Source organism: Triticum urartu, chromosome 2 (genome assembly GCF_003073215.2).
Source record: "Triticum urartu cultivar G1812 chromosome 2, Tu2.1, whole genome shotgun sequence".
NCBI lineage: Eukaryota > Viridiplantae > Streptophyta > Magnoliopsida > Poales > Poaceae > Triticum > Triticum urartu.
Genome location: NC_053023.1, coordinates 734067798 through 734137806, shown reverse-complemented (window position 1 = coordinate 734137806; position 70009 = coordinate 734067798). Strand labels below are relative to the sequence as shown.

At 47.2% G+C, this 70009-nt stretch overlaps 5 protein-coding genes and 1 pseudogene across 7 annotated transcripts; 5 read left to right on the top strand and 1 right to left on the bottom strand.

Moving 5' to 3' along the window:
* Positions 1-3734: 3734 nt before the first annotated feature.
* Positions 3735-5868, top strand: LOC125534498. 2 transcript variants are annotated; one of them, XM_048697711.1, is made up of 4 exons: positions 3735-4151; positions 4503-4723; positions 4951-5028; positions 5095-5868. In XM_048697711.1, the coding sequence occupies exons 1-4, from the start codon at positions 3851-3853 to the stop codon at positions 5560-5562; spliced, it is 1068 nt and encodes a 355-aa protein (XP_048553668.1). In that variant the 5' UTR covers positions 3735-3850; the 3' UTR covers positions 5563-5868. The 2 variants fall into 2 exon arrangements, with proteins under 2 accessions (XP_048553668.1, XP_048553667.1); XM_048697710.1 differs by having other exon boundaries at positions 4951-5868.
* Positions 5869-9975: 4107 nt separating this feature from the next.
* On the top strand, positions 9976-16467 carry LOC125540294 (dolichyl-diphosphooligosaccharide--protein glycosyltransferase subunit STT3B). Its single transcript, XM_048703898.1, has 6 exons — positions 9976-11006; positions 11839-12369; positions 13946-14400; positions 14515-14637; positions 15050-15109; positions 15415-16467. Exons 1-6 carry the CDS (start codon positions 10134-10136, stop codon positions 15542-15544), a joined length of 2172 nt encoding a protein of 723 aa, XP_048559855.1. The 5' UTR covers positions 9976-10133; the 3' UTR covers positions 15545-16467.
* Positions 16468-17169: 702 nt separating this feature from the next.
* Positions 17170-23734, top strand: LOC125540292 (inversin-like). Of its 2 annotated transcripts, XM_048703896.1 has the most exons (12): positions 17170-17317; positions 17424-17477; positions 19167-19331; positions 19438-19578; positions 19860-19999; positions 20163-20249; positions 20370-20501; positions 21643-21795; positions 22499-22595; positions 22843-23000; positions 23092-23154; positions 23362-23734. In XM_048703896.1, exons 1-10 carry the CDS (start codon positions 17272-17274, stop codon positions 22908-22910), a joined length of 1083 nt encoding a protein of 360 aa, XP_048559853.1. In that variant the 5' UTR covers positions 17170-17271; the 3' UTR covers positions 22911-23000; positions 23092-23154; positions 23362-23734. The 2 variants fall into 2 exon arrangements, with proteins under 2 accessions (XP_048559853.1, XP_048559852.1); XM_048703895.1 differs by having other exon boundaries at positions 20163-20501; positions 22499-22600.
* A 7333-nt stretch (positions 23735-31067) lies between these two features.
* LOC125540293 lies at positions 31068-36190 on the bottom strand. Its single transcript, XM_048703897.1, has 5 exons — positions 35755-36190; positions 35579-35678; positions 34950-35151; positions 31625-31696; positions 31068-31506 (listed from the first exon to the last, which is right to left on the bottom strand). Exons 1-5 carry the CDS (start codon positions 36096-36098, stop codon positions 31340-31342), a joined length of 885 nt encoding a protein of 294 aa, XP_048559854.1. The 5' UTR covers positions 36099-36190; the 3' UTR covers positions 31068-31339.
* Positions 36191-42081: 5891 nt separating this feature from the next.
* LOC125540290 lies at positions 42082-49411 on the top strand (annotated as a pseudogene).
* Positions 49412-49821: 410 nt separating this feature from the next.
* LOC125534497 (FBD-associated F-box protein At4g10400-like) lies at positions 49822-51853 on the top strand. Its single transcript, XM_048697708.1, has 3 exons — positions 49822-50903; positions 51029-51130; positions 51231-51853. Exons 1-3 carry the CDS (start codon positions 49872-49874, stop codon positions 51624-51626), a joined length of 1530 nt encoding a protein of 509 aa, XP_048553665.1. The 5' UTR covers positions 49822-49871; the 3' UTR covers positions 51627-51853.
* The last annotated feature ends 18156 nt before the right edge of the window (positions 51854-70009 follow it).

Sequence of the window (70009 nt, the reverse complement as noted above, 5' to 3'; positions counted from 1 at the left end):
AAATGGTGGGAACAGTCATCTTCATCTTAGGCAGGGCCTTTGGCGGTTTTGACGGCGTCGCTCGTGGATGCTTGGGAGCTTTTTCTGCCGGTGCTGGGGAAGAAGTCCGAGGGCGCTTTGACGACTGCCCAACAAGCATAGTCACCTTGCCACGTTCGCGCGAAGGATCGTGTGTGAGCTTGGATCGCCTCTCCGAGCGGGGAGGTTCAACCTCTTCCTCCTCCTCGTCACTGGAGTCGTCGTCATCATCCCCCTCCCCTTCACCGTCAGATTGCCACTCTTCTCCACTTTCGCCGCCGCTCGCCTCCCCCTCCTCGGCCTGCTCCTGTGCTCCGTTGGGCATTGAGTACATCTCAGTAATGACCTGGAAGACAGCAAACAAGACAAGAGTAAATCGACTGAATCAAAGAGAACAAAATGAAGAAAGCAAGGCTACAGTCAGAGATGCAAGATCAGACCTTGTCTACTTCGTATGATTGGTCGAGTGGAAGAATCCTCCTGGCTCCTCGGGGGTTGTCCTTGTTCCCTGTGATACTCGACAGCCACCCTTCCAGCATCTCGTCAGTGACCTCCTCCGGGTGAATCCGAGTGGTGTCTTCGAGACCCGAATACATCCACATCGGGTGGTCACGAGCTTGGAGTGGTTGGATGCGCCTCCGGAGGAAGACTTCTAACAAGTCCATGCCGGTCACCCCATCGCGGACAAGCTGAACCACTCGATCGACCAGCACTTTGACTTGCACCCTTTCTTCTGGCGTCACTTTCAGAGAGGAAGGTTTTTCTGCTCGGTTCAGGGAGAAAGGGGGAAGCCCGGTCGACTGTCCTAGGGTCACCTGGTCTTTACAGTAAAACCAGGTCGACTGCCACCCGCGGACCGACTCGGGAAAAGTGATGGACGAAAAAGAGCTTTTACCCCTCATTTGGATTGCCAGGCCCCCGCACAACTGGATCACTTGCGTCCTTTCATCACTCGACTTGGCTTTCTTAACCGACTGGGAACGACAAGTGAAAATGTGCTTGAAGAGCCCCCAATGGGGGCGACAACCCAAGAAATTCTCGCACAAGGAAACAAAGGTAGCAAGGTACACAATAGAATTTGGAGTAAAGTGATGGAGCTGCGCTCCGAAGAAGTTCAAGAAACTCTGGAAGAAGGGATGAGGAGGCAGAGGAAATCCGCGATCAATGTGGGTAATGAGGAGGATGCACTCACCCTCACGAGGCTGGGTTCGATCTCGCTCCCCGGGAGATGCGCAGATTCATGGACAATGAATCCCCCCTCAACCAGATCATCAAGGTCATCTTGCCGAATCGCCGAAGGCATCCAATCGCCCTGGATCCAGTCCTTGGGCAGAGCGGACCTCGAAGAAGATCCGCCCCGACCGGACTTCTTCGCTTTCCCCTGCGCCGTCGCATTCTTCGCGCGCTCCAGAGCCGCCATCTTCTCCTTCACCATCGTCGCGGGTGAAGCTCGAACGGGCCGGCAGCACCGAGGCGAGAGAGGAGGTGGCGGAAGATTTTGCGAAGGAAGGGAAAAGTGAAGGCGCACTGTTCAAAAGCCCTGGGCCGGTAGCTTATATGGGGTCGCTTCCGAGTGACTGACCAGTGGGCCCAGGCAATCCTGCCAAATCCCGCAATAGTCGCACGCGCGATACGTGGCGAAAAAGGTGGCGCGGAGATCGAGGAGGCTCCGTTCTATCCCATCCAATTACTGCGGCCGCCTCCGTCCCGCGCGCTTCCCGAAATTCGAATCCCGCGAAATCCGCGGGCAGCAGAACAACTCGTCAGATGGAGGATCCCTCCCACGCAACCACTCGGGAGTCTTCAAGTAAAAGGATTCACTCGACTAAAGAAAACTAAGAATGGATCAAGGCGACTGAAAGAAGTTGATGACATCATCCATGACAATTGATCCAAAACAAGACGTTCGCATAGCACGAAGAATGGATCGGAAGGATTCCCAACTCCTTCCCCACTCAAACCTCGATCCATTCGGGGCCTAATGATGAAGCCATGTACCTAGGGTAGGGTCATGGACCTGTCCTAACTGCCCTACCCAAGGACATTCCTAGAAGAAATCACCTTTCAATCGACTTGGAGGTGTTCCACTCGACAGATTCAAAGACACTCGACCACGAAGCTATCACCCGACCACGAAGCCAACCACTCGACTGCCAGGAGATCTAAAGTCACTCCACACGCAAACGGTCGGTCATTAAGTAGATTTTATGGTCATCATAGCACTTTATTAGAGGCGTTACCAGTAACGCCCAGCCTTAATGTACTTTAAACCCTGCATAACTGAGGGCCAGAGGGGTCTGGCGAACTCTATATAAGCCACCCCCCTCCTCAGTGTAAAGGGTTCGCACCCCTGTAACTCATACACACATAATCCAGTCGACCGCCTCCGGGCTCCGAGACGTAGGGTTGTTACTTCCTCTGAGAAGGGCCTGAACTCGTAAACCTCGTGTGCTTACAACTGCTCCATAGCTAAGATCTAGCCTATCCATACATACCCCCCTACATTACTGTCAGAGTTAGAACCACGACACCGGCCTCATCCACTTCTCCCATCTACATCTGGTCACCCTCACTCACTTGCCGGCAACAGAAAAACCTAGCTACTCGTGCGTCCGCCATGGGTTTCTTCAACAACAAAGGCAACAGTAAGGGCAAGCTCGACGTCGGCGCTAGCTCATCCCATGCACCGCCGCCTTCGCGATGGTGCCGTCTGTGGGGAGGGTTCGCCGGCGACAGAAAACCCTAGCTACCTGCGCATCTGCCATGGGTTTCTTCAACAACAAAGGCAAGGGCAAGGGGCAAGCTCGACATCGGCACCGGCTCATCCCGCGCGCCACCACCTTCGCAATGTTGCCGTCTGCGGGGAGGGTTTGCCGACCATTGGACCGGCTCTACATCCCGGTGCACCGCACACCATACCACTGGTATTACCGTGTGCCGCTGTCACGACCCACTGGTATTTCCAACACTCTTTTTTTTACGTACAACTTTTATTCCTTGGTAGGAAGCGACAATGTTTGAAATCTCATCCGACCGTCTTTTTATCATTGGTTGGAAGATTGGATTGGATTCTAAGGAGAACTAATTGGATGTCATAGAACGAATGGGGCACTACGTTGGATACCCACTGCTAGCCTAGCGAAGATTTGTCTGTTTGTTGAAAGTGGAAAGGAGTCATATTTGAATCAGAAAGTTGGCAACCATTATATACATATTTTTTTAAAAATCTCACGAACATATTATTGGAATGTGTGAAATTTTTCACAAACATTTGTTTGAATTGTACAAAACACTTGTCTAAACTATGAAAACATTTTGTTACATTGTATAAACTTTTTTCTAAAATGTGATGAAGATATTTTTGAAACATGAGAACACTGTTTTTTGAATGGCATGAAACATTTTTTTAAAATTTCACAAAAACTTTTCGAAAATGTCATGAATATTTTTTTTCCGAACGCGTCAGCATTTTTTAAATGTCACAATTTTTTTCCTTTGAACGCTATCATTTTTTTCCAAAACATTGTATGAATAAAATTTTACACTGCATGTTTTAAAGAAAACTATGTAATGTAATGAAGGAAATATATATATTTAAAATACATAGAAATAAAAATAGAAAAAGAAACAAACTGACGAACCGACAAATGAAGGAGCGCATTACTGAGCCGACCCAGTAACTCCTTCACCTATCGCCCACGGCCCACCGGCCCCGTCAAAAAAAAGAGAGAAAGAAAGATTCGGAAAGAGAAGCTACAGCGAAGGGAAAGCCGCACCGAGGAAACCCTAGCCACCATCGACTGATTGAGCGGCGGCGCGGCGAGCGGCGGAGATGGAGTTCGAGACGATGAGCGGTGCATTCGCGGGGCTCAAGACCTACACCAGCGACGACGACGGCGGAGCAAGACCGGCCGGCGGAACTGGCGGGGCCGCCGCGACCGGGAAGGAGGCCATCGGCAGCAAGGTCGGGGCAGACGCACGGCGGCGGGAGCGCCAGCTTCTTTGCGATTCGATCAAGGCAGGGCGCGCTCCCCCACGTCGAGACGGCGAGGAAGAGGAAGGCGCGATCCCCGTCTACCGCCGTGCCTGGGAGACCTCCTTCGGCGGCGTCTTCGGCTCCTTCGACGACGAGAGTAAGAACAAAACTGTGCCTACTCATCTCAACTTTCCATCAAAATAGTCAGTGTCAAGTCAAGTTTCAGCACAATCCGATATGCGATTTCCGGTTAATTTCAGTGTAACAATAGTTAATTGCAAGATGAACAAACAAACCATCTTCCTGATATTGATTATAAGATGAACTATAGTTAATTCAGTGTAACAATAATTAATTCAGTGTAACTATAGACTATAAGATCAACCGCAAAAAAAACACTATAGATTATAAGATGAACACACAAACCATCTTCCTGATAGAAGCTGCCATTGCTATCCAAAGTACTGTATCTTTGATCCATCTAATCACTTAATCTGGCTTCTTGCAGCTGCCCTTGGCCCCATGCGCTACACATCTGGACCTATCCCGGAAAATGCTGTGCCAGCTAGCACCTTGCAGATCTTCTCCGTCAGAGTTACTGACCTGAAACATGGTCTCTGGTGGCCACTTCATGTCTATGGCTCGGTTGCCACCAGAGACGGGGCAGATCATAATCGCAACTTTCTCTTCAGGCGCACCAGGGATAACTGCCAAATTCTTACCAAAGAGGTGCTTGCTTGTTTACCTTTTTTCGTCATCTATCCTTTTGCCGCTAGTACTATTCAGCATCATAATTTACTGAAATCGTGTTGCCCCTCCCAGTGCACTTGTGTATGTATCTCCATGTCCATGGCGTAGTGGGCAATGCCATTTTCTATGCTTTGTTATTTGGAAGGAACAAAGGTATCTCGAACAGTCTGTCAGATAACTAATTAGTGGTTATGCTTACATTGCAGGATCCAGTTTTGCTGTTAACAGGCCCGTCTCGCGCAGTCCTGTTGGCTGGCCTGGTCACCTTCGAAGTACAGCTGATGGTAAAGAGCAAAATTGAACTGCTTGCAGATGAAGTGCTGGCTTCCAAAGTCTTCTTTTTCCACCAGGGATCTCGTCGAGAAGACAGTATCTGTACACGCATCCCCTACAAGCATTGTGCGCTCGAGTTTGCGCTCGCGCCTCTGCGGCATTCGGTCGAGGCCACCGTCACCGTCCAGCTCGTCGACGGGTCGTGGCCGGACGGTCACCAGGGACTGGTCTTCTCCTGCACCGACAGCATAAAAGATACCAAGATGTTGCTGCTTGACTGTCGAGATGGAAGGATGCCCATCGGTCCGGACGGCATGTTTGAGCTCTCCAGGCGCGTTGTTTGCGCAGAGCTGGGCGGGACGGATAAGCTCATGGTGTCCGTGCAGGCGCGCCGCGTCGGTTTCCTTACGAGAAGTCAGGCCGTCTTCAAGCCCAAGATGTCCGGGACGAGCGTTGGCATGTGTGATCTTCGTTTCTGCAAGATGCAGGTCACCGTTGCTTGGTCCCTGCTCTCCACCTCTGCCACACATTCAGGTGGTAAGTAGCAGGGGCTGTCTGGGTAATGTGTGCTAAGCCATGGATGGGAGAGAGGTGCTCTCTGTTTAGCGCAAAGATGTCTAAAATGGTGTTTTCCCAGCTCCGTTGTAAGCTTGTGATGGGCCTTTGTTGTGAGACGTTAGTTGTAAATATAATGGTGTCAAGGTTTTGGGCATGACAAATCTTGCACATTGTACCTTGGGGTTTGGATTTGGGCATTGTAGCATTGCACTTTGTACGATCTTGCACATTTAGTCTGACCTGAAAGTGTTGTGAGACATTGTCTTGCACTTTGTCTCATTTACAAAGTTTCACTTATGACAATTTGAAAGGAAGGGAGCAAAGCCCATTGCTTGTTGATTCTAAATGAAAAGGTGCACACTGCGCACAATCAAAGCCTTAGAGCATTTCTAGCCGATCCCCTATATCTCCTTATAGTGGAGTAAATTTGGCATTGAACTCCACTAAGTTTGACCTACCATATCCCCTGTACGGCTTATAGTGGAGTAAAAATCTGAGTATATTTACTCCATCACTACGCGGCCGAGTAAAATCGATGCCTCTTCTTCCCCCAACCGCACCGCTGCCGGTGCGACCCCCCCCCCCCCCCCGCCCCTGGTGGCCGCTGATCCGCAGCGCGCATCCGCGCCGCTACGCGCGTCGGTCGTCCTTCGTGGGCTCTTCATCGAGCCACCGTCGCCGGTCGCCCGATCAGCCCGCCACCGCGCCCCTATGCCGGTTCGAGGACTTCCATGTCCTCCTTCCACCCTGACCGCCGACGAGGACCTACCTCGGGGTCCGACAGCGGCACCGGGGGACGTGAGTGGCCGAAATCACGGATCGGGAGACCCACACCAAACGGTGGCTCGAGATCTTCCACGCGGCCTATTCATGGCCATGGAGTATGACCACTGACAGGTCCGCTTCCACGGCGCGGCGGCTCGGCTCAATTTCTCCCCGGGCACACGTCCGGTCTGTTGGGGATCGTAGCAGAAATTTAAAATTTTCTACGCATCACCAAGATCAATCTATTGAGTAATCTAGCAACGAGGGAAAGGGGAGTGCATCTACATACCCTTGTAGATCGCTAAGCGGAAGCGTTGCAAGAACGCGGATGAAGGAGTCGTACTCGTAGCGATTCAGATCGCGTTTGAATCCGATCTAAGCGCCGAACCACGGCGCCTCCGCGTTCAACACACGTGCAGCCCGGTGACGTCTCCTACGCCTTGATCCAGTAAGGGGAGAAGGAGAGGTTGGGGAAGGCTCCGTCCAGCAGCAGCACGACGGCGTGGTGGTGGTGGAGGAGCACGGAACTCCAGCAGGGCTTCGCCAAGCACTACGAGAGACGAGGAGGGAGAGAGGTAGGGCTGCGCCAACAGAGAGATGATCTCGTGTGTGTTGCAGCCCCCAATACCTCAAGTATATATAGGGGAAGGGGAGGGGCTGCGCCCCCATCTAGGGTTCCCTCCCTAGGGGTGGCGGCAGCCCCAAAACCCATCTAGGGTTGCGGCCAAGGGGGAGAGAGAGGAGGCGCACCTAGGGTGGGCCTTAAGGCCCATCTGCCCTAGGGTTTGCCCCCTCCCCTCTAGGAGGCGCCTTGGGCCTTGGTGGGAGGCGCCCCAGCCCACCTAAGGGCTGGTCCCTTCCCACTATTGGCCCATGTAGGCCTCCGGGGCTGGTGGCCCCTCCCGGTGGACCCCCGGACCCCTCCGATGGTCCCGGTACACTACCGGTGATGTCCGGAACACTTCCGATGGCCAAAACCACACTTCCTATATATTAATCTTTACCTCCGAACCATTCCAGAACTCCTTGTGACGTCCGGGATCTCATCCGGGACTCCGAACAACATTCGGTTATCGCGTACATACTTTCCCTATAACCCTAGCGTCATCGAACCTTAAGTGTGTAGACCCTACGGGCTCGGGAGTCATGCAGACATGGCCGAGACAACTCTCCGGTCAATAACCAACAGCGGGATCTGGATACCCATGTTGGCTCCCACATGCTCCACGATGATCTCATCGGATGAACCACGATGTCAAGGATTCAATCAATCTCGTATACAATTCCCTTTGTCTATCGGTACGATACTTGCCCGAGATTCGATCGTCGGTATCCCGATACCTTATTCAATCTCGTTACCGGCAAGTCTCTTTACTCGTTCCGTAACACATCATCCCGTGATCAACTTCTTGGTCACATTATGCACATTATGATGATGTCCTACCGAGTGGGCTCAGAGATACCTCTCCGTTTACACGGAGTGACAAATCCCAGTCTCGATTCGTGCCAGCCCAACAGACACTTTCGAAGATACCTGTAGTGTACCTTTATAGCCACCCAGTTACGTTGTGACGTTTGGCACACCCAAAGCACTCCTACGGTATCCGGGAGTTGCACAATCTCATGGTCTAAGGAAATGATACTTGACATTAGAAAAGCTTTAGCATACGAACTACACGATCTTTGTGCTAGGCTTAGGATTGGGTCTTGTCCATCACATCATTCTCCTAATGATGTGATCCCGTTATCAACGACATCCAATGTCCATGGTCAGGAAACCGTAACCATCTATTGATCAACGAGCTAGTCAACTAGAGGCTTACTAGGGACATGGTGTTGTCTATGTATCCACACATGTATCTGAGTTTCCTATCAATACAATTCTAGCATGGATAATAAACGATTATCATGAACAATGAAATATAATAATAATAACAACTAATTTATTATTGCCTCTAGGGCATATTTCCAACACGGTCCACCTCGTCCCGCCGGAGCCGGGGGTGGTGAGCTCGACTATGGCATGGGAGGACCGCGAGGTGAGGGAGCGCACTGAGGCCGAGGTCGTCGACGAGGCCTACATGGAAGAGCTCCGCCGGGAGCACCCCGGAGCTCGTGGAGGCGGAGTGGATGATCTTTGCCGACGCTGGCGGTGAGGTTATCGTTATCTCTTCCTCCACGACGAGGACGGTGATGAGGACGGTGGCGAGGTGGGCGACGACGGCGAGGAGATCGATGTCGACGAGTGGGGGAGTGTCTTCCTCGACGACAGCGCCGACGACACTGACCCGGACCCGGCTCGCGGCACACCGTACCTGACGAGGAAGGATTGACTCGACCTCCACTTCACCCGAAAGTAGTTTAGGTGCTTTAGTTTAGTTTAAATTTATGGTTTTATGTTCGGTTGTGCAAAACTATCTATGTTTATGTGTTGAATGCATGATACTTTCGGTTCAAATTGCTTTGAATTTGATCAAATTGAATTTTACTCCGTTAAGTTTAGGGCATCGGCTAGAGACGGCCAAAAAATAGTGGAGTACATATACTCCACTAAGGGTTTTACTCTGTTAACTTTTAGGGGACCGGCTAGAGATGGCCTTACGGTCTTGGCATGACTACCTGAACAGCAGCCCCCCACCAACACTATGCCGAAATAGGCCTCTACTGACGGGCGATGAACCCCCTTGACTGACGGGTTTATCGCCAGACACAAATGCATAGTCATTGGCGATAAAAACAACATTCACACATGCTTAGTAAGTGAGCATAAAAAATAGCGTTGTCTTGTACGAACCCCACCAGCGGAGATGAGATTCGTGAGCCGCCACCAATGTTAGTGCTTTAGATCTATGCAAGGGCTCAATGCCTCGACCGCAGCTCGCAGCTCCAGGGGGTTGGTCCTCAGGGGCATGTGCATGAGTACTTCCCCGCTGTCATCAACAAGGTCAAGTTTGCTCCCCGGCGATAACGGAGCGTCGGCGGCAGTAGTGGCCATTCGATGGTTTTGAAATTTTGATATAACTTTTATTATGTTTGAGATGCTTTGTACTTCAAATGAACTTTTATGATAGATCTGATCTTCTCCATGTAAAAAAAGTGTAAATATATCGTATACACTACTTTCCTTTTGTACCCCCTCCGGTCCTTTTTAGTTCACATATAAGATTTGACTGAAGTCAAGTCTCATAAAGTTTGACCAACTTTATAGAAAAAAGTACCAACATTCACAATCTGAAATCAATATCAGTAGATGTGTCATGACTTAAAGTTTCATATTGTATAACTTTAGCATGACAGATGTTGATATTTTTTCATATAAATATGGTCAAACTTTGTGAAGTTTGACTTTAAAATTTTTTAATATGCAGAGTAAAAATGACCGAAGGGAGTACTCCCGTATGTGCTGAACCCAAGACCACGTTTTTTTTAGAACCCAAGACCACGTGTCTTCTACCTTCTCCAGCCAATCACCTGCTCCGATCCAAGCCGAGCCCACCACTCAGCCTCACGTAAACACCCAACACGACCATCCACGTCAGTCAACTGCCCGGCCGGCCTTCGATGCCCCACCAGTCAGCAGCACACCCGCCCCTCCCAAACAGATATCCATTCAGATCCCCGGCCCGGCCCGGCCCAGACCCACTCCGCCCGCCACCATCGTCTTCCCCGATCTCCCAGATCCACCATCACCAACCCCGCACCACACGAGCTCCGCCACTCCCCCCAAACTAAACCCCCGTCCCGCCCCGCGCGCGGATGAAACCCTAGCCCAGATCCCCCCACCCCGCCGCCCATGGCCGCCGCCGCGTCGACGATGCTGGACTCCCTCCCGGCACCGCTGCTGCGGGCGCTGCGGCTCAAGACGAAGCAGCAGGAGCTGCTCCTCCGCGTGTCCGCGCTGGCGCTCATCTACGTGCTCGCCTTCGCCGTGCGCCTCTTCTCCGTGCTCCGCTACGAGTCCATGATCCACGAGTTCGACCCCTACTTCAACTACCGCACCACGCTCTACCTCACGGAGCACGGCTACTCCGAGTTCTGGAACTGGTTCGACCACGAGAGCTGGTACCCGCTGGGACGCGTCGTCGGGGGCACGCTCTTCCCCGGGCTGATGGTCACCGCCGCCCTGCTCCACCGCCTCCTCCGCGCGCTCTCCCTCGCCGTCCACATCCGGGAGGTCTGCGTCCTCACCGCCCCCTTCTTCGCCGCCAACACCACGCTCGTCGCATACGCCTTCGGCCGCGAGATCTGGGACTCCGGGGCCGGCCTCGTCGCCGCCGCGCTCATCGCCGTCTGCCCCGGATACATCTCCCGCTCCGTCGCCGGGTCCTACGACAACGAGGGCGTCGCCATCTTCGCGCTGCTGCTCACCTTCTACCTCTTCGTCCGCGCCGTCAACACCGGGTCCCTCGCGTGGTCGCTCGCCGCCGCGTTCGGCTACTTCTACATGGTCTCCGCCTGGGGAGGCTACGTCTTCATCATCAACCTCCTCCCGCTCTACGTCCTCGTACTGCTCGTCACCGGGAGGTACTCGCAGAGGCTCTATGTCGCCTACAACTGCACCTATGTGCTGGGAATGCTGCTTGGGATGCAGATCCGCTTCGTTGGCTTCCAGCATGTTCAGTCTGGGGAACACATGGCCGCCATGGGAGTCTTCTTCCTGTTGCAGGTAGTTTCGCAAACATTACTCAGAAATGCAATGGAAATATTTGTTGTGAATAGAGATGAGAAACATTGGAATAGTTAAATGGCCAAGCTGCTGAAATGTTAACACTTCACTTAATATAAGAGTTGTTCAGTTGATATGGCCCTGTTAATGAATTGTGGCTTCATTGATTTGGAAAATGCATTCACATCATTTCTGAATTCAGAACTGAGAACAGAAAAACTAAATTAGTAGAACAGCAAAGTTTGTCTAGAATAAAGTTAAATGGCATGCTACATGATCAGGTTGTTTATACCATTTGACTATGTCCATTAGGCTCCAGTTGACTGAAAACTGCTTTCAGATTAATGCAGTATCGGCATTATGAGATACGACCTGCCGATTTATTCATCTTTAGCCTTTAGGCAGATTGTGTTTTTGGTTATATCCACTTTTCTTTTCCAAAGTATAACATACCATCTTATTTACCACACTTAACTTCTATTTCATATACGGTTATTTGAATCAACAAGTAATACTCGTGATTCTCAATTATGAGTGTCAACAGTCAACTAACTTAATATCATCGGTATTATGATGTTTACTGCCTATTTTTCAATGAAATGCATAGAGGCTTACACTCCTGTCTGCCTCAAGAAAAAATGTCCACTTCTGTTTGCGGACAAAAGCAGGAGTTTAGAACTGTAGATCTATTGCTGTACTGTTGATAATTTGATTTCTGCCTGGATTGTTATCTATTGTAGTCAAGATCCCCTGTACTTTCTCTAGAGTCTAGATGTATCATGGTAGCAGGGAAAAAGAAGAGCTGACATAAACCCCTTCCTTGCTTTTGCAGGTTTTCTTCTTCCTGGATTGGGTGAAATACATGCTGAATGATGTTAAACTATTCAAGTCATTCTTGAGAATTACCCTGACCTGTGTGATAAGTGTCGGCACCCTGGCTCTTGGGATTGGTACTGCGTCAGGTTACATCTCCCCTTGGACAGGGCGGTTTTATTCCCTGCTTGATCCGACCTATGCGAAAGACCATATACCAATCATCGCATCTGTTTCTGAGCATCAGCCAACAGCCTGGTCTTCTTTTATGTTTGATTTCCACATCCTTCTTTTCCTATTCCCAGCGGGCCTCTATTTCTGCTTCAAGCGCCTGTCAGATGCCACAATATTTATAGTTATGTATGGCCTCACAAGTATGTACTTTGCTGGTGTGATGGTGAGGTTGATTCTTGTTGCAGCACCTGCTGTTTGCCTTATTAGTGCCATTGCTGTATCTGCTACAATAAAGAATCTGACAACATTGATCCGGTCAAAAAGCAAAAGTCCACAGACTACAGGAAAAACAACAGGCTCGAAGGCAGCTGCAAAGGTATTTATATCTTCTATTTTCACTTACACTTGCTTGTACAATTTACTTCTGTAATATAGTGGACCCTTAAACCAGAGTATAAATAAGTAAGTTCGATAACAGGTTCCAAATAAAACAGTCTTTTTGACTGAGAATAAAGTAATGCAATTGAAGTTGCTGTAGTGCATCTTTTATGGGAGAGATATGCATATTTCATTATTTGGCATAATGGTAAACAGTTGGATTTAGAACTGACCTGACATTTTTGGGCAAGTCACCATCCTGTTGAATGCGAGACTACTATTTGTGGACTAAATAATACAAGAGTGACAAGAAACAGGAATTTATAATATGGACTTTGATGGTATGCCATGGTCTAGATCGGTAGCCCACAAAAACCACATGTAGAGTTGTGTATATGGAATCTGATCGAGAAGTACTTAATTCTCAGCTCATAGTACGGGATTTTTAATTACTGAATACAAATATACAATTTATTTTTTCTGGATTATCATGATATATGGGGTCGATCAAGCCTGTTTGTGGTAGGTTAACTAATTGCCCGTCGGTCCATAGTTAGCAATCTTTTGTAGTAGTTCAGAGTAGTCCAGCTAGACCTGAACTTAGCCAATCACATGTGCAACACAAAACTAGTACGTAAAGGGATAACTTTTTTAACGCGTCCTAATCTTGTCACAATCTTAATACAACGTGTGCTCTACTGTATGCTAAAACTCTAGGATATCTAAATCGACTGGTCCTGTCCATTATTGATCCCTGTGATCTCCAGCCTTAATCAGCATATAGTTAAGTTTTTTAGGTTATGAACTCCTGGACGTGAGGAATGCATGCTGTAGCTTAATTGCGATCACCATCCATTGTCGATCCATGTGTTAACATTCAATAGTGCTCTAAACTAGCTAGCTAGATCCAAACTTGGCCAATCACATGTGGAACACAAAACTGTGAGATAAAGGAATAGTTAATGTTTATCCATTCTCATCCTGTCACCATCTTATCATATTAGTTGATGTAATGAGTGCGCAACTATAGTATACTGAAACTCTAGGGTATTTCAGTATTTTTGCCCCTCCATTATCGATTCATTTGCCCACCCTATCTCCAGCCCTGATAAGGATAAGGCAATAACACCATCTCCTAGAGATATGAGGAAGGCCTCACTCACTTACTAGTATGGTAATAGAGCAAGCTAATTAAGATTGGATCAATGATGGGGAACAGCACAGGAAAGTTGGTCATGATGCCACCCTGTTGGCTCTGTTGTTAATCTCTGTGCCTACCTGTTGATGTCGACAACCATAGTCCTGTCACTAGTATAGAAATCCCTGGATGGTTGCAAAAGACCAATCTGGTTGTGACAACCCTCTCCGATGATAGCCACAGATTGCTGGAGCCTTTCAGGCCGGGTCTGCTCTGCTGACTGTCTCAGATAGGCTTTGTTTGCGTCATTTGTTGACAAAATACAAATGCCTAACTTTTAACTTGAATTGGACAAGAATTTTGTGGTTTTAAAGTTATTTCTGCGAACTGTTTTAAGTTTCACTTCGCAACTGACTTGTGTTCTTGTGTAAAACAGGGAGCAGTTGATCAACCCTTGCCTTTCCAACATAACGTGGCTGTTGCTTTACTTCTGGGCGCTTTCTACTTGCTCAGTAGATATGCCATACACTGCACTTGGGTAACCTCTGAGGCTTACTCTTCTCCTTCCATCGTTCTGTCCGCAAGGGGTCACAATGGAGGAAGGGTTATATTCGATGATTATCGTGAGGCATACTACTGGCTTCGTCAGAACACTCCTACTGATGCCAAGATTATGTCATGGTGGGACTATGGGTACCAAATTACAGCCATGGGTAACAGAACTGTTATTGTTGATAATAACACGTGGAATAATACACACATAGCAACTGTTGGACGGGCAATGTCATCATATGAAGACGAGGCATATGAAATAATGCAGTCATTGGATGTGAATTATGTGCTTGTCGTATTTGGAGGTGTTACAGGGTACTCCTCTGACGACATCAATAAGTAAGTTAATAAACTTAATCGTGATCACGTATATGCCTCTAATTTGATAATGGGGCGAGACAATTTTATTCTGAGTCACAAAACAGATTCTCTTACTTAGCTGCTCATTTCCAGGTTCTTATGGATGGTGCGTATTGGTGGAGGAGTTTTTCCTGTAATCAAAGAGCCTGATTACCTTGTCAATGGGGAATATCGTGTTGACAAGGGGGCATCGCCAAAAATGTTGAACTGTCTAATGTAAGTACTGTTTACAAGTGAAGTAAATTTGTGTGTGTTGTGATACTGCTTTCTGTCATTGGTTTGCATGATAAATAAATTGCCAGACTGAGAAGAAAAAATATTGTAGTATCAACCAAAATTTGCGATGGAGCTGATACAATGTTAAACAAATAGATTTTGTTTACTCTGTAGCAGATTTGCTGAGCTTTGTTTGTTTCTCTTGTGGTAGGTCCCACACGTGATATATGTCTAATAGAGATATGTTTTTAACATTTAGTTTTTTAGTCCCGTTTTTTGGTATTGTCGAACTTCTGAAAATTCTTAGGGCATTTGGCATGTCTAAATATGTGCCACCATTATCCTTCCATTAGCTAGAGTTAAGCTACCCATTGCTATTTTCATTGGCTTCATCTCCTTATTTGTTTGGCAGGTACAAGCTCTGTTATTATCGATTTGGAGAACTGACCACGGAATATGGAAAACCTCCAGGGTATTGTACATGCTCACCATTATTATTGTTTTTTATGTGCCTGTTTCAAGTTCAAGATTAATTGGTCTTGACTGGAGTGTCTGTACTTGATTTTGCCGAGGTCATATTGTTGGTTTCTAGACAAGCAGCATATGTGCTCGTTTAAGCATGCTTGATCCTTTCTCCTGCAGACTTGTTCTTTTCTCATAACACCTGTAGACAGACTTGTGTTTTTTTTCCAATACCTGTAGACTAGTGTTCTTATTATGGTAGCTAGTGATTGATATTAACACTACATTTTTGTACTTTGTTTATTCTCGGTGCAGATACGATAGAGTGCGAGGAGTGGAGATAGGCAACAAAGACATAAAGCTTGAGTACTTGGAGGAGGCATTCACTACATCAAACTGGATAGTGCGCATATACAAGGTGAAACCTCCAAAAAATAGATCCTAAGGTTTCGTCCCAGGAGGGAAGTGGCAAGCGAGATGGTTTGGGGTGATTGCTTTGACATTTATCTCATGAGGAGGGTGCCTAGACATGAACTTTTTTGTTTTCGTAAGACTAACAGTAACCCATACTGTTGTTTCAAAGCTGAGGACATGTAGTTGTGATAGCTGGTCACTCATTTTTGTTTGAGCATACTGTGATGGAATTCTCGGAAACTTTTGGGTAGCAAGTAATTTTAGATCAATATGCCAGTTGAAATTCACCGGTGTTGGGTGTAGAAGAAAAGAAATTGTTGGTTGCTGTGACTGCTTGTTTGTTTTTGGGGGCGTTAGCGTGCTAGACAACCGTTTGATCTTGCGCCGCGTCAGCCGCAGCCTTTGCAATAAGGACTGTTGTGATCTAGAGTTTTTCTGTTTTCGTATTGTGTGATGGGAGACTAATAAAAGTTTAGAAAATAAACTTCTTTTTTCTATTTTTCCTACCATGTGATGGGGCAATTCAGAACTTGAGCGCATGCACTCTGGGTGTTGAAAACTGGAGTGTACGAACCCGGGGGTTTCGAATGTAGAAGGCGAGATGGCGTACTATAACTCCATTTAGATATTAGGAAGATTTTGACTAACGTAGCCGTGGGTCCTATAAGAAAACCCGACAATTTTTAGAGACGATTTAGTACTCCCTCCGTTTTTATTTACTCCGCATATTAGATTTGGTCAAAGTCAAACTTTATAAACTTTGACAAAGTTTGTAGACAAAAATATTAACATATACAATAAGAAATCAACACCATTAGATTCATTATCAAATGTACTTCCACATAGTATAAATTTGTTATGGTAAATATTTATATTTTCTTCTATAAACTTGGTCAAACTTTAGGAAGTTTGACTTCAGTCAACTCTAATATGCGAAGTAAATAAAAACGAAGGGAGTAATATGAGATTATTACATTCATGTTTTACAAATACGATTTAGTAATAATAAAATCGTATTCATGTTTTACAATACCATCTACTCCCTCCGTCCCATTATAGTCTAAAAAAATTATGTTATCGCAAAGAAAAAAGTTTGTGAAGTTCTTTTTTTTGAGTGGAATTAAGTTTGTGATACGATTTAGGACTATCTCAATAGCCTAAAGTTGTTCCATAATAGAAAAAAAAGCCTAAAGTTGTGCAAATCCAAAATTCAAAAAAAAAGTACACCCACGCACGTCAAAAGACAGTGAAGAGCAGCAGTCCAAGTCCAAGCAGAGCAGCTTTGATCGGCGCGCTATTCCCACCCACGCACGTAACCTCCCCTCCCCACTACCACTCTGCTGCCACTGCTACTGTCACCCCTCCCCATCTCTACCCGCCACCCAGCGACCACTAGTATTTCTCCGTGGAGACTCCCAGCTCGCCCGCGGGCCACCCATGTCATCGACCGTGCGTACAGACTACACAATCATCGGCCCCACCGTCCCAGCGACGAACACGCAGCCCAGTCCCCGCTCCCTTCCTCTCCCCATCGGGCGCTCCCGTGAACCGGGTCCCCGTACGCCCATGAGCGGGCGGCGCTCCCGTGATCTCACCCACAGCCGTGCACCGAGTCCAGCGTGCGCCATCCCCCCAAATCGAGCACGAGCAGAGCCAAACCCAAAGCGAGCGAGGGAGGCTGGCTGGCTGGCCAAAAACCCCACTGGCATCTCCTTCTGGAAGCCTCCCCTGCGACTGCGAGCGTGACCCCGCCGGCCCATGGCGCCGCCGTTCGTCTACGCCCCGAGCTCCGGCACCGGCACATGTACGGCGAGGCTTCTTCCCCCCCCCCTCCTCTCTCCTTCTCCTTCTCCGTCTCTGCAGTCTCTGCCTCTCTCTAAGTAAGGGCGAATCGTCCTCTGTTTGCGCAGGTCAGGACGCCGCCATCAAAGCGGCCTTCGACGGCGACCTCCGGCGCCTCAGAGGTTGGCCTCTCCTCCCCTCCCCTCCTTCCGCAGTCCGCCCCCGTGTTCCCGACCTTCTCCCCGCCTTGCGATCGAGGCCGCGATTTGCTGGGTTGGGCTAGGGTTCAGCCTCTGGCCGCCGTACGTGGCAGTCGTCGAGTCTCCGGCGGCCGGATTAGATAATGCTGTTACAGTATATGAGATGATGCGAGTGCCGCATTGTTCCGTTGCCACACCGATCCGGGTTATATTTGCATTTGCAGGAAGGATCTCCCTTGTTACCATAATTTCCTTTCTGCACTTGGGTGGAGCAGTATGATGGTGTGCCATCTTATTCTTATTATGCTGAGTGCAGACCAGTGCCATGGTTGTCTTGTTAATTCGGTGTCAGCTTTCGCATTGTGTAGTCAATTAAGTGTACAATTTGGTGCTTACAGTGATTATTCTCCGAATTATGAAATCCTTTTGTGCGATTGCGGTCTTGTGGACCGTTCAAAGGGACACGCGAGTTATTCAGAATTTGGTTAGAACAAGTACTTGCACAGGGTGAGATGACGCAAATGCAATGCTGTTCCGTTAGGCACACCGATTCGGGTCCTATTTAATTTGCAGGGCACTAGGAAGGATCCCTTGTTAGCGTAATTTAATTAATTTTCCTCCTGCACTTGTGTGGACTCGTCTGACGGCGGGTCATCTTGTTGCCATGGTTACCTTGTTAATCTTAGTGTCAGTGTTCATATTAGATGTATATAGTTGTATACTGTAATTATACTCTGAATTATGAAAAAAATAATTGTGCGATTGCGGTCTTATGGGCAGTTTGTTGGGAATCTGGTTAACACAAGTCCTTGCATCGGGTACATGTTATGACTTCACGATCAGAGCACTGTTTTTTTTTGGGTCAAGTCTATGCACTGATTGACTGACTGTGTGTGTGCCCAAGACGTGAACACTGACACTAAAAAAAAGGTCCCTTCACTTTAGAAGTGCAAATGGGTAACCTTTTGGCTACCGTGGTAGTCGAGTTTCCGTCAGCTAGATTACATACTACACAAGATGAGCGGAGTAGTGTGATTCGGGTTATATTTGCAGGATGCTAGGAAGGGTCCCCTGTTAGCATGATTTTCTTTCTGCACTTTTTTGTGTGGAGTTGAGTAGTGTGATGGTGGTTTCTTATTATTGCGCTGTATGTAGATTATCTTGTTGATTTTGGTGCCAGCTTTCGTGTAGTAGGCAATTAAGTGTAAAATTAGGTTCATACTGTAATGTAACTGTTCTCTGAATTATGAAAAACAAGTTGTGCGACTGGGAAGCTGTCCTTGCACGGGGATGGCTTTACATGATCAGAGCACTATTTCTTTTGTCAAGTTTATGCACTGATTGACTCTGTGTCCAAGACGTGAACAAGTCCCTTTACTTTAGGAATGCAAATGGGAAACCTTTTGGGTACCCTCCAATCCTCTTTAGTTCAATCAAGTGAACTGAATTCCTGAAACCATAAATATAGTTCATTTGATTGAACTGAGGAGGGATGAAGGGTACCCTAAAGCTCACCAGTTTCCATGATTGCATCCCTGCTTGACTTAGTGAGGTTCTTGTCCATATATGCAACACATGTGGGCTTCTTTTCTTTTGGTTGTCTAGCTAGCTATGATTTGGCAGTTTGATTCATCAGTGTATTGATGCTTGGGTGTTTACTTTGGGTGAAAGGTACTGTAAAGAGTCTTGACGACCCAAGGGTGATCTTCTCTTTCGACATGGGTGGTGGCATTGGTGTGCTGCACATCGCAGCCGTCAGAGGGCATCTTGAGGTTTGCAAATACTTGGTGGAGGAACTCGGGGGAGATGTGAATGCTCCTGCTCCTGGAGTAGGAGGTCTTTCTCTAACTCTTCCTTCTTTTTTCTGAAAATTGGCACCTGTCATGTCTATGTTTCGCACCATGAGATGTCTGAATTGCGTTGTTGTGCTTTTTGATTGCAGACTTTGCAGGTGTGACACCCTTTATGTCATCTGCTCAGTCTGGCGATGTTTCTACTGTGAAGTATTTGCTTGATCATGGTGGTGATCTAACAAAGTCAGATGCTAAAGGACGCACAGTTCTCCACCATGCGGCATGCATAGGTAGCTCTCTTGGCCCCTCACCCATGCAATTTGTTTTTGTATTACAAAGCGTATCTCTGTGTAGGAAACTATGGATGATTCCTTTACTCTAATAATATCGTAGAAGAAAAGTTTTGTGATCATTTTTCATATGGTTAATATAGATTTATAACTAGTCAAAGCTGGATAAATTTTGCCCATCTATGATTTACACCAGGGTGGTCATTATAGTAGTAGTTACTTGCTGCTGTACACTTAGATGCGTAGCCACATGACTATTGCAATTATTTTATTCACCACAGGAAGCTGTACGGTCACCGAGTTCCTACTTTCAAAAGGAGTACCTGTTGACATAGACTGTGGCCGTGGTACACCACTCCATCAAGCTGCTACTAATGAACAAGATAAAACAGTGAAGATTTTGTTGGAACACCATGCAGATGTATATAACTCTTACCATTTCCCTTCTTATTTTTGTTTTCTAGATTTGATTTGCATAGATAGCTTGTTTTTATTTTGTTGGCTACTTGGATTGACAATTTATGGCAGCTCATAATCCATTTCTTTGTTCCTTTGTATTTTATAACAATTATTACTCTTGGCAGCCTAACGCCACTGTCATCGGAATTGGTACTGCCCTGATGGGTGCCCTTCTTTACCGTTCTTTGAAGTGCATGAAGCTGCTGATCAAGGCCAGTATTCTGTTTTCTATATCCGTTCATTGCTATGTTCTACCATCTCAACCATGCTTTTTTGTCAATCTACATGGAGAGGGAGCCGTGACACGTTCTATTCTACAATCCTTTTTACAGGGTGGTGCTGATGTCAATCGAGGGGGCTCCCTTCCGATGACTCCCTTAGTGTTCACTACAGGGTGGGGAGGCTATACAAACTTTGTGAAGTTTCTGTTAAAGGCAGGAGCGGATCCTAATATTCCTGATGCTGTATGTTCTCAATATTTTCTAGATGTATTCTATTGAAACTTGTACTGATATGAATTTAAGCTGATTTTAGGCTTTGACTATGCCATGAGAAGTTGCACACACCTACCAAAATATTGCATGTGTAGGCAAAAGGTAGGTGCGTGAGCTCCCAGTTTAACGCTTTATATCAACAAATGCATATCACTGTTGTTGACTATTCCCTCTGCTTGAAAATATTTGACGCTCTAATTTTTTCACAAGCCAAATTCTTTGAGTTTCATCAAATTATACATAAATTTACCAACATCTACCAAACCAAATTGTATTTAAAGAAATTTGACTTAGGAGAAAATGATATCATCAAATATTTTGGAACGAAGTAGGAAATTTTGGGTTCTTCTAGAACAACATGCTCTGTTCTGTGCACTAATGTATATTTGTATCCTTAGTCTGAAATGTTTTTGAATACGGTGGATGTCCTTGTATGGAGCCCACAAGTACCCACGATATAGATACGAGGTCTGTGCTTAACTTAACATTTGATGAGATACTGACATCTCATAATGTAGCATTCAGGGTATCCACATTTATCAAATGTACTCATCCAGCAATCACAAAAATGATTTGAATTCGCTTAGGCTGCGTTTGGATGTATGTATTCAACTTACTTTATGTTGTTTTCTTCATCCCAATCGTTGGTATTCGTTCATTTACTCTGAAGTGTCAAATTATATTTGTGCTTTCAATAATCGTAGAACAATTTTAAAATTCATATTTCCCTATAGTTATATGTATATATATAATTCATGGGGACTCGTAAAGGTTATGCCACTAAAAATCCATGTTACCTCTCAATCTCAACTATTGCTGAAATACCTGTTTTTAGTCCCTTGCTGAAGGAAGACCTTTTGGTATGCTGTAGGAGTATGTTGACTGTTTGAATTGCTACTAGAATTTAGAAATGTTTGCTGGGATGAATCCTGGTTGAAACATTTTGTACCAGTATTATGTAGACCCTGGTCCTCTCCCATGGTACTGTAGTTTCCTATACGGTTTGTATCTTTTCATTCATAATGTTCATATTCTTTTACTGCATTCTAGAGGGTCCTTTAATTATGTAGTTAATTTCAAAAGAGTTGACACTTTTCCTTTTGTTGCCCAGTATGGCAACTTACCAATAGAGCTTGCTGCTAAACGTGACTGCATAGAAGAAGTTGAAATGTTGTTTCCTTTGACTTCCCCAATACCAACTATCCCAAACTGGAGTATTGATGGAATCATCTCGCATGCAAAATTTGAAAGTGCAAAGCCACTGGTACGTTATTTATTGCTGTTATGCCCTGTAGATAAAATTTACTTGAATTCCTGGTCATATTTTTTGTTCGCCAGTCCTGAATTTGTCCATCAACTTGATCATCACATTTAAAAATAGTATCGTGACTTTTTTATGGGGTTTTCTTTAGAGCATCACCTCGCCAAAACAATAAAATTGAAGTAGTTAAAGCTCTTGAGAACAAACTACCAATTCTAAATTGGAAGGACCAGACTGGGACCCCTTATTTGTTGTCGGCTGTTCATTGGTTAAAAAAAACTTGGTTATTCAGTATCGATCCAATGAACTGTTGTAAACTGTTCGTCATGGCAGCCTTTAAGATACAGAAATGCTTTACAAGCATAATGCTTGTACATAGCTCGAAGCATGGTTCCTTTATTGTGGATTTGAAGTTGTGAACTGTGAAATACACCCATGTATATGCTGTTTTAGTAACATATAGTAATAATTTGACATATTAATTCTAAATTATGTTGGATCTTTTCCTCTTGTGATTAAAATCCTGTGTGAGTAACTGCTGCCTTTTGCTGTGTAACATAATGTGCACTTTGTATTGCAGCATAAGCATATCTAGATACCAAGCTATGAAGAATGTGTAACTAAGTTGTGAAGTGTCTATTTTAATCGGAATGTCTTTGAAATGATGCTTCATTCCTACATTTTTTTCCATTGTTTAATCATTCAGGATGGAAGGCAGCTTGAACAAACAAAAGCTACACTCAAGGCACATGCAGATCATTTATTCAGGCTGAAGGACTACAAGGTGGCATCAAAAGCATATGGTGTGGTAAGCCCCTTAAACCTTATGAAAAGCATGGTGGCTTAGAAGTTTTTTATATTAACAGGGAACCAATTGCAGAGCATTATTTGTTTGCTGAACAGTTTTCTGATATTGTTCTCTAGTTTCCTGCTTATTAGCTGTTAATTTGCCATTATTAAGCATTTCTATCGGATTAATATTATTTTGTGGGACTAATCAACCTGCCATGATGAGATGATAACCGTATAACCTGTTATGTTTGACCATAGGCAATAGATGTCGCGCCGAGTGCAACATTGTACGCGAACAGGAGTCTTTGCAAACTGCTGCTGGATGATGGTGAAGGTGCTCTGTCAGATGCAGAATGCTGCGACCTAACTGGGTGAAAGCTTGCTACCGTCAGGCTGCAGCTCACATGCTACTCAAAGTGAGTTACGACATGTCCAGCTTGCCATTGTGTTTCCCTACTCTGCAGTCTATATAGTTGCTCATGTTCCTTTGTTTTGCTCTACATCCAGGAGTATAAACAAGCTTGTGATGCTCTCCTGGACGCTCGAAAGTTGGATCCTGGAAACGTAGAGGTCGAGAGAGAGCTACGATAATCCACTGTCTTGTATTTATCTCTTTTGAGTATACGTTTTGCAAGCATGAACGGCATATACATCCATACTAGTGACCAGCAGTTGCACGCTGAACAGCGTGCCTACTGCCGAGTGACATCCTTCCATATATCTGATGGTGCTGCGATTACAGCTGAAATTTGTTTCATTTTGGTTATCTCTGTACAGGAAGGCCAGGGAATTAATGAAAGCTCATTGTGAGGCTGACAAGTGAAGTATGCTTTGCTGGGGAAACGCTCTTTTGGCTTGGATTAGCATAGTTGATCAACTGAATGTGATGGTACTTATGTGACCAGAAGAAGGCTGTGGGTACCTAACTAAAGTCTAACTCTAGAGTCGTTGAATTTCTATAGTCTTACTACTGCCACTTGTTGACTGCATGCTGAGAGGATTTGGTGTGAAAATGCGCTGTAAAACTTGTTTGACTCGCATCACAAGTTTTATTACTAGATCTAGCACAAATACTCTATCTCTGTTGAATATTTGCTGAGTTTTCAGACATCAGTAGAGAAGAAAAAAATGAAGCAGTACTACCCTCTCATTTGCATCTTCTACTCTCTGAACACGCATGAGGAAGTTTCTGCTCAACAACGTTGCTCGCTTACGGCTTACTGCTTCTCTGAATAAGCTGAATAAGCATGTGTTTTAGTCTACATGTTGATCATTTCAATTGTAATACATTTATGAACACTGTCATTTGTCATGACTTTGATCGGAAATCTTCGCTCAATCTAGAGGCGTTGTATGAAACTGGAGAAATTCCAAAGAAACTCAGAAGAATGTGACAAACTCCTAATCTAGAGGAGTAAATAAATATCTTGAGGCCAGGGACAGACTCTAGGTTCGAAACAGGATGCCTACAAGTCGCTTATTACTGTACATCTCTCTCTAGGCTAATTAAACACATGACATGAATTTATTCTTGCCCTGTCAAAGCCACTTTAGGCTCTTCAAAATGTGCAGGTTAGCACATTCTTGTTGATGACAGGTAAATGAAATTTCTAGTTTTTTTTTGCGGGAAAATGAAATTTCTAGTTATTGAAGAAAAAAAAAGTTGCTGATGTAAATATCTTTCATCATTAGATCCATCCATCAAATATATTCTCAAATTATATTTATTTGGTATTGTAAAGGTTGATCTGTTTTCTATAAATGGTCAGTGTAAATGTATTTTCTATGCGAAAAAGATGTAAATGTATTTTGAAATATATTTTTTGAATGTGTTCATGTATTTTGAAATATATTTTTTGAATGTGTTCATGTATTTTGAAATAGAAGGGCTTGAGATTGGGCCGTGACCAGCCTGCTTCCAGCATTTGGCCCAACCCAAGAAGAACATGCCCAAACCTAAGCAGGCACGAGCTCACTCCACTCGCTAGCCACTATAAATTGTGGAAATGATAAGCTATGGTAGGCATTGTGTGAGAACAATTATGAATATTGTCTTTTAGAATACCGAAGTGAATGATTTGTCTTTATCATACTAACCTATCTTACGAAGTTCCGTTAAGTTTTGTGTGATTGAAGTTTTCAAGTTTTGGGTGAGATATCAATATGAGGAGAATAAGGAGTGAAAATACCCTAAGCTTGGGGATGCCCAAGGCAACCCAAGGTGATATTCAAGGAAGATTCAAGCAACTAAGATTGGGGATGCCCCGGAAGACATCCCCTCTTTCATCTCCAACATTATCGGTAACCTTACTTTGAGTTATATTTTTATTCGTCACATGATATGAATTTTGCTTGGAGCGTCATTTTTTTGTTTTGATTTGCTTGTTGTTATTTAGAATAATGTTTTGCATCTTTCATTTTTATATAGGCGAAAGAAGTCAGTCAGGGGAGCCACGAGGGGCCCACGAGGGTGGCGGGTGCGCCCAGGGGGGTAGGGCGCGCCTCCCTACCTCGTGGCTTCCTCGAAGCTTCCCTGACGTCTACTCCAAGTCTCCTGGATTGCTTCCGTTCCAAAAATAACTCTCCCGAAGATTTCATTCCGTTTGGACTCCGTTTGATATTCCTTTTCTTCGAAACACTGAAATAGGCAAGAAAACAACAATTTGGGCTGAGCCTCGGGTTAATAGGTTAGTCCCAAAAATAATATAAAAGTGTTTAGTAAAGCCCATAAATATCCAAAACAGATAATATAATAGCATGAATACTTCATAAATTATAGATACGTTGGACACGTATCAGTGATGGAGACGGAAGTGAAGTTGTTGGAGGCGATGGCAGTGATGATGGATTCTCCTCCAATGCTCTGGTGCCACCAGAAGGGAGGGTGGAAGAGCCCCCTCCTCCTTCTTCCTTGATGTTGATCGATGCAGTAATTTGCCTCCTTATGTTTTGAAGATTGTTATCATAAACAGGGTGCTACTAATGTGTTTGCTAGTGCACACTACGTGACAAGTCCCTGAAATTGTGTGGAGTTTGGAACAAACTCCAAAGATAATCTCCTGCGAGGCAGCGAGGATTATCACAGAAGATTATGCGTGTCGAAAGTAACCTCCAAAAATTGTTGACGCAAAGCAATTGGTTCGGTGCATGTCCAAAGAAATTGGTTGCAACCGAGAAGTTTGAAGAGTGAGAAAAGACGTAGTATTTTCTTTCGTTGTTCTTCTTCTCTTTCTTGATTCATAGGACCACCATACTATTAAGAGGGGTATAGTATACGAAACTTACGGTCCTTTGATGCTAAACCAAATCATATGTGAGTTGAGAGAAATCCCTTTGTGTTTCAAATAATTACTTGCCAACAAGAGACACAGTTCTTGTTTGCCGCGAGAGATTTGAGTTGGACCGAGGAGTTAGCATTACGTGCTTCGCAAGTAATGTTACCGCTGTGCTCAAAATCCGACCGTTGGATACATGTTAGTTGGGCATTAGCTAGTTGTCATGTCCAAAATAGTCTTTTCCCCCTCAGGAAGACCGCGGCTATAAATAGCCACCCCTTCCAACATGCACCATTGGCTGCTCCATATGATTTTGAGAAGATTTGTGTGAGCACCCTCTCTCCCGAGTGATTTGAGTTTAAAATCCACGGAAAGAAAAACCCAAGAGTCAAAAAAGTGGATAGTGGTTTAGCATCATTAGAATCTAAGTCAAGTATGCTCCACCTATTACTCTTGAGAGCTACAAACTCTCTAGACGGTTAGGTGTCAAGTCTTTTAGTGACCAAGAGTAATTATGGTTCACGAAGACAACGTCTGTGAAGGTTTGGAGATCACCTCAAGCATCTACCACGAGTGATCGACATTGGTTGACGAATCTGTTGTCGATGAAAATAGGACTGTGTTCAATCACAAGTCCCTCCAACCAGACGTAGTCCATTTTGCAGATAGACGAACTGGTCTACCAAATCCTTTATCACCATGGAGCATCACTACTTACCTCTGTACTCAGTTTAGTTTCGATTATCTGTCATGGGTTATGTTTTGATCATGCGATTGTTTCTCGATGTCTGCCTTAGTTCCCCTTTGGTAGTTGTTATTCCTGTTAAGTTCACTGTTTTTCGTCTTTCCGCTGCTAGGTTCTGAGAGATTTGAAGTTTCTGAAAGAATTTTTAAAATCTCCCATTCACCCCCTCCGGTAGACATACTTCATTCCTACACTTGGCCTTCACTCTAGGTGGGAGAAGGGTTTCCCCTCTGATTTTTGGTGGCCATGGTTGTGGAGGACAAGAGCCGCCCCCGAGATGGCTCTAATTCTCGAGGGGATTTTTCTGGACGCTCAAATCCAAGTCATGTTATCGTGAGTGAATAGCATAAAACTACCACTTTTCGGGTTAGTTAAAGAACTAACAAAAATTTGTTTGTCATTGTTAACTACCAAAATCAAAGTTGGTTTAAAAAACCATATGACCCAGTGTTTTACAAGTGATCACGATTATGACAATTAGGGCTAACACAAAAGGGAACCGTTCGTTTGACCGTTACCTTACATCTAGGGCCCACATGTTAGTGTCTCATGTAATGTTTTCCAATCCCTCTTTTATTTTAGAAATTTACAAATATATGTCCTCTCTTTTACAGAATAACCCTGTAGGTTTTTTCAAAAGCAATCAGGTCACTGTAAAAAAATGAAAAGCAATCGGGTCCCTATAAGTTTTTAAAAAAAGCATTTGGGTCCCTATATGTTTTCGGAAAAAGAAATCAGGTCCCTAAGGAGAAGTCGGGCCCGCCCTGAGGAATAGTGTTGGCAGCTCGCCGGTGGCCAGGTCACGAGCCAGGTGTAAGAAGGCGGCTCGGCCGCCACATTCCTCGGCGCGAAGGCAGGACTCCTAAGGCAGGCGACGGGCTGGGTCCAGGTGGAGCTCCTTATCGGCCGTTGCTGTTGCTCCTGGCCGTGGCACGCAGTTGGCAGCGACCCATGTTCCCGAGCACGCCTAGCGGTGCCCTTGGGCGTCGTAGCTCGGGCTCCTGGCCATGGCACGCGACTGGCGGCGACCCGTGCCCCTGGGCGGCTATTGCTCCTCCGCGCGGCGTTCCTTCCCTCGAGCGACCCTGGCTTGGCACATGGTGAAGGGTGGAGGTGGCCGTCAGTGGGTGGTGGAGGTGCTGAAGCTCGGTCCTTCGTCAGGAGGAGGAGACGGAGAAGAAAGGGACAGTAGGAGAGAAGAAAAGATAGGAAGAAGAGACAACTTACATGTGGGTCCCACATGTAAGTTAACAGTAAAATAAAACGGTCAAACAAACAGATTGTTTAAGAGCGGGCCTGACCTGTCATAAACCGGTTTAAAATGTTAGCAACAGACGATTTGAGTTTTTGAAACAGCCGACATGAGTTTTGGTAGTTATGAGGACAAACAAACTTCTGGTAGTTTTTTGGATCCCTAATGTGAAAAGTGGTAATTTTATGCTATTCACTCTGTCACCGTTTATCTTTTCCTAGAGATCGGTAACTCCGAAAAAATCTGGAAAAAACAGGGTATCGGCAACTTCAGGACCAAGTTTGCGTGAAAAGGAGAGGTCCAGGGGCCTCCTAGAATGCCAAGGCGGCATAGCCCTTGGAGGTAGGGCGTCTACCGGGGGCGCCTTAGGGCATGAGCTATGGAAGAGAGTGGATTTTCTACTCTCGGGTGTAGTACACCCGAGTTTGCCAATTTATTTTTGGAAAAACGTGATCAAACAAAGTCAAAAAAATCTGAAATTTTGAGACATCAAACTTCATCAAATGTTCAAGCTTCTTGCAAAAATTCAGCCAAAAAAAACATCAGAGGAGCTCTCGCCAAAAAAAAACAAAATCGATGTTCAAAGTTTTGTGCAATGTTTGAGCATTGATTTTGTTTTTTTTTCGGTGAGAGCTCCTCGGATGTTGTTTTTGGCTGAAATATTGCAAGAGGCTCAAACATTTGATGAATTTTGTTGTCTAAAAGTTTCAGAATTTTTGGAATTTGTTTAATCACATATTTTCAAATTTGTGCAAACTCGGGTGTACTACACTGGAGAGTAGTCACACCTTTCCGGTTATGGAAGCATCACTATACTACTGCCCCATGCTCCACCTAGATAAAAAGTAACTTAAGCTAGTGTTTAATTATACCTTCATCCAACGGAAGCAGTAGTATTGTTAGTTTGTTACCCACCCTGAGTCTCCCCCAGTGGGTCCCCTCTGATGAAATATTTGCCCTTGAAATATTTCAGATATTTCCTGATAGCGTAGACATTCAATTGTCCTCTTGGCGGAAGTCTCCTGGTCCTGGTTCCTCACCACCTCGTACACCTCCGCGGTCGACGCCGGGTGTACATTCAATTAATTAGTAATGCCATGCAATTAATTAGTAAGAATGTAATTAAGTACATTCGTTGATTGAGTATGTGCAACAAAAGAAAGGTGGTGTGGTGGTTCACAGATCTGAAATTGAGCTAACAAAATTTATTTATTTTCCGTCTAAAGTATTTCCTTCATTTAAATAGAGTTGATTAACTAATTGAATTTAGTTTTCACATAAAAGTGTTCCATCAGTATTTCGACAAGGATTGAGGTCATGTTTATTTAAACAAGGATATGTCAAGAGTGAATGTTACCAAGTTTGGAGATCTAAACATGCAGGGTGATTTTATAATAAATAAATAAAATATCAGGAAGCAATCTGAATCATAACTGGATAATTAGACATAATTTAGTGATGAAACTGTTTTGTGCGAGCTACTGAACAGGGTAGAAGCATGCACGTAAAATTTCAAGAATTACCAAGGCATAGATCTGCAGAAATAAATAAAATTATGTTTAACCTCTCTGAATTTCCACCTGATTAACAAGGGAACATAGGAGTTTGGAATATATGTTGTCACTCTGTTGGGTTCCTCGAGCATGAATCAGTTTCTTGTCATTTCCAGATATCTCCAGGAACGCATGGAGCATGAATCAGTTTTCCAAGGTTCCTCGAGCACATTTGAGGCATGACTGCCTGCCTGAGAGTGTGGTGTGGAGATCATAGGATTCAGCTCTGTCAAGGGCTTGGTCGAGCAGCTTCCCTCCCTTCCAGAGCATCGTAAGTGCTCCGCTTCGGGAAACCTTTGGCATGGCCTTCTTAATTGTGCCATGTATCATCATTGATATAATCTAGTACTAGTAAAAAGGACTAAAGGATGTGCTTGTCTTAATTGGGCCATGCATGTATCATCATCCTAATGTAATCATAATGAAACGATGCCTTATTCCTTTTTAGATTATTATTATTGGATACATTATCTTGCATACACAATGTCTTGTCACTTTAGTTAAGCTATGGATTTTTTATCTCGGCGATGTCAGGGACGCAGCCATGAAAGCTTGAGAGTTCCATATATTTCCATCTAAAGACCAATATAGAACCCAATTATTGAGCTTGATGTTCAAGTGAAGATTGTTTGATGGTTTACAATATTCTTGTATGCATGCATCGACTCTAGCATTTTTCAGAGGCGCCTCGACAACGTTTTGGAGGCAATTTGAGTGACGCCACAAAATGGTGGTTTTAGAGGCTTCTTTAGAAATGCCAGAAAAAAATAAAAAATTCAAAGGCAATTTGAATAACACACAAACAATGTTTTGGAGGCAATCTACAGAACTAATCAATGGGGGCACTGTTAAAACTGCCTCACATAGCCTTTATAGGCGTTTCCAGAATGCCTTGCTTCTGGATCATTTCTAGCATAAATTCAGAATGTCTTCGAACATGCATACCAGCGTTTATTTTACTCCCTATGTTCACATTTATAAGACGTTCTAGATGGTTCAGACAGCTCCCAAAACGGTTTAAAATCATCTGTCTAAAACGACTTATGAAAAGGAACGGAGGGAGTACTTAAGGTACATGCTGTAGTGACACTAGACGAATGTTGTGTAAGATGGGCAGCAAGGTGCTCACACAAGGAATGTACCATGGCATTCAGTACAACTTTATTTTACTTGAATAAAAAGAAGTGAACCACGATACTGACCAATAAGCTGCTGCTGCAACAGATGATCAAAATATCACTGAATGACCTCACAGATCAGCAAACCAAATTAACCAACAATTTGTTATTATTTGAGAACATAGGAAAACTGATACAGATCAGTTTGTCAAATCTGCCACTAAAGGCCATCCTATTAAATTTACCTGATCATGCATGTACGGAACTGGTTGAAGCAGCTGGCAACATGTTTTATCTCTCTGTGCATCAACAGTAATATTTCTTCTAAACATAGCAAAATAAAGCCAGCTGATTGCAGAATAGCAACTACAAGTAGACTACTTTCATCAAACAGTTGAACTATCAAGTCACATAGCTTTGCTATCAGTAGTAATAGAACTAAAATATAGTAGAAATGTGCCTAGGCTTAGTAGCTGCTCAACCGTGACAAGAATGGTACACCCTGGACTGGAATGCAAAGAGAATAAGTAAGACATGAGCTATAAGAAGATCCAAGAGGGGTATGATGAAGTTGAGTTGCCAACTAAAACAGTTAACCACAGCGTTGCTATCAACCATCTCATAAATATATGGTTTTATTTTACGCCAGAGCCATCATCTGTTTCACAATACTACATAGTAGCATGGGGCATTCCACCAGGGAAGACATAATTAATATGCAGCAGCACAACCAGCAACCTAAGGCATGTCATCATATTACGAGTCTTTCCTATCCACAAATGATAGATTGAGTGCTCAGCCAGCTCTAGTCATCATTTTCCAAACGCAAATTTTTCTGGCGATGGATGCAGCACTTCAGACTGAAGATAGCACATCTGACAAACACGTTCTGCCTTGTAATGTCCACACGGAAATGCTTTCCCCACAGAAGGAACCTCGCTATCAACAAGACGGTTGCATGTCTTGCAAAGGCAATCCGCTGAAAAAACAAAGACACCAAAGCCACTAAGTCAACAAACATGCACAAGCAAGAGAACAATTGTGCACTTGTGTTCTGTCATCAAAGGATATATAAAAAAGAGGAAGCGAGGACATACAACTGCCATCACGACGAGTTCCCCACGCAAGATGAAGGCCAAACAAACTGTAGGCTTCAGTAACAGGCTCATCTGTATGTAAAACAAACACAAGCAAGGAAATAAACAAAAGCGGAATCAGCATAGAAAATGCATGGTGTAACAGCAAAGGCATTAAGAGCATTACTAGTAAAGCCTTCAAACCCTCAAACCCCTAAAAATAACCGTTTTTTTACAGTTTTCGCCGAAAAAACGCCGTAGACTAGAACCTCTAAACCCTCAAACCCGTAAAAAAATTTAGAGGTCCAACCCTCAAACCACTTTGCAATCTGTAGAAGTAGGGGTTGAGGGGAAAATCTTCCCCCAACCCGCACTCCTCCTCGTCGCTCGCTCCTCACTCGCGCGGGAGCCAACCGCTCCTCCTCCCGGCCTCCTCCTCCCGCCACCTCCCGCCGCCTCCTGCCGCGCCGGCCATGGAAGGCCCCGCCGCCGCCGCGCCCCCGCCCCGCCCGTCCCGTCCGCCTCGCCCGCCCCGGCGCCCGCCCCCGCCCAACCGACCGTGGCCGACATGGTGGCGGCGGGCGGGCCTCGTACCACCTCCTGCCGCCCCGATCACCGTCACCGCCCCGCCCACCTCGCCCGCACCGGCGCCCGCCCTCGCCGCCTCCCCGCCGCCCACTCCGGCTACCAAGAAGAGCGAGCCCATTGAAAAATATATCACGAGAGCACATTGAAAAAGATATATGTTATGACCAGCATATTAGGGGCTTAGCCCAGTGGGTTATGGCCCAAGTATCTTAATCATTATTAGGGGCTTAGCCCAATTATCTTATCGTATTAGGATCGTTTGCTTAGGAGTCAAGTAAACCTGTCTATATAAGAAGAGGAGATGTATTAATCTAATCAAGCAAGAAGCAATCAATATTTGCTCGGCTTCCCTTAGGGAGCCGGGAGACCTAAACCCTAGCCGCCTCTTGTGTCCGCCGCCGTCGCACCAGCCGCAAGGACAGCGCCCAGCCGCCGGCCGCCGCACAATCTCCTCCTTCCTCCTCCCTCCTTCCCTTACAGGCTACGCCCTAGACCGGGTAGAACCCTAGTTTCTACCAATTTGGTATCCAGAGACTCAGGTTCGATCATGTCATCATCCCCACCCACACCGCCGCTGCCCATCATCACCACCGCCCCGATGACCATGGCTGGGTCCCCAACGCCGCCGGCCCCGATCACCTCCGCGTCGTCGACGATCCCCGTCTTCATGCCGGAGGAGATGTCCAGCACCTTGCGGGACCTCGTGACAGCCGTCCAGGGCATGACCCTGTACCTGGCCGGCCCGCACGCCACCCCGCCGGCTGCACCCCCCGCCTACAGCCATCCGGCGCTGCCCTGGCCGATCCAGAACGCGTCTGGCCCGAGCGGGACGCCCCTGCTGCCGTCCCATGCGGGACACACCAGCAGGCCCCCGTCGCTGCTGCACCTACAGCCGCCCTCAGCCGCGGCCCAGCTTTGGCTGCCGTGGCCGTCCCAGGGCGCGCCTGCAATTGGCGGGACACCGCTGCTGCCTTTCCAGGCGGGGCACCACAGCGGGCTGCCACCGCCGCTGCTGCACCTGCAGCCGCCCCCAGCCGCGGCTCCCCTCTGGCCGCAGTGGCCCCCTACTGCCACCGCGGCTACCGTTGCGTCCGCCCACTCTCCACAGCAACCGCTGCAACTCCAGGCGCCACCTCTGTCCAGCTCCGGACTGCCGTCATCGGCCGGCCTGCCGATACACCAGGTCCGGTTCCCACCCTCCCCGTCGCCACTACCAGCTTGGGCGGCTGGGTCTTCGCCATCGTCGGTCTACACCACGGCTCCAGAGCAGCCGACCCCGTTTCCGCAGTTCGGCGGGCCATCCGGCTCCGTGGGTCCTTACCCGGAGTACTCCGACCAGGCGCCACCCGCCTCGCTGCTCCGCACCTCCGAGCTAGCTCGACACGGCGCTCCGACCCAGACACCGCTGCGGTTCGCCAAGATCGACTTCGTCACCTATGACGGCACGGAGGACCCCCTCAACTGGCTCAACCAGTGCGACCAGTTCTTTCGCGGGCAGCGCACCCTCGCCTCGGAGTGCACCTGGCTCGCCTCTTACCACCTCCGTGGCGCGGCACAGACCTGGTACTACACCCTCGAGCAGGACAAGGGCAGCATGGCCCCTTGGGAGCGCTTCCGCGGGAGCCGCTTGGCGGAGCTAGGCCGCTTTCCCTTCACCTCCACGGTTCAGGACTTCGCCGACTGTTTCCAGGCCCTGGCATGCCACGCTTCGGGCGTGACGGCGCAACAGCGGGCCGACCTCTTTGTCGGTGGACTTCCGGATCACATCCGCGTGGACGTGGAGCTTCGGGGACCCCAGGATCCCCAGATGGCCATGTACTACTCCCGCACGTTCGAGCGCCGCGCGGTGGCCGTCCAACAGGAGTCACCGTCCCAGGCCACTAGGTCGCTACCCTGGCCAGATCCCGCTCAGGATCGGCCTGCTCAGGCTTCCGCGGCACCCCTCGCCGTGACTGCGGCGCGCCCGTTCCGACGGCTCACCTCGGTTGAGCTACTCGAGCGTCGCCGCCAAGGGTTGTGCTTCAACTGCGACGAGCCCTACACGCCCGGCCACGCCTGCCCGCGACTCTTCTACCTGGAGGTTGCAGACTACATTCCGGAGGACGCCGTCGCCGCCGACCTTGCCGCCCCAGCTGTCACGAAGGTGTTTGACGCTGGTTGATCACCTCGAGGAGTTCAACAAGCGCTTCCTCACCTTACAGCTCGAGGACGAGCTGTTTGTGCAGGCGGGGAGAAGTGTTATGACCAACATATTAGGGGTTTAGCCCAGTGGGTTATGACCAAAGTATCTTAATCATTATTAGGGGCTTAGCCCAATTATCTTATCGTATTAGGATCGTTTGCTTAGGAGTCAAGTAAACCTCTCTATATAAGGAGAGGAGATATATCAATCTAATCAAGAAAGAAGCAATCAATATTTGCTCGGCTTCCCTTAGGGAGCCGGGAGACCTAAACCCTAGCCGCCCCTTGTGTCCGCCGCCGTCGCGCCCAGCCGCTGGCCGCCGCGCAATTTCCTCCGACCTCCTCCCTCCTTCCCTTACAGGCTACGCCCTAGACCGGGTGGAACCCTAGTTTCTACCAATATATAAATATACAATAAGCTAAGGTGGTTTCCGGCATCAAGCACTGGCTTCCTGTATATGATGACATGCATGCCTCATGGTGGTTGTTTGGGTTTTAGCACTGAAAGAGGTTTGAGTTTCCAGATCCAACATGTGGTATGTATGATGTGATGAATGAAGATAGCAATAATACATACCTAGCGGGGTGCACGAAACAACTCCTTCAAAACCATCTTTGGTAACAAGCTCATAAAAGAAGAGAGTTGGTCTAGGGGGAAGTAAGGAGAAGTAGCCGGAGTGCTTGGGGCTAGCGACGAAGTTGCCATGAGTCCAGCAAGAACCATTGTGAGGACTGCTGTATCTGGTCACCTTGCCAGGGGCAGGTACGTACTCATTTTCCTGACCAACCAACCATGGAAAATGAAATGAGTGCATGTTAGCAATAAGCAAGGTAAAACAAAAGCAGAACAATGACTGAATGACTAGGGTTAAGTTAACAACAACCTTCAGTTTTGCAGTTTCTAGTTAAAAAAACTTGTAAGAGGACAAGTATATGCCAGTCGGTGGCAAATAACCCACAAACATCATCTTCTCGAGATAACCGTTTTATATATGACAGTAGGAGAGCGATCAAAATTGAAATTGTTTGAAGGCCGCTTGAGATTTTGGAAGAGTTATTAATGACTGCATATATAGGGCCGGGGTTGTTTGGTTGTGGGACAAATCTACCATTTTAAATCAGTGTGCACATAGCTAGATAGATACATGGATCGGAACCAAGCAAGCTGCAAAAGAGCAAAGCGAGAGGAGTAGATACAATACATACCGGATGATTTAAGTTATAGTGGCGAAGGCATTCCATGACGAGTTGATGATCTTGAGCTGCTGCTACCTCAGAGGGGCTCGGCATCATCATCATCATAGAACTATCAAGATACAAGATATATAAGATAAACACGGATGAGTTAGTTAGGTACGAGGAGTAGGGAGATCTCTTGTTACCTGTTCCAGTTGTGTTCGACCCTGTCGAATGGTTCAGGCTCAGGCTGTGGCTGTAGGGATGATGGTAGGCAACGGGACAAGATGAGGGACCAGGGCGACGCTGAAGCTTGAGGCTCTGGCTGTGGCTCCGAGGAGGCCCACTCCGAGAGCAAGGCCTCCCTCCTCGCAATCAGGTCCAGAGCATCCGGAGAAAGGCTGAGGCTGAGGCGAGGTCCCATCACCTTGGCTCCCACGAGGGAACGAGTCTCCCCTTCCGCGGCAGCGGCAGAAACCTTGGCTGACCGGCGCGCTCCCCTTCCGACGACGACGAGGGGACGAGCTTCCCCTTCCGCGGCGCCGGCCATCTCTCTCTGTCTCCGATTGGGGATTGGGGATTTTTTTCGGGGGCTAGGGTTTGCTTTGCTTGCGTGATTCGGCCACACACAGAGTAATAAATAAAGTAAAGTAAATAGACACGGCTGAGGAGACCGAGTCGGCCAAAAATAAACACACGCACCGAGTCGGCCCACGACTCGAGACGACGGCGGCGGCGGAGGCGGAGGCGGAGGCGGCGGCGGCGGCGGAGATCATCAAGCAACAGTGAGAACACAAACCACCACCAGATTTTATTCTTTTTCCATACAAGTCTGCATTTTCCTGCTTATGTGTGTGTCTTAGTGGTATGGTAGCAAACAGCAGTTGATTCGTTGAGTTCATGTCTTGTGGTGATCGATCTGGGGCAGTAAGTTCTGTGATGGATCGATGCTGGCTCAGGGGCCTCTTGCATTTACTTTGTGCATCGGGTTCCTGTGATGCTGTTTACTCAAGTGGCTCGCACTTCGCTCCTGTTTGCTTGCGGCGCTGAGCAAGAAGGTTTAAGATCGCAGGCAATTTGATTTCGCAGCAGCTTTTCCCAGCCGCTATAGCGGGCTATTGCGGCCGCTAAGCCATTTAGCGGCAAGTAAATAGAGTGCATATTCAGCAGTAAAACGGGGTATTCTCATCAGGAACATTGGTAGGAGATAGGATCCTACCTGGTCTAGGGCGTAGGTTGTACGGGAAGGGGAATGGTTGACGGAGATGCGATCGCGGCTACCGGCGGCGGGGCGCTGTGGCGCGATCAAGAAGAGGCGGCGGCGGCGCAAGAGGCGGCTAGGGTTAGGTCTCCTGGCTCCCTTCAGGAAGCCGAGCAAATAATATTGCTTCTTTGATTAGATTGATACATCTCCTCTCCTTATATAGAGATGTTTACTTGACTCCTAAGCAAACGATCATAATAACGATAAGATAATTGGGCTAAGCCCCTAATAATGATAAGATAACTTGGGTCACAACCCACTGGGCTAAGCCCATAATATACCGGTCATAACACTTCTTTCCGCCTGCACAAACAGCTCGTCCTCAAGTTGTAAGGTGGGGAAGCGCTTGCTGAACTCCTCGAGGTGATCAACTAGCGTCAAACACCTTCGCGACAGTTGGGGCGGCCATGTCGGCGGTGACGACGTCTTCCGGAATGTAGTCTGCAGCCTTCAGGTAGAAGAGTCGCGGGCAGACGTGGCCGAGAGTGTAGGGCTCGTTGCAGTTGAAGCACAACCCTTGGCGGCGACGCTCGAGTAGCTCGGCCGAGGTGAGCCGGCGGAACAGGCGCGCCGCGGTCGCGGCGAGGGGTGCTGCGGAAGCCTGAGCAGGCCGACCCTGTGCGGGAACATCTGGTCAGGGTAGCGACCTAGCGGCCCAGGACGGTGATTCCTGCTGGATGGCCACCGCGCAGCGCTCGAACGCACGGGGGTAGTACATGGCCGTCTGGAGATCCTGGGGTCCCCGAAGCTCCACGTCCACGCGGATGTGATCCGGAAGTCCACCGACGAAGAGGTCGGCCCGCTGCTGCGCCGTCATGCCCGACGCGTGGCATGCCAGGGCCTGGAAACGGTCGGCGAAGTCCTAAACCATGGAGGTGAAGGGAAGGCGGCTAGCTCTACCAGGCGGCTCCCGCTGATCGGTGGCCCAAAATGAAGGAGGCAGAGCTCGCGGAAGCGCTCCCAAGAGGGCATGCTGCCCTCGTCCTGCTCGAGGGCGTAGTACCTGGTCTGTGCCGCGCTGCGGAGGTGGTAAGAGGCGAGACAGGTACGCTCCGAGGCGAGGGTGCGCTGCCCGCGAAAGAACTGCTCGCACTGGTTGAGCCAGTTGAGGGGGTCCTCCGTGCCGTCATAAGTGGCGAAGTCAAGTTTGGCAAACTGTGGCGGTGTCTGAGTTGGAGCGCCATGGCCGACTGGCTCGAAGGTGCGAAGCAGTGAGAATTGGGGCGCCCAGTCAGCATGGCCGCGGCCCGTGGAGTGCCCCGCCGAGCCGGAGTGATCGCCGAACTGCAGAGTGGGTGCCGGCGGGTCTCCAGCCGACGTGTAGATGGGTGGCGGCGATGATCCGGTCAGCCAGGCCGGTATTAGGGACGGTGACGGCGGGAAGCGCACTTGCTGGATCGGTATGCCTCCCTGTGTGGGTGACCCGGGCCCCATGCTGGACGGGGGCGGGGCCGGCAGCTGCGGCTGTACGGACCCGGGTGGCGTGGGGGCGCAGCAAGGGCCGGGGCCGGCCACTGCGGCCATTGAGACGCGACAGTGGGCGGCGATGGGCCGACAGCTGGGGCTGTGGCTGCCCGGACCCGGGAGGCGTCGGGGGTGCGGCGATCGCCAGAGCCGGCCACTGCGGCCAGTAGGGGGCGACGGCGAGCGGCTGCTGACCGGGCCAGTGATGGTGTAGAGGCCCGATCGGCGCCGTGGTGGCTTTTCTATGTGTTATGCATGTAGGTAGAGGATGGTGATTAATGCAGTCTTGTAAAGTGTATAAGACGAAAAGCAAAAGCCGCAGTCTCCGATGCAGGCGGCTCCTCCTCTGCACCAGTTGCCGAGATATCTCAATTTGACTTTATTGGAATCTTTTTTTTACAGTTGCACATTAGATTGGTAGCAGTTGGCATTCCTTACTTTTGTTGTTACACATGAAAATGATTGTGGTGGACAGTAATGTTTATGGATGTTCTATAACCGACTCATTGAAACTTCTTTCGGTAAGGGTTTTGTCCGCATCCGCTTATGTACAAGGTGTAGATGTACCTTATAGTATTTTGCATTATTCATAGTTTTAGTGTTATCTACCTTGTAGAACGCAAAACTTTTTCGGTGCAGTTTGCATTCAGATGACTCATGCTGTATTGGAGTTGGCACCATTCTTTATCTTTAGTTGCACAAAAACTTGTCTGCAGCTGGCATTTTTAATTTCTCTTTTTCCCCTTGTGTTAACATTCTCAATAGAGTGAAGTTGGAGGGGAAGGAAATGAAGCAAATGTCCCCCATCGACTTTCACATGCTGGGACGATCAGGGCCTCACCAAGGAGGTTTGTCAAGATGAATAAGGATCTGACGCATGTTCAAAGGACTTTCCTCTACAAGCAGATGTTAGGAGTCTTAGTAAAGTTAGTCGACACATTGCCTTCGGAGTTGACCAAATTCCTGGTCCATTCTGCATTGGTCTTTCCAGTAAGGGGCACGATCCTAGTTGACGCTACCAGTGTGCACAAATTTTTTGGTTTACCAGACAGAGGGCCATGTCTGAAGTATACTATCGAAAAGGAGGCGGTCAAGATATTCAATGAGATTTTCCACCATACCGGGCCAACAAAACACCCCATGGTCACCTCATTTTGCAAAACGATGAAAGCGATGAAGGGAGCAACTGATGACAAGTTCCTCAGCGGGTGGCCTGCACTTGCTTTCAATTTTTTCTTAGCTCCTACCAATAGTCTTTCTCTAAGCCCGCACTGCTATGGGGTTGTGTTGAAACCCAGATTGTTGTAATGTATGCTTGTTCTTTGCTGAACACATAAACGAAGCATTCCGCAACATAGGCGAGGATAAAGCAAACAGTTTGTTCCTGCATGTACCATCTAATGGGTTAGTAAATTAAAATGATAGCTTAGCAGACATAGTTTTTTGTACCTGGTGGTTTTGACCATGCATTGCTCACATGCTCTCTTTTTTATTTGGGGGATGGCCTTACGCGAGGGGTTCGACAAAGGGGATCCCCTGGCCCCTGCTCTTTTCGTCCTAGCTATGGACGTGCTACACACCGCCATCAAGTGGGCCATGGAGCACGGCCTCCTCTCTGACCTGGGGCTCCACAACAAAGTGTCGTGTATATCAATATATGTTGATGACATCATGGTGTTGCTCAAGCCCCTCCCCATGGACTTCCAGGTGATCGCGGTCTTGCTGCAGCTGACTGGTGAGACCTCACCCTGAACATCAACTTTGAGAAGAGCACCGTCTCTTGCATTTGCTGCAATTGCAGACACCAGAGTCTTGCAGTGCGGCCTCAAGCCATTGCCTATCGTCTACCTCGGACTGCCGGTCACACCTGGTAGACTGCGGAGGACAGACCTCTGGCTCATTGTCGAAAATGCTCCAAAAATAGGAGGGTTCGTCGTCACGCCTGCAGGCCACAAGTGGATGGCTAACTCTCATCTGCTCAGTTCTGGTGGCCCTGCCCAATCACTTACACTCCCTCTTGCCGCTCCCAACCTAGGTAATCAAGATCCTTAACCACAAGTGCATGGAATTCTTGTGGAAAGGGGAGGAAGAGATCAATGGAGGTCACTGTCTGCTGCCATGTTGCAGAGTCTACATGCCTACCAGCAAGGGAGCTGTGGGTATTCTCAAGCTGCAACTTTTTGTCATCGCCCTAACCTGCGCACAAGACGAAACGATGGACACCGCCGTCGACATGGACGACGAGCTCGACGACGCTGAGGAGTAGGTGGAGGAGAAAGAACAAGGCGGAGCCGGAACCAGTGCCGAAAGGGAGAAAGAAGAAGCGGGCGCCCAACGCCAGGCCGGGCGAACCTCGCGTCAAGTGGACGTCGAAGGAAGACGAGTGCCTCGCCGAAGCGTGGAAGACCGTCAGCATCAACCCGATCATTGGCTCGAATCAGAACGCTGACACATACTGGAGAAGGATCAAGACGGCGTTCGACGAGCGCAAGTTGGTCGACCCTGACTTCACCAACATCTACATGGACCGCGGCGAGAAGGCCATGGCGAATCACTGGGCGGCCATACAGACGGCCTGCAACAAGTGGCATGGGATCGTAGAGGAGGTTGCGGCTCACCCGGGAAGCGGCGCCAATGTTGAGGGTCAGGTATGGCCATAATTCGCCGGCCCAGTTCGTCACCGATACTTTTTCTCCTCGGCTGTGTAGATGGTTCGGATGTTCAACATGTTTCGCCAGGACAATGGTGACCAAGAGTTCAAGTTCCTTCATGTGTTCTCTAGGATCGAGTTGTGCGAGAAGTGGAGGGAGGTTCGGCTCAGTCTCGCCAAGGCCAAGGAGACCTACAAGCCGGACGCGCCTGCCCCGGCGGCGGCAGAAGGGCACCCTGATGGCAACAAGAGAGCCAAAGCGGTGAGGGACGCGGCGCCCGCTGCCGAGCGGATGCAACCTTCGATCGAGCAGTGCATCACCGACGCCAAGAACATCGCCGCCAAGAGGAAGGAGAAATCTGACGCGAGGTGGTCGACGTTGATGATGAAGCAGGACGTCAAGCTCGACCTTCTTAGGACTAACGTCACCGCGAAACCGACCTTGCGTTCTTGATGGTGGTAGACATTTCGACGACGGACGAGCAGGTGAAGGCGTGGTACCTGGTGGAGCGCAACCTCATCTTGAACCAGATGCCCGGGCTGACGGCGACCATCGCCCCGATGCCCACGACGACACCAACGCCGGCGACCAGCCCGAGCACAGAAGCCACGCCGACGCCGACCCCGAGCAGTCCCACGGCAGAGGAGCCTGCCGTTTGATGTGTTCCATGCCTATAATTCCTTCCCTTTTTGATCGCCGAACTTTTGACTTTTTTTGGCAGCACGAAAGACAAGTTTGAATTTTTGAGCGTTCGGGACTCGAAACCCGGGGGCGCGACTGGAAACTCGATCGCCCATAAGGCGAAAAAACCGCCGGCGCAAACGCCAAAAGGCATTCGCCGGTTGCGCTGGGGCCAACCGGCTGGAGATGCTTGGCTGAGATTCCAAATGCGCATGTGGGCCACCCATGTCATCGACCGACCTTGCGTACAGACTAATCAGCCCCAGTGACTTGAACACACCCCAGCGGACGCTCCCGTGAACCGGGTCCGCGTACGCCAGGAGCGGGCGGCGCTCCCGCGGCCTCAGCTACAGCCGTGCACCGGGTCCAGCCTCCAGCGAGCCCCAAACCGAGCAGAGCGAGCGAGGGAGCGCTGGCCAAAAGCCCAAAACCCCGGTTGCATCCCAGTCCAGTTCATTCAAAAGAAAAGAAAAGAAAAGAAAAAACTCGTTCGCAATTGGCAAAGCCTTCCCTTCTTCCGGAAGCCTCCCTGCTGCTGCTGCTGCCTCTGCCAGCGCCACCGCCAGAGCGACACGGCCGTCCATGGCTGCGCCCTTCGTCTACACCCGCAGCTCCGGCGGCGGCACCAGTACGGCCAGCCTCCCCCCTCCTCCCCTTCTCTCTTTTCGACTCTCTCTCTCTCTCTCTCTCCGACCCTCGCTCTCTCTAAGTACGGCGCTTTGTGTGTGCAGGCCAGGACGCGGCCATGCGGGCGGCGTTCGACGGCGACCTCCGGCGCCTCAGAGGTCAGCCTCTCCCCTCCCCCCCAGCTTTACCCCGCCCCGCGAGGCCGTAATCTGTTCGGTCGGGCTAGGGTTTTGCTTCCGGCTGCCGCGGCGGTCGAATCCCCGGCGGCCACATGACATAATGCTGTTCAACGATGACGCGAATGCCACCATTGTTCCTTAGCCTTACCAATTTGCACTTGTGTTGAATCCCCGGCACTGGTAGCGTAATTTAATTTTCCTCCTGCACTTGTGTGGAGCACCATGATGGCGGGTTGTCCTGTTATTATGCTGCAATATTCTAGCCAATTGAAGTGTAAAACTAGGTGTATACTGTAATTGTTCTCTGAATTATGAAAACAAAAATTGTTCTCCGAATTATGAAAGCAAGCATTGTTCTCTGAATTGGGGCGGGGGGACTTGTTGGCGCAATTTTCTTTCTGCACTTGTGTGGAACAATGCTGTGATTTTCCTTTTAATTTGGCGTCAGCTCTCGCATTGTAGTCAATCAAAAGTGTAAAATTTGGTGTATATAGTTATTGTTCTCCGAATTATGAAATCTCTTTGTGCTATTGTGGTCTTGTGGTCTTTCTGTAAATTTGGTGTATATAGTTATTGTTCTCCGAATTAAGTGTAAAATTAGGTGCACGCTGTGATTTTTCTCTGAATTATGAAAACAAAAATTGCTCTCTGAATTGGGGAGCGTTTCTGCACTTGTGTGGAGCAGTATGATGGTGGGTCATCTTATTATTATTATTATGCTGCATGTAGACTAGTACTATGATTGTCTTGTTAATTTGGTGTCAGCTTTTGCATTCTAGTCGATTAAGTGTAAAATCTGGTAATAATTCTCTGCATTAAATAATCTTTGTCTGCGATTGTGGTCTTTTGGACTGTTCAAAGGGAAAGGCGAGTTATTCAGAATTTGGTCAAAACAAGTGCTTGCACGGGCGGGGCACATCTTATGACTTTACGATCAGATCACTATTCTTTCTGTCATGTCTATGCACTGATTGACTGTGTGTCCAGGATGTGAACCAGTCCCTTGACATGAGTGGAAATGGGAAGCCTTTAGGGTACCCTCCAACCCTCATTAGTTCGATCAAGTCAACTCAATTTCCGAAATCACAAATATACTTCATTTGATTGAACCAAGGAGGGATGAAGGGTACTCTAAAGCTCACCACTTTGCATGATTGCATCCCTGCTGGATTTAGTGAGGTTCCTGTCCATATATACAACACATGTGGGTTCCTTTTCGTTTGGTTGTCTAGCTAGTTATCATTTGGCAGTTTGATTCATCAGTGTATTGATGCTCGGGTGTTTATTTTGGGAGAAGGTACTGTAAAGAGCCTCGACGACCCAAGGGTGATCTTCTCTTTCGACATGGGTTATGGCCTTGGTGTGCTGCACATCGCAGCCGCCGAAGGGCATCTTGAGGTTTGCAAATACTTGGTGGAGGAACTCGGGGGAGATGTGAATGCTCCTGCTCCTGGAGTAGTAGGTCTTTCTCTAACTCTTCCTTATTTTTTCTAGAAATTGGCACCTGTCATGTCTATGTTTTGCACCATGAGATGTCTGAATTGCGTTGTTGTGCTTTTTGATTGCAGACTTTGCAGGCATGACACCCTTTATGTTATCTGCTCAGTCTGGCGATGTTTCTACTGTGAAGTATTTGCTTGATCATGGTGGTGATCTAACAATCAGATGCTAAAGGACGCACAGTTCTCCACCATGCGGCATGCACAGGTAGCTCCCCTGGCCCCTCACCCATGCAATTTGTTTTATATTACCATGCGTATCTCTGTGTAAGGCACTATGGGTATGCTTACTCCAATAATATCGTAGAAGAAGAAAATATATTTTTGATCATTTTTCATATGGATAAATTTGCCCCATTTATGATTTACACCATGGTGATGGTGGTCATTATAGTAGCAGTTATTTGCTGCTGTACACTCTTATGTGTAGCCACATGACTTGTGCAATTATGTTATTCACTGCAGGAAGCTGTAAGGTTACTGAGTTCCTACTCTCAAAAGGAGTACCTGTTGACATAGACTGTGGCCGTGGTACACCACTCCATCAAGCTGCTACCAATGAACATGATAAAACAGTGAAGATTTTGTTGGAACACCATGCAGATGTATATAATCCTTACCATTTCTTATTTCATTTTTCATTTCAGAGTTGATTTGCATAGGTAGCTTGTTTTATTCTGTCGGCTACTTGGATTGACAACTTAAATTTGACAGCTCATATTCTATTTTTGTGTTCCTTTGTGTTTTATAACAATTATTACTCTTCGCAGCCTAACACCACTGTCATCGGATTGGGTACTGCCCTGATGGGTGCTTTATTGTATCGTTCTTTGAAGTGCATGAAGCTGCTGATTAAGGCCAGTATTCTATTTTCTATATCTTTTCATTGCTTTGTTCCGATTTTGCTTAATCTACCATCTTTGCCATGCCTTTGTGTCGGTCTACATGGAGAGGGAGCCGTGAAACATTCTATTCCACAATCCTTTTTACAGGCTGGTGCTGATGTCAATCGAGGGGGCTCCCTTCCGATGACTCCGTTAGTGTTCACTACAGGGTGGGGAGGCTATACCAACTTTGTGAAGTTTCTGTTAAAGGCAGGAGCAGATCCTAATATTCCTGATGCTGTATGTTCTCAATATTTTCTAGATCTATGCTATTCGAACTTATGCTGATATGAATTTAAGCTGATTTTAGGCTTTGACTATGCCATGAGAAGTTGCACACACCTACCAAAATATTGCATGTGTAGGCAAAAGGTATGTGTGTGAGCTTCCATTTAACTGTTCATATCAACGATGCATATCATCGTTGCTGACTATTCCGTCTGTTCGGAAATATTTGACGTTCTAGTTTTGTCAAATTCTGTGAGTTTCATCAAATTATAATAAATTTACCAACATCTATCAAACCAAATTGCACTTAAAGAAATCTGACTCAGGAGAAAAGGATATCATCAAATATCCCTCTGATCCAATAAGTGTCGTGGTTTTAGTTCAAATTTGAATCAGTGGGAGTAGCACATTTTGACTTCTTCTAGAACAAGTGAACAACATGCTCTGTTCTTTGTATAGTTTTATATCATTAGCGTGAAATGGTTTTGAAGACGGTGAATGTCCTTGTATTGAACCCACAAGTACCTAAGATATACCAAGTGTTTCCCTATTTAATATGAGGTCGGTGCTTAACATTTGATGAGATACTGAGATCTCATAATACAGCATCCAGGGTAGCCACATTTGTCAAATGTACTCACCCAGCAATTACCAAAATAACTTGAATTCTCTTAGGCTGTGTTTGGATGTATGTATTCAGCTTACTTTATGTTGTTTTCTTCATCCCAATTGTTGGTATTCGTTCATTTACTCTGAAGTGTCAAATTATATTCGTGCTTTCAATAATCGTGGAACAATTTTAAAATTCATATGTAGCTACTTTCTCCTATAGTTTTATCTATATAATTCATGGGGATTCATAAAAGGTATGGCACTAAAAATCCCTGTTACCTCTCAATCTCAACTATTGCTGAAATACCTGTTTTTAGTCCCTTGCTGAAGGAAGGCCTTTTGGTATGCTGTCGGTGTATGTTGACTGTTTGAATTGCTACTAGAATTTAGAAATGCTTGCTGGGATGAATCCTTGTTGAGACATTTGGTACCAGTATTATGTAGACCCTGGTCCTCTCCCATGGTTATTATAGGGTGTGTTTGGTAGCATGTATGGACCTAGCCTAGTTGTTCTCTATCATACATGCTGAGTGTAGACATGCTGAGTCCATGCAGTTGTTGTTGTTTGGCAGTGATGTATGCGTTGAGACATGCTGAGCTGAGATTTTGTTTGGTAGGCTGCATGTGTTTAGACATGCTGAACAATTTCGAATTCTGAATATATTTTTTGAATGATGAACAAAATCGAAAAAATCTCAACACAAATTTAAACATATTTTGAAAATTTAAATAAAATTTGATATTCTAAACTTTTTTGGAAAATTAAAATAAATTTTGAAATTATTTTTTTAATTTGAACATATTTGAAATTACGAGTTTTTTTGAAAATTTAAACAAAATTTGAAAAATTTATAAAAAAATAAAATTCTATTTTTTCAAAATTCAAACAAATTTTGATTTCCTTTTGAAATTCCGAACATTTGCGATTTTTTAGAAAAATTGAAATTTCAAATATTTATTGAAAATTCGAACAAATTTTGAAATTATGATTTTTTGAAAGTTTAAACAATTTTGAAATTCAAACTTTTCATTTTTTCTGAAATTCTAAGGTTTTTCGAAAATTTAAACAAAATTTGAAATTCTGATTCTTTTTGAAAAAATAAACATATCTGGACGTGGTCTGATCGGTGGGGACGAGTGTCAGGGCCAGCATAGCTGCCTCGATGCACCCTGTCTGGGGTGCATGAGATGAGCATGGCTGAGGGCACTTTTATGCATCAGATGAGCATAGCTCAGATGAGCCCATGCACCCTACCAAACAAGCAAAAGTGGGTCGGATTGGGAACTTTTGCCCTCATACACCCTTCATGCACCCTACCAAACACACCCATAGTTCCCTCTATGGTTTATATCTTTTCATAATGTTCAGATTCTGTTACTGCATTCTAAAGGGTCCTTTAATTATGTACTCCCTCTGTTCCACATTGTTGTCGTGGTTTTAGTTCAGAAGGACAATAATTTTGGAATGGAGGTAGTAGTTAATTTCAAAAAAGTTGACATTTTTCCTTTTGTTGCACAGTATGGTAAGTTACCGATAGAGCTTGCTGCTAGACGCGACTGCATGGAAGAAGTTGAAATGTTGTTTCCTTTGACATCCCCAATTCCAACCATCCCAAACTGGAGTATAGATGGAATCATCTCGCATGCAAAATTGGAACGTGCAAAGCCACTGGTACGTTATTTATTCTGGATAATGCTTGTACGTAGTCCAAAGCATGTCTCCTATATTGTGCATGTGAAGTTTTGAACTGTGAAATACACCCATGTATATGCTCTTTTAGTAATACTAGTAAGCGTACGTGCAATGCACATTCATATTTGGTAGAATATAATTTGTAGAGATATTTGGTAGAATATTAATTGCACATTGATATTAGGTAAGATATTAATTGCACGGTAATTATGTGATTATCGCTGATATTGATATTTGGTATAACATTTATTGCATGTTAAACATGTAGAGCGTTTGTCATTGAAGCAATCTTGGTCGTTGGATTGACATTAATTGATGGGCCAAGATTAGTTGGATCTGCCCCTTTGGGTCTTTTTTTATTGGTATAGATATAGATATAGATATAGTAATAATTTGACATATTAATTATAAATAATGTCGGACCTTTTCCTCTTGTGATTAAAATCTTGTTGTGTGAGCAACTTCTGCCATTTGTTATGTTAGTATACTTGAGAAGTTACCAAATGTGCACTTTGCATTGCTGCATAAGCATATCTAGATACAAAGCTATAAAGAATGTCTAACAGAGTTGTTAAGTTTCTATTTTAATTGGAATATATCTTTGAAATGACGCTTCATTCCTACATTTTTTTCTTCCAATGTTCTATCATTCAGGGTGGAAGGCACCTTGAACAAACAAAAGCTGTACTCAAGTCACATGCAGATCAGGCATTCAGGCTCAAGGACTATAAGTTGGCATCAAAAGCATATGGTGTGGTAAGCCCCTTAAACCTTGTCTATGGAGTATGGTGGTTTAGAAGGTAACCTTTTTCTATTAACAGGGAACCAATAGCAGAACATTATTTGTTTGCTAACCAGTTTTCTACTATTGTTCTCTAGTTTCCTGCTTATTAGGTGTTAAATTGCCATTAATATGTATTCCTATTGGATTAATATTAAATCTGCGGGACTAATCTTAACCTGCCACAGTGAGATGATACTCGTATAACCTGTTATGTTTGACCATAGGCAATAGCTGTCGCGCCGAGTGCAACATTGTACGCGAACAGGAGTCTTTGCAAACTGCTGCTGGATGATGGTGAAGGTGCTCTGTCAGATGCTCTCAGATGCAGAATGCTGCGACCTAACTGGGCGAAAGCTTGCTACCGTCAGGCTGCAGCTCACATGCTACTCAAGGTGAGTTCCTACATGGTCCAGCTTGCCATTGTGTTTCCCCACTCTGTTCAGTCTATATAGTCGCTCATGTTCCTCCTTTGACGTGCTCTATGCCTAGGAGTATAAACAAGCTTGTGATGCTCTCCTGGACGCCCAAAAGTTAGATCCTGGAAACACAGATGTCGAGAGAGAGCTACGGTAATCTGCCAAGTGACATCCTTCCATATATCTGATGGTGCTGGGATTTCAGCTGAAATTTGTTTCATTTTGGTTAACTCTGTACAGGAAGGCCAGGGAATTAATGAAAGCTCACGGTGAGGCTGACAAGTGAAGCGTGCTTTGTTAGGGAAACACTCTTTTTTGGCTTGGATTAGAGTAGTTGATCAACTGAATGTGACCAGAAGAAGGCTGGTGGTACCTAACTTAAAGTCTAACTCTAGAGTCGTTGAATTTCTAGAGTTCTTACTACTGCTACTTGTTGATTGCATGCTGAGAGGATTTGGTGTGAAAATGTGCTGTACCTAACTTAAAATCTAACTCTAGAGTCGTTGGATCTAGCACAAATGCCCTATCTGTTGAATATTTGCTGATTTTTCGGACACCCTCCCATTTGCATCTTCTAACAGTTTATTAGGGGTCATTCAGTCACTCTCTGAACATGCATGAGAAGTTCTGTTGAACAATGTTGCTCGCTGATCATTTCAATTGTAAATTTGTAATACATTTACGAACACTATCATTTGCCTCGTGTTTGGTCGGAAATAATCACTCAGTCGGTGCAAACCCTTGGAGCCCTAATCTAGAGGCCTTGTATGAAAATGCAGAGATTCCAAAGAAATTCAGAAGAATCTGACAAACTGCTAATCTAGAGGAGTAAATAAATATCTAGAGGCCAGGGACAGACTCTAGGTTCGAAACAGGATGCCTAAGTCGCTTACTACTGTACAACTCTTTAGGGCTAATTAAACACATGCCAGGGATTTATTCTTGCCCTGCCAAAGCCACTTTAGGCTCTCCAAAATGTGCAGGTTAGGACATTCTTGTTGATGACTGGTAAATTAAATTTCTAGTTGTCGAGGAAAAAAAAGTAGCTGAAGTAAATATCTTTCATCATTAGATCCATCCATCAAATAAATTCTCAAATGTTATTTATTTGATTTTGCAAAGGTTGATGTGTTTCCTATAAATGGTGAACGTAAATGTATTTTCTATGCAAAAAAGATGTAAATGTATTTTGAAATATATTTTTTGATTGTGTTCACATATTTTGGGCCGCTTCCAACATTTGGCCCAACCCAAGAAGAACATGCCCAACCCTAAGCAGGCACGAGCTCACTCCACTCGCTAGCCACTACCGCCTCCACAGTCCACACCACTTCGCCGGCCATGTCAAATCGCCGCGTCTCGCCGCCGGAGTCGTTCATCGGCGTCAGCATGGAGCGGTTTGAGGCCAGCCTGGAGAGCGACGGCCTCGGACCCGGGTCGCTGGGGCCCGGCATGGACATGGTGAGGACCGTCGTCCAATGCTCCCTCCCCATGCCGCCCGTCTCCCCCGCCGCCCCTCTCTCGCTCGCCGGCGCGGCCTGGCTCCCCGGCGGCGCCGACCGCATCAGCGCCCTCCCCGACCGCCTCCTCCGCGACATCATCTCCCGCCTCCCCGCCGCGGACGGCGCGCGCACCGCGGCGCTCGCCTCGCGCTGGCGCCCCCTCTGGCGCTCGGCGCCCCTCGTCGTCGCCGACACCCACTTCCTCCCGCTCGGCGTCGGCGAGGAGGACTCATCCAGGGTCGCCGACCTCGTCACCCGCGTGCTCGCGGCGCACCCGGGCCCCTTCCGCTGCGTCCACCTCACACGCACCGCCATGGACGCGCACCGGGGCGAGATCGCGCGCTGGCTCGACGTCCTCGCCGCCAAGGGCGTCCAAGAGCTCGCCTTTATCAACCGCCCGTGGCCGCTCGACATCCGCCTCCCCGCCACGCTCTTCCGCTGCGCCCCCCTCACCCGCCTCTTCCTCAGCGCCTGGAGGCTCCCGGACACGGCCGCCGTCCCGCGCTCCGCCGCCTTCCCCAACCTCCGGGAGCTCGGTCTCTCCCTCGTCGCCGTGGAGGACCGCGACCTCGCCTTCCTGCTCGACAGAAGCCCCGTCCTGGAGATCCTCACCGTCATTCCGTCACAGGTCCCGGTGCGCCTCCGCCTCGTCAGCCACAGCGTGCGCTGCGTCCAGCTCTGCTATTCCATCGTGGCGGAGGTCTTGGTGGTGGACGCCCCTCGCCTGGAGAGCCTCTTGCAGTCATGGGGCCTCGGCAGTAAGTCCCAGAGGTGCTGCAGGGTTAAGATTGGCCATGCGCCCAAGCTGCGTGTTATTGGATACCTTCAGCCAGGAGAGCATGACTTGGAGATTGGCAACACCAGTATCAAGGTCATTACATATATTGTAGATTGTACTAGTAGTTTGCTCATATGTATACATTTGTCAATGACAATGTGTGCCATGCCATCCAAAATATGATCTTAATTAGCATATCTTCCACATTTAAATTGCAGGCTGGGACTAAGTTGACCATCAGCACCCTTGTCCGCAGTGACCTCAAGAAAGTGCCTAACTTCCTCCGATGTTTTCCCAACGTCGAGACGCTCCATATCCAGGTATTCGAAGATCATTTTACATTACCACTATCTATCTACGTAGCGTGCTTAGCTAGATTAATTGCTTTATGATCCAATTTGATACCTTCTTTTTTTGCAGTCTGAGAAGGCATGTGAGGAGCCTACCGGCAAGGTCGGTCTCAAGTTTTGGCTGGAGGGCGGTCCTATAACGTGTATCCGGCAGCAATTGAAGAAGTTGATATTCCGTGAGTTCCGAGGGTCGACAAATGAAGTTGCTTTCCTTAAGTTCGTCGCCGAGAAGGCTCGGGTGCTGGAGAAGATGGTGGTTGTGGTCTACTTGTCTTCGGGGGTTGGCGTGAGTGCCATGCTGAAGCCTCTGACTTGTGCAAAATGGGCAAATGAAGCTTGCAAACTCCAAGTATACAAGAGCATATACAGCGATGGGTCACGGCCGGTTTATGGCGTCAGGCTGGCATCGGAGGTTTTGCCCGCTGACCCTTTTGACTTGAAAGACTATTATGAATCGCTGCTGTAAGGTTAATAGTTAGTAGCATTGTTCCTCTGTTAGAAGACATTCTGGCAGGTACTTAGATCTGATTGTTATCAGACAACCTTTATCTATCTATCTATCTGCAGTTCATGTCATTTCTTTAGCAAGTTGCTTCCGTGATGTTACATCACAAAACTTGCGCTAAATATGTACCAGTACCAGTATCCTAGTACAAGGTGTTCCTTGGAATGTTGGCTGTCTTTAGCTTATTATTCTGTTTGCTGCTCGCGTGCCTGAATCCAGATTATCTAGTATGTTATGTTCATTCTTGTTAGAGTTTAACTTGTTGTTTTGTCACCGAGTTGAATAAGTGCATGCCTATGTTCATAAGTATGAACAGCACAACTGTGTGGTGTGCTGAAGTGTAGCGGCATGTTGCAGTTTGCCTGCAACTGAAGCCAACTTGCATAGGTGACAGAATGTGTTTCTGTCCTGGTGAGTTGAACCGCTGAGTGCGGCAGTTCAGTGTTTAAGTCAGCTTAGGCATAAATGTTTAGTCATTCGTTGTAATGAACAGGCTAATTGAAAAAGAAGAAGAAAAGGGCATGTGTTGCCCGGAACCAAATAGTACTGTCTCCTCTGTTTTTTCTTCGAAACTCTGAAGCAGCCATTGTTCTGAAAACTGCGTGCGTGTGTCAACAGAAATCAGAGAGCGAGAGAGACTGATGGTCTGAGCCTACATTTCTGATCTGTTGAGCTGCAAATCAGTTATGTTATCCAGCTATTGGAGTTGGTTTGATTTGTGGTCACCTGGTCCTGTTTCGAAGCTAGGAGTTCGAACCTCGCAGGCACAATCCTCTGAATTCCTTTTGCGTTTCTCCGATCTCATACAAGGCCTCTGGATTAGGGCATCTAGGGTTTGAACCAATTAAATGGATTTAGAATTATGCTCAAACTCTTATGCCGTTGCCATTTTACATGAAGAAGGTAGGAGTTATTGTATTCCAGTGAGGTATTTATATGTTGTTTTTTACATGAAGAAGGTAGCAGTTATCTAGGGTATCTTGATGGAAACTAACATCTATCTCAGGTATGATTCACTTTGTTTTCTCCTTTTTCTCTATATATTACATATTCCCTGCACATATCTTTCTTGGTGTTGAAATATAGTTAGTTGATGGATACCATGGAATTGACTTGATTGTGAACTTAGTGAGGTTATAGTAGCACTGGCCACATTAAGGGGTTTCACCATTTTGTGTGGATCTGCACGAGTGTCATTTTTCAGTAGCGACCATCAGTTCCCTGTGATGTGTTTCCCGAGTAATTTCAGTTTAATCACGTGCCTCAGCTATTATCCATGTTTGCCCAGATTTGTCATTGTTGTGGTATAGATTACCAGGAAACGCCACTTTTCACTGAGGTGTATCTTCAAATTACACATGTTTATTGATCGATCCAACTACATTACTTGATTCTCTTGTGTTCTTTGTCATTGAAAGATCTGCCTTTACACTGAAATTAGTTCTTTGTACAGATTTGCCACTTTGCGCGTTATTTGGCAATTTGCTACTAGAGAGGCCGCTTCTGCTTTCCTCGCGGGTGTTTAGTGGTGCATGTTTTTCTTCTTGCATTTTCTCTATATGTAAACGAAGATCTGTTTCAGTAATGATTTGCTTTGCATATGTACTGTTTGGTGCCAATGAACCTTCTCCTCTAAGTAAGAACTGAACAATGCATGATTCTTTTGCATTTAGAGCACGTTGGTCTTTGAATACCAGTAGAAATATTTGATACTGATGTTTTGTTTGCCTATTGCTCGCCTGTATGTGTTGCGTTGCCTCTACCTATGGTGTACTACGTCATTCTTCCCATCATGGTTGAAAGAAACTGATCCATAGTAATTATGGAGTGTTTCTGTGTGCCTTTTTGCTTCTTTTCTATTCGTGGTCCGAAGGATGATCGCTGGTTCTGTAGGGAGAAGCTCATTTTAAACTCTCTTTGGAGCTCATGTACATTTTCTTGATGTCAAAATGATAGTAGTTAAATCCCCTGTCAACCCTGAACTCCGTCCTTATCCTGGAAAAGTTGATATGACTGTCGTTGTTCAGCCGGAGCCTGTGCTTGCCCCTGCTTCCATTTACATCTCTGAAGAACAGACTGCTTCCGTTGGCTTCGTCAACGCTATTGAGGAGATCAGAGCATCTGAGAAGGTTATCATAGAGGATCTGCACCGTATTCGACCACCGCTGTCCTCTCCAGCTATTGCGGTAACTTTGGCTGGCACTGCTTTTGCCATTGCTTCGAGCAGGATCCTTAATGCTCTTCATGCAGGATCTATTCTGATTACTTCCTCTCTTGGGCCTGTATAGACAGAAATCTTACACTACGCTACAGGAGTTTTTGCAGAGCCTATCCTCTTACCCTCTGAAGAAAATTTAAGTGAACTTGTCCATCAAGTCTCCGCATGCTGTTTCGAACATAAAATGAAGATTTCTGAAGTTGAGTTGGCCCAAACGTGGATGGATATATCTCCTCAGTACAACCAACCTGTGCCTAATCTCAGAGCCCAACTGATCAATGAAGGCATCGACTGAAGACTGCTATTATTGGATCCTCTGCAGGTTCATGATATCCTGTTTTTCGTTTTCCAATCGTGAGTAAAGTCTGTTTTAAACCTTAAGGTTGTAGAGCTCGTCAAAAATAAACCCTCACATCAAAATCCCTGAAATTTATATACCGGATGAAAAGTCCCTCAATTTTTGGTGAAGTCTAGATTTGGTCCCTCAACTTTAAAACCGGACAACTTGCGTCCTTAACTACTGAAACCGGCCAATATTCATCCCTGGTCATTGTTTTGACCGGTTTTGGTGCTCTCCCAACCCGGTTTTGACCGTGCCGACTCAAATTCGCGTACCTTTTTCAAGTCCGCTTAATGTTTTCAAATTGGAGTACTTTTTTCAAATACGTGAACTTTTAAAAAATGTACTTTTTCCAAGTTCGCGTACTTTTTTAAAGTTCGCGTGGTTTTTTCAAAGTCATGTATATTTTAAAAATTGACGTACTTATTCATATTCGCGTACAATTTTTGGATTTGAAAATTTTACATGAATTTGAGTCAGCACCGGTCAAAACCAGGGTCAGTCAGCACCAAAACCGGTCAAAATCGAAACCAGGGACGAACCTTGTTCGGTTTCGTTAGTTGTGGGTGCAAGTTGTCCGGTTTCCAAGTTGAGGGACCAAATCTAGACTTCACCAAGAGTTGAGAGACGAAAAGTATACTTTTCTTTTTATACCGTGTACTACCCTCTCGATCAGTTTAAACCAATTTGACACACCAGGAAAAAGACAATCCCAGTGGGATAACTTTGTACTCTCACTGATTAAGTGGACCCACGCGTCATTTTCATCTACGCTCTGGGAATGGATCAGAAGCGCTCCTGTGCATGCGTACATGTACGCGTCTAGCCGGCGGCCAGAATCGAAGCAACTTGCTGCGTTGTACGTGCATGTGTGTTCTGCTGTGTTTTTATGCATGGATTACCTCGGAAGGTGCTTGGCTCGTGTATTATTTGTGTCTCAGCCGTACTGGCCGCTGCGACGACAGATGCCGTTCACTGCACCGGCAAGACCAGCATGCGCACGCTGCGGTGAATTCCATTCCTCGCACTAGCAAGGCCTGCATCGTTCGCCTGCACTCCATGCTCGTGCACAACGGCGGCCTGGAGAGCAACTCCTGGCTGGACATCTTGGCCACACGCGCGCCCGGTGACGCGACGCTCAGCTGCCGCCAATGCCTTTGTCTGGATTCGACAACTCTGGTGCAAGCGCACTCCCAATTGGACGTCGTTGCGCGCTATGCCATGATGCTCTACGGAGGGCTCTAGATGAAGCCACTCATCATAGTGCACATCCTAGGGCGTTAGTGTCGCCGGCGGCATGTCAGTTTAGGATGCAACTCACATTCAGTTTGGGCTACACGCACGACTGCGTTGATTTCAGGAGGGAGAGAGGCACCAGGGATATATAGAGGATGGATATGACATGTGGGATAGGGATGTAAGCGAGAATAGACTCTGCTCCTGGGCGGGATGAAACTGTTCCCGGTGCGCCAAACAGGTTCAGGGTCGGGATCAGACCAGGATCATTAGTACAGGGTACACACTTAATGGATTTCGAGGTGAGGGTTTATTTTCAACGAGCTCTACAACCTCAAGGTTTAAAATAGACTTCACTCTCCAATCGTTGCCCATCTTTAGCTTATGCCTCTTTGTCTTTTGTTTAAATCTTGTCCTTGGCGAACCTATGGTGTGTATTTGGCATATCCTGGACCTGGACCTTGTCACTATGAGCTACAAAAATAACGGTTGTCGGCATTGCAGTGTCGTATGTCTGGTTTGTTGCGGCGCTGGACAGCGTTGGGCGGTAGGCTTTGTTGCAGCAAAAGAAATGATGTTCGACCGTACAACATTGTGTGTCCGACTTGCATCATGTAGTGTCGTGCGGTCGGCTTGGGAGCAGTAAATAAAACTTCTTGCATTGCAGCATTGTCGGTTCAGTTTGCGCAAGCTTTGATTGGCCGCCATTGCAACATTGTGTCTCGGTTTGCAGCAGACCTTGCATCGTGAAGCACCTACCTTGCAGCATGCACCGTCACACAACCGTGCAGTAAGACCATCCGGCATTGCAGCAAAACCGTCAGGAACAAAAATATTCTATGCACGCAACATTCAAACCGAATCAATTGTTGCAAGCGCTTGCAGCATGGAGCAATGTTGTAGCAGACACTCCAAAGTGGTCGCAACACACACACACACACACACACACGGTACACAACATTTTAAAAATGATTTGGCAACTATTACCACTGCTATCTTTTTTTGCCTTCCCTCGTTGAGTTCATGCGAGTAATGGTGGTGTCATTTTTCTAGAGTATCGGTCTTATCCTGTAGCTACCAGTAGTCCTAGTACTAGCTAGTGCATGGGAGAGAAAAAAAAAGAGTTCATAGCAGCAATACACGGACACAGATCCTCTGACGTAGCTAACCCTGCCTTTCCCTGCCTTTCGGTCGCTGACAGGTGGGCCCCGTGCTTGATGGGACCCATGTGTCAGTGCCTCAATGGCAGGATGGGCTACGTCAAGGGATCCTCGTCCGCAATACACTAGCCTTTGTAGTTTTTTTAAGTTAACCGCATGTATCATTAATCACAAATAAGGTGAATACAAGCACGCACGCGGAACCGACCAGAATAGGTCGAAAGACAACATGTGGTCACAGAACTTTCCAGAAAAAACTGAGGTACTCCTGCAACTGCCATTGCCGCCGGTAACCATCACCGGACTCGTAGGAAAGCCATAGTCCAGAAAGGCGTTGTGAGTTGATGAAGAAGCCCGCCGCCGGCACGGCCTTTGTCGTGCTGGTGCGTCGACCGGGAATTGTTCCCACCCTCCTCGTGTCCCGGAGCCACCGTCAGGTGTCAATGTCGTCAAGGCCAAACGTCAGATGAAGGCCTAAACCCACAGACCGGAAGGGTCTACATGAGACCACCAATGACACCGCCTGGGACGACGACCACCGGGTGAAGACCTAAACCCATAGACCGAAAGGGTCTATAGGAGATTGAGCCGCCCATCGGCTAGCTCCTTGACGCTGCTATGGATGCCGTCGAGACGAAATTGGAGCCGAGGCATTATTCTTGGATGCGGCATTGCTGTCACCGTCAGGAGCAACACCGCCCACATGAAGCCTACCCTATCTACGGTCGGAGCAAAACCCCTGGGTCCCCACCCCCTCTGGTCGTTGGAGGAGGCAGGGACCAGCGGCTTTGCCCGAAGGAAGGAAGGAAGGAGCAGGGTCGGGCCGGGCCGACAAAAAAAATCGGGGCCCTGTGCCAAACTCTAAAATGCGGCCTGTTTCACTAGTAGAAAAATCTCCAAACTATAAATCTATAATCAACTTATCTACAACCCCTTGTGGCCCCTCAAGCAAAAAAACAAAAACAAAAACAAACAAACTAGGGCTTGTGGAAATATGTTTTCCCAATGTATCCAGGCATGCATGTGGTAGCTCAGCTAGCTCATTGCGTGCGTTCGTCATCTGCTCTGCACATCCACGGGGATTCCCTCCCTTCCCTTCGCTTCAATTCCCTTGTGCATTTTTGGTTTGCCGGCCTACTGCGACCCCCCCCCCCCCCCACCATACTTCCAGATCGCAGTGGCGATCGAAACACTTTTCAACCCGAGGTCGATCTCGGTTGAGGAACTCCTCGGCCGATTGCGGATCGCCGAGGAGCGCTGCGCCGCGCCCGCACCGAGCCATGGGGGCAGGCAGCTCCTTCTCACTGAGCAGCAGTGGGAGGCGCACAAGCAAGGGCGCGAGGGCGGCCAAGACTCTAGTGGCGGCGGCGGTAACAATGGCCAGAACAACCTCCGTGGCAAGAACCAGGGGCGGAGAAACGACTCTCGCCCACCTCAGAATGGTGGCGGCAATGCCGGCGGCTCCGGCGGTCACAACGGAAACGGTGGCCGCGACATGAGCAAGGTCAAGTGCTACAATTGCAACAAGCCAGGATACTTCTCGCGGGACTGCACCGAGCATGTGTGCGAACGCAAAGAGTAGGTCAACCTGGCAGAAGGCGGGACCGAGGAGTCCACGCTCCTCCTGGCGAGTCTCACCGCAACCAAGGAGATGGCCGTGGAGGACGTCATACTCAACAAGGAGCGCTCCTAGGCGTGCCCGAAGGAAGGAAGGAAGGAAGGAAGGAGCAGGGCCTGGCCGGGCCGACAAAAAAATTCAGGGCCCTGTGCCAAACTGTGAAGTGCGGCCTGTTTCACTTGTAGAAAAATCTCCAAACTATAATCAACTGATACATGTGCTCTGTGTGGGGCTCGGGACAGTTGGTGACATGCGCTCCTCTCCTGCCCTATGGCAGGTAGTGTCTGGGTGCTAGCGCCGGATCATATACTGGAGATAATGAGCGGTCATATGAAGGATAATGCAAAGGATTGGATTTTTGCCTTACATAAGATCATGTCGCAAGATGATTTTGTGCGAGTGGTGGTAACCCTTTGGGCAATTTGGGGAGCGAGAAGAAAGGCCATTCATGAAAATATTTTCCAAGCACCAGCGACAGTTCATGGTTTCATCAATTCTTACATCATGGAGCTGCAAGAGATAAATATTAAAGCTTCACCTGCTGCTGCCAACACCACGCCACAATCAAGGCCATCTTGGATCCTGCCGGCACCAGGATACTCGAAGTTCAATGGTGATGCTGCAATCTCTAGGCATGGTTTTGGTTCCATCGGCGTCATTGCTAGGGATCAGGGAGGTACTTTCCTGGGTGCTTCAGCACTTGTTTTCAGATACATATCCGACCCATCCACTCTGGAAGCTTTGGCTATACGGGAGGCTTTGGCTTTGGCGAATGATCTATACATCCAGCATATCCAGGTGGCTTCCGACTGCAAAGTAGTGGTGGACGATATCCAGAAGCGTAACTTGGCCTGCTATGGTGCGATAGTTCAGGAAATTAGAGATATGTCTAGTTCTTTCATTTCTTGTAATATAGTCTATGAAAGTAGGAGCTCCAATTTTGAAGCTCACAATTTAGCGAAGAATGCACTTATCCTGGGAGGTGGCCGCCATGTCTGGTTAGGCCATCCGGAAAATCTGTCATCCGTCCCTGTAAACATTGTGACGAACTAATAAAGCTTCGCGGAATTGTCTCAAAAAAAAATCAACTTATCTACAACTCCTTTATGATATTGAATTAAACCCTCTAATTCTAATTTCCTTGGCATGCCTCGTACATAACTAGATTCATACTATTATTTATTCTCTAGAGGGCATAACTTAGATGTTGAAACACAAATAGTGTATGATTATATATGAATGATGGAAATAACGAAATTAAAGGGACGCGCGCATCATCAAACAGTCAGTAGGAAATTATTTGTGGAAGCGAGGACGTCAAACGTGGCCTTGTGGCCCGGCAAAATAAGAAAAAGAAAAAGAAAAGGAAAAACTTGGGCTTGTGGAAATGGTCCTGGATGAGGCGTACGTGAGGGAGTGATGGATAGGCGAGACGGTATGACACACACCGAGATGGATCGAGGCGATCGATCACGCGGACAAAGATGTCACGCCCGTACTCCCTCCGTCCAAAAATACTTGTCATCAAAATGGATAAAAAAAGATGTATCTAGAACTAATATACATCTAGATACATCCCTTTTTATTCATTTTGATGACAAGTATTTTCAGACGAAGGGAGTACGTATTAGAGCAACTCTAATGGGAGGACCCATTTTGTCCGTTTGGGTCATCCAAATAGAAAACTTGGCCCAACGGGGCGACTCAAACGGACGTCCGTGTCCGCCTGCTGTCCGTCCCCGATCCAAACCTGACCCAAATCTGAGAACAAATGGGTACGAAGCGGACGGAAGTGGACGCTCTCGTCCACCGCTGTCGCCCGCTCGTGTCCGCCCCTAGTCCCATATGTCAGCGACTGCAACGCCCGCAGCAAGGCCACCGGTGCTGGTCTTCACCGCGCGCTCGGCCGCTCCTCCGCACCGCAGCAAGGCCACCAGCGCCGGTCGCCGACGCGCGCTCGGCCGCCCCTCCGCGCCGCAGCGAGGCCGTCGGCACAGGTCGCCGATGCGCGCTCGACCGCTCCTCCGCGCCGTTGCGAGGCCACCGGAGCAGGTCGCCACGGCGCGCTCGGCTGCTCCTCCACGCCCCAGCGAGGCCACCGGCGCAGGGCTCCTCCGCGCGCTCCTGCTGGGGCTCGAGGCCCGGACGGCGGCGCGAGCAGAGGGTGGCTGCAGCAGAGGCGCGAGCAGAGAAAAATCTCGCGGGGGAGGGGATCCGCGAGGAGGAGAGGAGGGGCGGCGCGAGGGAGAGAGAAGGGGCGGCGGAGGGAGATAGGACAGGCGCCGCGACGAGAAGGGGACGGGCGGCGCGAGGTAGAGAGGAGGGGACGGGCGGCGCGAGGGAGAGAGGAGGGGGCGGGCGGCGCGGATAGTTTGGGTCTGTTTTTGTGCCGTGCGTTGGATACAAGGCTTGTCCACCCCATGTCCACTAGGCGGACAGGTGACCCAAACGGACACGAAATGAACAAAATCGATGTCTGTTTGAGTCCTTGCGTTAGAGTTGCTCTTATTAATCACACAGCACTCCCCTGCGTACGTACGTACACGCCATTATCAATCGTTCGAGACTCGACTCCTCCTCGGATGGACCCTGCCTGCCTCACAAATGGCGCGGAGGCAAATCCAATCCATGTGCCGCGAGAACAAGTGCCACACACTACTCCAATCTTTCTGGAGCCGGACCCTAGCTCCATGCGAGGCGAGGAGCCGTCCGTATCTCACTCAGCGTGACACACACACACACACTTAGAGAGACGCCTACCAGATGGATCGATGTGGACGTGTGGGATGGCGACCGCATGCAAGAACGCCGCGACCAATACCTGCCACCGTGCCGATTCATCTGCGTACGTGCGTCATCTGCTCCGCTCCCCTGATCCACGCGGATTCCCTCCCTCCTTCCCTTCCCTTCCCTTCCCTTGTGCATTTTTAGCCGCCGGCCTACCGCGACGCGATTCCGTCCGCTTTTTTAGCTACTGGTGTGGTGTGCTGACTAACTTGCTGGCTACGAACTCTGCTCAGTACCTTCCCGCAACCGGTGCTGCGAGCCTATAGTGTGTATTCCTTGCCCATCTTTAGCTTAGGCCTCTTTGTCTTTTCGTTTAAATCTCGTCCTTGGCGAATCTATAGTGTGTATTTGGTATATCCTGGACCTGAACCTTGTCGCATGAGCTACAAAAACAACGGTTGTCGGCATTGCAGTGTCGTATGTCCCATTTGTTGCGGTGCTGGACAGCATTGCAGCATTGGGCGGGAGGCTTTGTTGCAGCAAAAAAAAAAGATGTTCGACCCTACAGCGTTGTGTGTCCTACACTCCTACTTGCATCATGTAGTGTCACGTGGTCGGCTTCGGAGCATCGCAACATCGTGTGTCTGGCCCTGCATTGCGAAGCACCTGCCTTGCAGCATGCACCATCACACAACCATGCAGTATGACAATCCTGCTTTGCAGAAAAAACGTCAAGAACAATAATATTCTGCGCACGCAATATTAAAAAAAAATCAACTGTTGCAAGCACTTGCAGCATGGAGCAATGTTGTGGCAGACACTCCAAAGTGATCGCAACAACACACACACACACACACATGGTACACAACATTTTCAAGATGATTTGGCAACTAATACCACTGCTCTTATTTTTTTTGCCTTCCCTAGTTGAGTTCATGCGAGTAATGGTGGTGTCATTTTTTTAGAGTATCGGTCTTGTCCTGTTACCTGTAGTCCTAGTACTAGCTAGTGCATGGGAGAGAAAAAAAAGAGTACATAGCAGCAATACACTAGCCTTTTGCAGCGATTTTTTTAATGTTAACCGCATGTACGATTAATCAAAAATAAGGTGAATACAAGCACGCACATGGAACCGACCAGAATGGGTCGAAAGACAATATGTGCTCACAGAACTTCGCAGAAGAAACTCAGGTACTCCTGCAACTGCCTTTGCCGCCGCTAACCATCACCGGACTCGTAGGAAAGCCGTAGCCCAGAAAGTCGTTGTGAGTCGATGAAGAAGCCCACCGTCGGCATGGCCTTTGTCGTGCTAGTGCGTCGACCAGGGATCGTCCCCACCCTCCTCGGGTCTTGGAGGCACCGTCAGCCGTCGAGGCCAAATGTCAGATGTGCTGCCACCAAACCTGTCTGAAACCGCCATTCTCTCTCGCCCACCAGTGACACCGCCTGGGACGACGACCACCGGGTGAAGACCTAAATCCACATACTGAAAGGGTTTGCAGGAAACTGACCCCATCGGCTCCTCGACGCCACCATGGACGCCGTCGAGACGAGACCGGAGCTGAGGCATTATTCTTGGATGTGGCGTTGTTGTCACCGTCAGAAGCATCGCCGCCCCACACCCGCCCTATCTACGGTTGGAGCAAAACCCGGGGTTCCCACCTCCTATAGTCGTCGAAGCATACGCCGGAGGAGGCAGGGGCCAACGGCTTTGCCCGAAGGAAGGAAGGAGCATGGCCGAGCCGACAAAAGAATTGGGGCTCGGTGCCAAACTCTAAAATGCGGCCTGTTTCACAAGTAGAAAAAAAAAATCTAACTATAATCAACTTATGTACAACTCCTTTATGCCTACAATTCTAATTTTCTTGTCATGTGTCGTGACTAGATTCATATTCTCTAGAGACATAACTTAGATATTGAAACACAACGTCTAGACGAATTAATATATAATCATATACTCCTTCCGTTCTCAAATATAAGTCTTTTTAGAGATTCTAACAAGCGACTACATACGAAGCAAAATGAGTGAATCTAAACTCTAAAACATGTCTACATATATCCGTATGTTGTAGTCCATTTGAAATGTCTAAAAAGACTTATATTTAGGAACCAAGGGAGTAAATGATGAAAATAATAACAAAACGAAATTAAAGGGATATACACGTGAAACAGTTAGTTGGAAATTATTTGTACAGTAGAAGTGAGAGTGAGGAGGTGAGAGACATCAAACTCGGCCGTGTGGAAATGATCCTTGATGGAGAGACGAGACGGTGGATCGATGCATGAGACGATCACGTGGACGAAGATGTCACGCCCTTGCCTTGAGTACTAGTACTAGTACTCGTCGTCTCATTATTGTGAGGAGGATTGTACTAAAAAGGAAGGAAGTGACAAGGAGATAGCACCTTTCCTGTCCTCCCCGCGTTGAGGTCTTGTGCTGCGCCCGGGCCTGGGAAAGGAAGGAAGGAGCGGCACTTGTGTCGGTTGGTCTTCTCTTCCCCGTCGCTTCTCCCTGCAGAACAAGTTGCAAACCAAGACACACACACCATCATGCAAAAGTCATCAAGGTCAAACCAAGACCACCAACGGACCCCCAGAAAAGGCTCCGGCCCTGCCTGCCTCGCAAGTCATTGGCAGTAATAATAATATAATCAATCGTTCGAGACTCAACCCGACTCGACTCCTCCTCGATCGGCTGCCCCACAAGTCGATCAGAGGCGGCATCTATCATGCATGGACGGAAGCAAACCCACCACAAGAAGGCCGCGAGGCAGGCAGATGGATGGGGACGTGTGGGATGGATGGCCACCACAACAAATGCCGCGGCCAGCACGTGCATGCTACTTGCCCCTGCCCCGACCGTGCCGATCCAGGAGGAGGAGGAGCCATACCCGATCTGCCTACGTGCGTCATCTGCTCTGCTCCCCTCATCCACGCAGATGCCTTCCTTGTGCTTTTTTAGCTGCCGTCATCCCCCGCTTCTTTAGCTACTGGTTTACTTGATGGCTACTCTGCTCAGTACCTTCCTGCAACCGGTGGTCTTCACCGCGTGCTTTGTGCTTTGTGTGTATAATTCTTATGGCCGTGTAACGACGCATACATAGTATTACAGTACAGCCCGAGCCTATCCACCCCTCCGCCGCCCTTCCCATGTCCTCCGGCTCCGCAAAAGAATACCACATATGCTATGCTAACGCCGGAGCGCCGGTTCCAGGTTGAGGAGGAGATCCGGGCAAGGCGTGCCACCCACATCGCTGCCGGCCTGCCTCCCGCTCCTCAGGCACTATGTCCACGTAATGGATTCGAGCCTCGCCGATGGTCATGGACGCAACACCTACGCATCGCAGTCGTGTGTACACGCCCAAGTCCCACCACTACCTGGCCATGCATGCAGCCCGTAGAGTCCTGCCTCCCAACGCGTTTGCCGTCTCTGAGGTCTGAGCCTTCGCGCCAAGTCTTCCACGACCATGCATCTCCCGGCCGGCCAGCCTGAGCCTACCGCTGCTTGGCGCACTCGATCGTGCAGCTTCTCACCATTCACAACATGCATGTACACACACAAGGAAATACAAACACAGCTCTATATGTATACGCACGCACAGCAAGCAGCCGCCGCATGAAATGGCTAGCGGGAGTGGACGGTGCTGCTGCTGCCGGTCATCCAGGACAGGGTCTCACGAGCGCTCGCCCGCGTCGCAATACTGATCTATGCCGGCCGGTGGATGTACAGGAGCTGCGAGACGAGGCGGTGCAACACATACCCAACTCTATTTGCATGAGATGGACACATGAACGACAGCGACATCCACACCGGTCGCTCTGCTCGCCGTGCGCCCGCGCGCACCATGGTGGCGTGGCTGCCGGAGCACAAATGGTGCGGTGCGGAGGAGCATGCAACATGTACCGCCGCCCAATTCCATGCATGTATCGATATGCCCTGCTATGCCGTGCCGTGCTGTGCTGCTGGGATTCAGCTCATCTGGTTAATTTGGTTTGTACAGTAGGGTAATGATGCATGCATGGGGCAACAAGTACTACTAGTAATCCAATCCAATCTTTTTTGCAGCCGACGGTGATAGCTACGGACGGTCCATGCCATGCGATGCGAGCACTTGTACACCAGATCGATGTAGACATGTTGGATGGCGACCACAAGAGCCCGAGCACATGCCGAGGACGACCCTTGCGTCATCTGCTGATAGACGCGATTCCCTCCATCCCTCCCTCCCTTGTGCTTTTTTAGAAGCCGGTGGTGGTTCTCCGACCTTGCTGGCTAGCTCTACTCATGAGCCTGCTTGAACCGGTGGTGCGCTAGCTTCACCGCGTGGATTGGATTGCACAAAGGCACCACATTGACTCCTAGTTTTGCAGAGAACATCCGTTTACGAATTTTTGCCACTTATCACTAATTATCGATCTAATCTTTTGCAGAAAACACTGATTCGGTCTTTTTAGGCATTCTAACCTCAACTATGACATGTGGGGCCGCATTTGAGATGTGGCGTAACGGTAAACAATCGACGACGTTGGACTGGTCTTTTCCCCAAAAAAAACCCTGCCTAAAAAAACACTCCCTCTTGCCTCCCCTACCCCGATCCAGATAGGGGTCGATCATTCCCTCCTCCTGCCCAGCTGCCGTCGTCGTGCGCGTGCTTTGCTGTACGCTGGTCATGGCGAAGCGCGTCGCGCGCACCGAAGGGCCGCTAGGCTCTTTCCTGCAGAGCGTCGAGCTGCTCGCCGCCCAACTGCACCGCCACCGCGGCCTGGGCCAAGGTGCTCGCCGCCCAACCGCACCACCACCGTGGCCTGTGCCAAGGTGCTCGCCGCCCAACTGCACCGCCGTCGTGGCCTGGGCCAAGGTGCTCGCCGCCCAACTGCACCACCGTCGTGGCCTGGGCCAAGGTGCTCGCCGCCCAACTGCACCGCCGTCGTGGCCTGGGCCAAGGTGCTCGCCGCCCAACTGCACCGCCGTCGCGGCCTAGGTCTACTTTTGCGGGGCCCACATGCCATAATCGAGGTTAAAATGTCCAAAGAGACCGATCAGTGTTTTCTGCAAAAGATTAGACCGTAAATCAGTGGTTGGTGGCAGAAATTTGTAAATGAGTATTTTCTGTAAATGTAGACGTCAATGTGGTGGTTTTTTATAATTCACTCTGAGCGCATGCGGTTTGTATAATTATTGCCCAGCAATGTGCATATATATGCTGGAGTTATTGCTTAAAAAAATCAAGTCATGTTTAAGAAAAGTGTGGTCGAGGACCAGATACAACTGCTGCAACAGGTTTTTGGGTCCAACTTCACATAGTGCCCCCCATTGATTGAGCGAGCCGGACACTACAAAATTATTTACGTTGCCGGATGCTACAATGGTCTCTCGTGCATGCACCTTTACGGTTACCAACACAAACTCTGGCTGATTTCTCAAGCTCCCTGGCTTTGCTCCACCTGAGAGTTGCTTTCAGTTGACAACGTTACCAACACAAAATTATTTACGGTTGCCGGATGCTACAATAGGAAATGTGCTATTTAATTAGGTGAACCGTTAGTTCAATGACATTACGATGTGTGTACAATTTTTTTAATTGTAATTGGTATGGCATAAATTAGTATAAATCACATTCTAGACTTAATGACTTAGATGCCAGTTACATTTTGTTAATTGTAACTGTTGACATTGTAATATGGCATTGCTGACAAAAGGTGGAATGCTTATTCCAATGGCATGTTGTCATATAAGACACCGGAATCCACATTTCACATTGATATCCATATTTCACATTCCAACTTTTGAACCACATCCCATTCACGTTGAGATCTGACATTGTAATACATATTTCTCAATTCTTAGTTTGAGTTTGAGTCATATGCATTGGAATGATATTTGAAATTGTACTAGGTGATATTGAAATGTGGAATACATATATTGAAACATGTATTGTATGGCACTATAATTAGATGTGACATACTACCTGGTGGAAAATGTGAAATTCAATACATTGAAATGTGATACTTTCCAGTGGCCCGATAGGATAACAAAATATGAAATTGAATCCAGGCCGTTAGCATACAACACAGAGAAGTATATCATTAGAAATTTCAAATGTCATATAATCTAATAGCACAAATTTAGATTATATTACACTTTCCAGTGGTTGAAACTTCTGTTTTTCATCTACTTTTTATTTTCTTTTTTAAAATTACATGAACATTTTTTGAAAGTCACAAAAAATCTTAAAGTTACGTTAAAATATATTTCAATAATTTCCTGATTTTTTAGAATTACATGAATATATTTTAACACGTGATTTTTAAAAATGCTTTAAGAATTTATAAAAGTATGTACAAAATTTATATATTAAATGAACGGTTTTTCAATGTGAACACTTTGTACGAATACATTTTACAAAATTTATATGAGCATTTTTTTTCCAAAATGCATGAACACCTGTTGAAATATATGTACTTTCTTCAAGAAGCATGAACATTTCCTTAAGAAGCTCGCACACTTTTGCATTTTATGAACATTAATTAAAATAGGTGAAGTATTTCAAAATATCATGAAATGTGCGAACAACACTCATATTGGGTAGGTCATATAAAAATGTTTCCAAAAATAATGAATCATTTATTTATTTTGAAATAAAAATAGATTAAAAAAGGAAAAAGAAAAAGAATCAAAGAAAATAAAATCTCACCGCCCCCGCTCGTTAAGTAATTGAGTACACATGATGGCTACCCACGGTGGCTAATGGGAGCACCGTCACATGCAGTAGTGTCGTGGTCGTTGCTGACGACATGAGGCCGCCAGAGCTCTCGATTCCGGTGTTGGCTAGGGAGGACAAGGTGGGGGAGAGGGAGGCGAGGCTGGCGCGCGCAGGGCGGGGGGAGGGGGGGGGGGGTTCTGGCAGACGCGAGGGAGGAAATATTTGGGGAGGGGGAGACGGGGCTGCAGGTGGACGGATTTTGGCGTCGGAAGGTGGAGGCAAACGCTTGAGATAGCCAAAATTGGTTGAAACTTGGTGCTTTGAGAGGAAACTGATTAGAGAGGTTTGAGGATGAAAAGCTATAATTTCATTTGGCTGGAGCTGCGAAGGGAGGTCTGGCAAGGCTTGGGTTTCCGGGGATGTGGATACATAGTATTCCCTCTGTAAAAGAATATAGAAGCGTTTAGATCACTAAGAGCATCTTCAATAAAAAATGTAGATGCAAAAATAACTATCTTTTGCATGTCTGAGGCCCAAAAACACTGCTCCAACATATGATGTAGATGCAAAAAGAAAATTACATCTCCACCTCCTGGAGAGGTATTCTATTCCACATTGCGGTGTAGATTTGCATCTCCAATTCCAGGAGATGTAAAATCACGTCCGCCCGCCAACCGCCACTTCCCACCCCTTCCGCGCGATCGGCCGCCGCCGCCTGACTCCGCCGCCGGCCAAATCCACTTCAAATCGACGCCGCCAGGCCGGCCCCGACTTCTCCCCCCGTCCCCCGCCACCTACCTCGTCGGCGCGCCTCCCGGAGCCGCCGAATCGAAGTTTCTACGGCAGCTTCATAGAGAGGGAGGAAGGGACGCAGTGGGAGGGGGTGGGCATACGACCGATGATATGTTGGAGTGAACGGACCGGACCGGCTGGCCACCGGTCGATCCATGCGTCTTTTATTCTTTGGGTATAAAAATTATACCAAATAGGAAGGAAAATATTATGAGTCCGGAGAAAAATGAAGGGAACCCCGATCGACGAAGCTACCTCCCTCTCCATCCATCGCTGTCTATCAGACCGGAGTCGTTGGCAACTCCCGGCCCCTCACACACACTCACAGGGAGGGAGGGAGGGAATCGACGACCACTGCTCTGCTCTGCTCCTCGCACCGACCACGCGGTTCCTCTGGCTGCATACTACTACTAGTAGATAGCTAGCCTGCCGAGCCGATCACTGGCCTCTTCTTTCTGTCGGCTCTCCGTCTCCATGCCCTGTTCTTCTTGAGCCACTCCCACCTACTTGTAGGTCGCTGCAAGCAATCGCTTCTTTGCCCTCCGGATCGATGAAACTCTCTGGGGCGATCTTCCTCCTCGGCGTGGTTAGGGCCGGCCCATAGGCCGGGCAAAAGGGGTGACCGCCCCGGGCCCCAATATGGGAGGGCCCAACTAAAACTTACATTTCTAAGCAATGTACGCAGAAGCATAAGTTCACACCACATGCTAATAAGTTATACCTTGCATAGGCAAACCAATCCGACTGACGAAATTGAGTTCAAATACACTAGTCTCTCTTTACAATATGGATGTCTTAATATCATAATGAAAATTATAGATTCAATGTTTAAACCAACACACAATTTTTAATTTGATAAACGCGTAGGACATCTCATTTGTATCAAATCAAACCATTTAAATCTTGACAAACATGTTATGTAGTGGAACCAAACGTAAAAGTATAATAAAAAACAAATATTTTTCTTCTTCAATGATTTTATTACTGAACCAGCTTGCAAGTCCAAATTTCTATGCCCTAGAAGTTTCTAGCAATATGACTACCTAATATACACCATAAACCACTATTAAAATATTTGTTAATATATATATATATATATGATTTAACCACTATTAAAATATTTGTTAATGTGTATATGATTTTGAAATCTCTACTCTAATATTCACTAATATTAAAACATACATAAAAACACACATAGATATGCAAATGCATATACACTACATCATTTATGCAATATTAGAAAAATAAATCAGAAAAATTATTTTATAACAATAAAGATTTTTTTGTTAAATCATAAAATTTTCATTTTATAGAATTAAAATTTTCAATAATATACATTATAACTTGAATACCAATGAATAATATAACTATTATTTAAAAACATTTTTATGTGGCTTAATAATACGAAAAATATATTAATTACAAATATAATATGATACACATAGTTTAAATAAGTATAAAAGTTTAATATGAAAAACAATGCCCTTGGCCCAAAAGGCAGCCGCAGGAGTACTGCAACTACCCGTGCCCGCCCTGCAACTGACCGCCG

Bases quoted from the DNA above. Each gene is read 5' to 3' on its own strand.
- LOC125534498 (XM_048697710.1), top strand. From the start codon at position 3,851: ATGGAGTTCGAGACGATGAGCGGTGCATTCGCGGGGCTCAAGACCTAC. The intron at 4,152-4,502 runs GTAAGAACAAAA...GGCTTCTTGCAG, and splicing joins CGGCTCCTTCGACGACGAGA to CTGCCCTTGGCCCCATGCGC. The intron at 4,724-4,950 runs GTGCTTGCTTGT...CTTACATTGCAG, and splicing joins GCCAAATTCTTACCAAAGAG to GATCCAGTTTTGCTGTTAAC.
- LOC125540294 (XM_048703898.1), top strand. From the start codon at position 10,134: ATGGCCGCCGCCGCGTCGACGATGCTGGACTCCCTCCCGGCACCGCTG. The intron at 12,370-13,945 runs GTATTTATATCT...TGTGTAAAACAG, and splicing joins GCTCGAAGGCAGCTGCAAAG to GGAGCAGTTGATCAACCCTT. The intron at 14,638-15,049 runs GTAAGTACTGTT...TTTGTTTGGCAG, and splicing joins AAAATGTTGAACTGTCTAAT to GTACAAGCTCTGTTATTATC.
- LOC125540292 (XM_048703895.1), top strand. From the start codon at position 17,272: ATGGCGCCGCCGTTCGTCTACGCCCCGAGCTCCGGCACCGGCACAT. The intron at 20,000-20,162 runs GTATATAACTCT...TACTCTTGGCAG, and splicing joins TGTTGGAACACCATGCAGAT to CCTAACGCCACTGTCATCGG. The intron at 22,601-22,842 runs GTAAGCCCCTTA...GTTTGACCATAG, and splicing joins CATCAAAAGCATATGGTGTG to GCAATAGATGTCGCGCCGAG.
- LOC125540293 (XM_048703897.1), bottom strand. From the start codon at position 36,098: ATGGCCGGCGCCGCGGAAGGGGAAGCTCGTCCCCTCGTCGTCGTCGGA. The intron at 35,679-35,754 runs GTAACAAGAGAT...GTATCTTGATAG, and splicing joins GTCGAACACAACTGGAACAG to TTCTATGATGATGATGATGC. The intron at 35,152-35,578 runs GTATGTATTGTA...TTGGTTGGTCAG, and splicing joins ACTATAACTTAAATCATCCG to GAAAATGAGTACGTACCTGC.
- LOC125534497 (XM_048697708.1), top strand. From the start codon at position 49,872: ATGTCAAATCGCCGCGTCTCGCCGCCGGAGTCGTTCATCGGCGTCAGC. The intron at 50,904-51,028 runs GTCATTACATAT...TTTAAATTGCAG, and splicing joins TTGGCAACACCAGTATCAAG to GCTGGGACTAAGTTGACCAT. The intron at 51,131-51,230 runs GTATTCGAAGAT...CTTTTTTTGCAG, and splicing joins TCGAGACGCTCCATATCCAG to TCTGAGAAGGCATGTGAGGA.